Source organism: Dipteris shenzhenensis, chromosome 13 (assembly GCF_047967505.1).
Source record: "Dipteris shenzhenensis isolate YYH24624 ecotype China chromosome 13, Dip_SZ_1.0, whole genome shotgun sequence".
In the NCBI taxonomy this organism is placed as follows: Eukaryota; Viridiplantae; Streptophyta; class Polypodiopsida; order Gleicheniales; family Dipteridaceae; genus Dipteris; species Dipteris shenzhenensis.
Window position 1 is genome coordinate 41,284,084 of NC_141608.1, and position 72,089 is coordinate 41,356,172.

The window sequence follows — 72,089 nt, forward strand, 5'->3', positions numbered from 1 at the left end:
TCATTTATTAAAGACAAGGCAAAGAAGAATGAGAAAAAAGAGATAATGGCTCGGATGTGGAGGCCTGTAAGAAACTTGCCATACAAATACACAAGTCTTGCTGCAGAGAAATTAATGTCCAAAGAATGGTTTTTTGGCAAAAGGGATAAGATCATTGCATGGAAGATTGCATCATCGAGCAAGTCAAGCATGATGCAGTAAAGAGTGCAATTGAATATTTGCTGGCAAAAAAAAATATTCCAATCAATCAAAGTAAAGTTGATCATAGTATTGTGAAGAAGATGGCATCAACTTTACTGTCAGCTAAACAGAAGGCTTGGGCACACAAATGGGTGAAGGTAGAAGAGGATGGACTGAAGTTACTCCTTTTGTGGTGAATGACATTCCAAAAAATGTGCATGCATATGCACAAAAAATCATCAATGAGCATACTCTTAGAAAAGCAAAAACTTTGAACAAGGGCTTTTTTTTCATACATGAGATAATTTCAGAGTCTGGAAAGCATTTAGAGTGCAAGGGAGTTTCATTGAATGACTTCTTGTCTGATGACTTCTTTGTCTATGAAATATCCCTCAATGATATTCGTCAACTCTTTGACAGAATATTACATACCACCATTGGTAAAGTGGGACTATGTAACATTATCATATTTGATGATAAAGAAGACAAGGAAAAAATGTTTGCTACCCTAGAAAAACAATATGGCAATGAGCTTAAGATTTACAATGGTATACACTCAAGAAAGAGGAACAAGAGAGAATGCGGTCTCAAGATATAGAGTCTTGAAATCTTTTTCTTGTGCATGAAGAGCCCTTACAATGATAACTCCTTACAAAACAACATAAGAGAAAATGCAAAGAGATTGCAACTAATGCTAGAAGAGCATGAAGCTCAAGGCTCCTCCATCATAACACCAATCACTATGAAAGGCCAGCAAAAAATGCTGATCTTTTAATTAGTATGATGGAATTTTTGCTGCTACCCAGATGGGAAGTCACATTGTGTCGAAGGGGACATTTGTTTGAAGCTCTTATAAGAAAAGGACACCCTATAAATATTATTGAGTGCCCGGCTTGCTTGGAATACCTTGATAATGTGGCTGCTTTCACAATGAAGTACGATAAAAAAGGTGTGATCTCACATGAAGAGGATGCTGACATAGAGATGGCCATGTATGATGAGAGCAAGAAAGAGGATGAAAATGTTTAAGCTCTAGATATGATAGTGAGGACATCGACGATAGTGAGGAAGCTGAAGGAGATGGATATGACAATGTCCTTGCCTCAGAAGGTTACATAAAAAGACCACAAAGATATCTAAAGTATGAAAACTTATCCTTAATTTTATTCATTTATTTAAAAAGCCTTTTTTAATATAATTAATTAAATTTTTTGAATCTCATAATTTTTTAATCCTTTTATAGGGGGAGGAAAAGGAGGAGGATGAGGAGGACATAGCTAGAGTAGAGAATATAGGAAGCTCATCTCAAGAAAGTAGAGCTACTCTGGCTACCCATCAGATGAGTCTAGAAAATAATCATACCTTGCAGCAGATGGGGAAGTCATTTCAAGCTAGGTTTCAATTTCGACAACCACCTCTTACTTTTCTATTCCATGAAGAGGACATTTCAATCCTCTTAAACTCCAAGACAGAGGTTAATGACAATGTCATAATAGCCATTCTCAAGTTTGACACAAACTTTTTCTTGACTTTATGCTTTTCTATTTCCATTGGATCAAATGAACTAATTTTCTTTTCTTTTTATTGCAGTATGGTTTTAGAACAGCTTCCCCTATATATACAGAGACGTGCATATATGGTCGATCCTCTTGTTTCTAATGTACTCAGCAACAGCAAGCAAAAAACCATAGATGATGTTTGCAAGTGGTTGTAATCTATTGATTTGACTGAGGTGCGAGTTATCTTTACTGCATATAATGAGGAGTGTATCAATCCTTACTTAGCTTATCTCTTATATTGTAGAGGATTACGTCAAGCAATAATTATTCTTAATTGATAATGCAGCTCGCATTGGAGCTTGGTGACTGTGGACATCTTAGCCAAGCAATGTTTCTTTGTTAATTCAATAGCATCTATCCATGGTAGTGTATCAGAGTAAGTATAACCTACTTGTGTCACAATTACTTCCACGAGATGCATCATATGCAATGCGCACATTCATTTATGTTCTCTATTTTGATGTGTAGATCAGCTCGGAAGTTGGTAGGTGCTATAGATGCACTTATGCAATTGAAAGGTGACTTAGAAGATCAAATAGAGTATGTAACATGCCTGGTAGTGAAGCAGAATGATGGCCACAATTGTGGGTGGAGAGTCGGATATAACTACTTTTTGCTCCTTGCTCAAATTTTTAATTTGAGCGGCGGTGAAACCTCATTGTCAACATATACAGACTTGCATTTGCACACATTAATGTCATCTACCATTAAGGCATTTATTGATAACATGGTGGAGCAATAATATGTGTACGTGGGTGTGCATGTATATAGAAAGATTCACCTATACATGAATATAACCTCTTTTGGCCTTGCTAGAGGGGGACCCTATCTCATATTAGCATCCCTCTGTGTGTGTGTGTGTGTGTGTGAATAATCTCGTGAATAACTGAACCATACAATTAATTCACTCATTTGGATAATTAAAAAAAGATGCATATGAGAAATGGAATAAAATTCGAAAGAAAACTAAATTGAAGTAACTTTTGACAATATTATAATCCAAAAATTTGATACAGATCTCAGCAAGAGAATTGCCAATAGAAATTTTCTTTTAATTGAGTTTTGCAAACTTAATCAAAGAATTAGTACAAAAGTGTCGAATCCATCACGTAGTCTAGGCTCTGAGGTTAGGGTCCACTTACCTACCACCATCCAAACCAACCACTTGCTAGAACAGTGAAGTTGAATTTGGGGGTAGACAAATTATGCCTATATTCCTTGGCTTGTTATCGCTTTACCTAAGAACTTGACCTAACCTTTCAGATCCCATAAGAAAGATGAATCAACTAGATTGATTACATGGAGTTAAACACATTTTTTGTTCATAAAAGGGAGAAGAAAAGGTTGGAATTAGGTTAGATTAATAAAATGTACATCAATTGTTTGAATATGAAATTCCAACTTAGAGAAAAGTCCAAAGGGGGTTAATCCACACCCTTAACAAAGCACAATGGGGGGTATTCCACACCATTAGGCAAAACACCATTAAATAGACCAAGGTATTAAGCCCTTATTAAGAGAACAAATTAATGTTATTATAGTTAAAGGGGGTTAGTCCACACCCTATTGAGAACAAATACTTAAGGTAGGTACACCACACTCAAGACTACATGACAAGGACTTCTAGCCAAAAGACTTTTAAGACTTAAGGGGAAATAAGGATTATTTTCCATACATATTTGTGGTAATTAACCGATTAAGGCACTTACATAACTAAAGGAAATCAAGATATTTTCCTTGTAAGAAAACATGTAGCAAGGAAAGTTGAATAGATTAGTTTGAATAAGGCAGAAAGCTTTAATAAAGGCAAATAAAAGCCAAAAAATGAAGAAATTAGACCAAAATTGCACAATAAATTAAGGAAAAATTTTACAACACAGTTAACTATTGAAATAAGCAGGTAAGCTCCCTTAAAAAGCAAGCTAGTAATTTTTTAAAACATTAAAAAATGTGAATAGAACAAGAGACAATCTAAAAAATGTTTTAAAAAAGTTAATAGAGTAAGAGACAATCTAAAAAAGTGTAGAGGTAATTAACTAAAAATTAAATTGAAATGTCTACAAGATTTAAAGGAGAAGAAGGCTATATATATATATATATATATATATATATATATATATGTATATGTATATATATATATATGTATATGTATATATATATATATGTATATATATATGTATGTATATATGTATGTATATATGTATGTATATATGTATGTATGTATATATGTATGTATATATGTATGTATGTATGTATGTATGTATGTATGTATGTATGTATAGATATATGTATATATATATATGTATGTATATATGTATGTATACATGTATGTATATATATATGTATGTATATATGTATGTATATATGTATGTATGTATATATGTATGTATATATGTATGTATATATATATGTATGTATATATGTATGTATATTTGTATGTATGTATGCATGTATGTATATATATATGTATGTATACATATATGTATATATATACATATATATATACATATATGTATATATATATATATATATGTATATGTATATGTATATATATATATGTATATGTATATATATATATGTATATGTATGTATATATATATGTATATGTATATATAAGGCAAACAAGTAGAGAAAGAAATAGATATGTAAATAACTTAAAATGAGTAAGAAAGATATAAGCTACTATTATAAATAATGAAATCAAGTTTAAAAAGAGACAACGGGTAAAATAAAAGGAAAGCAATGATTAATGAAAATAAATTATCAAAAAGTAAGAAATAAAGTGAAACCTAAGAGTTATCAAAAGGTTACTAATGAGTTAAAAAACGGCGCAAAAGAGCAACACACAAAGTAAAGGAAACAAAGTAAAGTAGTGAAGAGGCTCATGCACACGGAGAGTTTGCATTGTCCTGCTCACTGAGGTGCAACTAAAGATAGGTGTCATACAAGCTGAGAGACAAGCAGAGAGACAAGAAGGGAGCCAAGGAAGTTGGGAGTAATGAATTCAAGCAAGCTACAACAACCAAGAAGTAAATGAAAGGGAGGTAAGAGCTGCAACTGTGAGAGTTCTTGCCACAAGGAGAGAAGGAGCAATAGTGCATAGGGGAGAGCTTTGGCACATGAGGCGATGCTTATGAGGTGACTGTGTGTGAGCTTTGGTAGAAGAAGCAAGGCAAGTGAAGGAACTACAAAGCAACCTGTGAGCCATGAAAGTAAGTGAGGAGAGCAGTCGTCCGAGTAGAGAAAGAAATAGATATGTAAATAACTTAAAATGAGTAAGAAAGAAATAAGCTATGTATCTATTATAAATAATGAAATCAAGTTTAAAAAGGGACAAGGGGTAAAATAAAAGGAAAGCAACAATTAATGAAAATAAATTATCAAAAAGTAAGAAATAAAGTTAAACCTAAGAGTTATCAAAAGGTTAACTAATGAGTTAAAAAATGGCGCAAAAGAGCAACACACAAAGTAAAGGAAACAAAGTAAAGTAGTGAAGAGGCTCATGCACACGGAGAGTTTGCATCGTCCTGCTCACTGAGGTGCAACTAAAGACAGGTGTCATACAAGCTAAGAGACAAGCAGAGAGACAAGAAGGGAGCCAAGGAAGTTGGGAGTAATGAAGCCAAGCAAGCTACAACAACCAAGAAGTAAATGAAAGGGAGGTAAGAGCTGCAACTGTGAGAGTTCTTGCCACAAGGAGAGAAGGAGCAATAGTGCATAGGGGAGAGCTTTGGCACATGAGGCGATGCTTATGAGGTGACTGTGTGTGAGCTTTGGTAGAAGAAGCAAGGCAAGTGAAGGAACTACGAAGCAACCTGTGAGCCATGAAAGTAAGTGAGGAGAGCGGTTGTCCGAGTACGTAAGGAGAGCAGCAACTACTTAAGACTAAGAGGTAACAAAGAGCCAAAGTCACAACCTTGAAGACCTAGCATAACGGTTGTCGTGCAGGAAGTAATAAAGAGGAAGAGCCAAAGGTGAAAAGGTTCCATGTCGAAAGGAGGCAAGAAGACTAGTCAAGGTGGCTACAAAACTGTGAAGTAGAATCTGTCACACAGATAGTACAAAACCACAAAGTAGAATCTGCCACACAAGGAGGCTATTGTGGGTGATGAAGAGGTGCAGATGAAGAGGCGGAAGGTGAAATGAGTCACAGCTGGTGAGGAGAAGGGCATAGTTACAAGGGGATAATGCAAGGGGATTGAGGCGAAGCAGCTAAGTGTTGTAAGCGAAAGAAGAATCAAGCTAGACTAAAACGAAACCAAGAAAAAGACGAATATCACATGCATGGTGGTTAAGAGGGTCATGGGAGAAACGTTAGGATTTAATAGGGTCCACCATGTACTACATCAATGCAAGGTTGGTGGTGGAAAATGTCCAATGAGGCAGAGAAGTGTTTTTGTATTTATGAAGGGCGGCGAATTAGGTAAGGGCATGTGGGCAAGTGTGTGTGTTATAGCATGTGCAAAAGAAAAATTGTGTGCAAGTGTGTGTGTGTTTAGGGTATATAAAGGAAAATTATTAAAACAAAAGATTTTTTGTCTAACAAAAATTATTATTTAAAAGTAAACCATTTAGAAGGCCTCCTTCACAAAATTAATGATTCTTAGTTTTAGTAAAAAAGTCTCCCTAGCAACATTATGAAATTTCCAAGAACTTAGTAAGAATTAATAACTATATCCACACATAGGAGGGTTAGAATACAAACATGGGGTAAGCGTTTAAGGAAACTTTAAATGTGGGGTTAAGGAAAAAATACGGCAAAGTTATTAGAAAAGTACAAAGGGAAAAAATTATTAAGTTACTAATAACATTTATAGGGAGAAGGTCTTTTTTTTAATCTTTTTAAGAAGGGAAAACATTAAAATTAAATGTTTTTGAAAAAAATCGGGGAAAAAGGGAAAGAGGAAAGGGGGGGGGGGAGTGGTTGACAAGATGTATAAGTAAAAAAGAAAGTGTGTGTGTGTGCATGCATGCGTGCATGCATGTGTACGTGGACATTATGAGACAAACATAATCCATTTCAATCCTTTCATGACGAGAAGCCACAAGACAAACTTTAGAAGAAGGTTATTTATATTAAAAACCCAATTTGTTATACAAAACTATCACATGATGTTGAAGGATCTCCACTCACCTGCATCCATCCCAAAAATAGAAAAGTTAGAACTAGACCCTTTAATTGTGGCACTGTAGGCTTCGTAGCATAGCTCCATTTGTTATCAATGTCACAACATCATGAACTATTTGTAATAGCAAATCACATAAACCCTAGATGGCAGTGCATATAGTGGCACCTCTATAATAGATTCTCCGGTCTTTAGATGCTTCATCGTGTAATGTGTATCACCCTATTAAGAACCCCTTTGTTTAGGAGTCTATGTGAGCCCAAAAAAATGTATCCTATCAATGGCATTACAATCCATTTTATGCAAAACAAGTGTCATCATATCTTAAGGTAATATAAAAGTAGGGTCTATCGTACCCCTTTTCTTAAAAAGACCAAATTATGAGGGACCAAGTGTAAGCCCTAAAGTTGGCAGGATCATCGCTTCTTTTATCCATACCTCATACATTGACATAAGAGGATTTCTTTTCTCTAAAAAAAGGATTTTTGAGAATGGTCCATAACTAAACCATAGGGGAAGGGGTATGCCATATTATGCCAACTTCCTTGCTGCAACTCACGTCTCACCTTAGGGCTTAATGCTATTAGTTGAGGGAGTGTGATGCTCAAAGACCGATGAGCAAGGTCCTGAACGACTGAATAGTCCTCTTGCCCTGAGCCGATGGGAAAATTCGAGGGTGACCACTTACTCCTGCAAGATCTTTTAGTCTTCTCGGTTGGTGGGTCTGCCATCTCAGCATCTGAGGGCTCTGAGAAGGACACCTTCTTCCTGGGGCGGCCCGGTCCACGGTTTGAAGAGGGGTCCGAGGTGGCACGACTTCTTTTCCCGAGATCAAGGATCTCTACATCAGAATCCTCAGTGCCCGACTCACTTAGAAGATTCACCCTTGGAATATTGGGGCATTCTGTGCGATAATGACCCTTCTTGTGGCACTCGTAGCATACAACATTAGCACGGTCTCTTGGAGGGTGGTTGGCTTGATTTCTGATGCCCACCATCTCAAGCCGAAGATCATTCAGGGCTTTGGCCAGGTCATTGACTCCAGGTTCTGATGTAGGGGGGGGCTCTTTAGTTGGAGGGGCCATGGGAGTAGAGAGGAGGGGGGCTCGTGGTCGAAGTTGGGGAAATCTTCGAGGTGGAGGGTGAGGATATCCACCTTGTTGAGGGTAAGCATCTAAGGGAGGACCATACATTTGAGGTGGAGGCGGTGGATACATCCCTGATGAGGGGTGGGGGTATGCCCCTGAGTTAGACCCCCCAGGTTGTTGTTGCAGGAATTGAGGGGGTTGCGGAGGGACAATCATCTTCTTTGGAGTGGGGTCAGACTAAACTTTATCAAACTTTTGAGCAATCTCATGTGCTAGCACCATAGTTTCTGGATTCTCCCATTTAAGCTTAAGGCGGAATTCATCACTCGCTCCTGCTACAAGGTAGCCCAGCACATGCTGAGTCATTCTAGCTCGAAATCCGGCATTGTCCTCCTGTGTGGCAATCAAACGGTCCAGGAGCACGGCCGCTCGATCCACATATCGACGTGCCGTCTCACCTTCTGACTGCTTCAAGTTTGCCATCTGCAGGTACACATTCTCCGGCTCCTCTTCTTTGCCGAAATACTCAATCATTGCTCCTGTCAACCTTGGCCAGCTTTGGCGAACGTCTTCGGTTTGCTTCTCATACCACACTTGAGCCAAACCCTCCAGAAATGTGGGAAGAACCAATAGCCATCTGTCTTCAATAAGAAAGTTGAGAGAAACACAACGGCGCTTGAAGGCCACAAGATACTCATTTGGATTTTCTTCTACCCGTCCACAAAACACGGGAATGTCAGCCATGCTTGGAAGATGGAAAAGAGGGGCTTATCTATGGACAAACAATAGTAAGAGGAAGCTTGAACTGAAAATCGGGTGAAGATACATCCAAAAAGCACACATAGGCAGGGTAGGGTGTGACTGGTGTAGTGTGAAATATTACACGAGAAGAATCTTCAGCATAGAATAGCACATAGACAATCTTAAAAGGACCAACCCTCATGATATCACCTCGATCATTACAAGCGAGGGTTAGAGGCGCGGCGTTGCATGAGGTTGTTCATCAAGGCAAACAAGAATGCCATGACAAATGTCAACAGTTTGAGAGCTTGCACATCACCTTCAGCTTCTTCCAGTTCTTGCAGTCGCCATGCTATTTCTTCAAGGGGTGTGCGGTCTGGCATCCTTCTTTTGAGCAATGTCCTTGAGAACCCTCCTGATGATCTTCTGAAGTCGGTGAACTCGTATCAAGTATGCCCAACACTTAGTTTCATGATGACCACTTGCATTCCTTACAAATGATCACCCTCCTTCGTGGCTTGCGGCTTTGTTGGGGTGGCGCTTCCACTCGCATCATGCGTGATTGAAGTACAAGCTTCACGTGCCAAGAAATCAGCAACAAGATTTCGAGCTCGAGGGATATGCTGAATTTTTACCTCTTCAAATTGGTTGCAAAGTTCCAAGGCTTGTTGATGTCGTGGAACCAAGCCTTTGCTCCGCACCTTCCACCTTCCACTAACTTGTTCACACACTAGTTGAGAATCTCCTTGCACCTCCAATTGCTTGGCTTGATGTTCTTGTGCCTTTTGTAGCCCAAAAATGAGCGCCGAGTACTCAGCTTGATTGCAAGTACTTGCAAGTGAAGACTTGCTGTAACAATACTCTTCACCACCTGGTGAAGTGAGCTTCACACCCATGCCAGCCGCCTTGATCGAAGGTTTGTAGGCTCCATCAAATTGAAGAATCCAAGATGTCATCACACCAAGACTAAAATTCGGACATCCCAAGTTTCTCGGTAGTCCAAGATAGGTAGGAGAAGAGGGTGGGGAGAATTCAATACTTGAGCCAAACGTTCAGCACCAAATAAACTTGCAATCCTTTGTTGATAGTTTATCTTAAGCCCAAAAAGAATTACAATTTGAATCTCAAAATGAGGCACAAAAGGCTGATTAGGTACAAATGGATTCCTTGGTCGAAACATTACCAACCATAGCCGAGGCCTAGAAACCTTTGTAATGAGATTGTGAATAAACCATTCAGGACGAGCTTTTCCATAGGAATCAACAAGCAAATGCGCCAAATCTCCCCCCAAGCTTGGGGAGCATCCCACCCTTCGATGAAGGACACCGTTTTAATTACCTCTGAAGCAGCAAGCAGTTCGATCACCGCACAATGAGTAGAAGTAAAATCAAAATCCTCCCAGCGTATCAGTAGTTCTTCACCATGAATCATCCACGGTGTATCATTCCACCCGTCATCTCCTTCAATAATGCACTAGACAATCAGCCGTTGAAGGTCGACATGAAGATCAAGGAAGACATCTCGTGCATTGGTAGCCGTAAGGTGCGAAGGAACAGGCACCAACTCCTTAAACGCATCGAGAAGTGACATAAATGTCCACCCTTCTCGTGTGGCGTGCATCCGTGAAGTGAGCTTGGAGAAGTTTTGAATCGGCGATCTAGCAAGAGATGTGGATAGAGCACATAAAATGAAGTATTTTTTCTTTTTACAGCAAGAGCAAACTCCCTACGGTTAGAGAGTTATAGTTCCCGCGATTTCAATATATGAACAAAAATCATTACATTTTTACCACTTCCAACTTGTTGGCCCAATGATAAGACTTTCTTTTGTGAAGGGGGAGGTCTTGGGTTCCAATCCTACTCTTTAATAAAAAGAGAGGAGAGGAGAGGAGAAGAAGAAGAGAAAGAGAAAGAGAAGAAGACGGGAAGAGAGAGGGGGGGCACGGGATCTGCTGTTAAAGTTTTGCAGGGGCTCAGAAAACTGTCCGCGACCAGAAGTCGCAGCAGTCCAGAGAACTGTCGCACAGGAGACGCACGAATCGAATGCACGCACAGTCGCCTAGAAGAGCACAGATGGTATAGTTTTGTAGATGTAACCTGTACGAGTAGAAGATTCGCCACTAGTCGTGGAGATTCGTATCCCAGCAGCCACACCAAAAACTTTTAGCTGGAAAAGTTATCGAGACCAAAGGCTAGAGGCTAAGTATGGCGACGCTCAAAGGCCATAGAGAAAAGGAGATCATGAAGGCGAAGGGATGTCATAGGGGTGAAAAAGGAATTAGAAGTGGAGGGAAGGAAAAGGGAGACTATGACACAAGGAGAAAAGGAGAGGGGGAAGTGAAGCATGTACATAATAGGAGGAGGAATGTTGAGATGTAAACATCAAACTTGGAAGAGAACCATACTTTATTTGAAAGAAGGGATGAGAGGGAAATATCAAAATACTAGCTAGGTGGCTTTACAAGAATGAGCGTGTCTCATCAAGGAATAGCCCCTTCCTTTTATAGCCAAGAGAGGGGGTCTCTCCTCATTAATGTATCCTCCCACATGCATGGTGTGTGTGGAAAAGTCTCCCATGTGGGCTAGGTGGTTACGCACTCTCAATTGTGTGCGACAACCCTTTGCCTCAATTTTCCACATAAATCAAGCCCCATATCTCAAGTCTATGATACTCCCTTGGTCTCTTTCCAATTTTATAATATGTTCAAACCTCTAGGAGGACAAGTGGAGGGTTGGCACAAGGAATCTTGCCACCTCATCCTACTTTCCCCATTATTTAACTAGCTCTCTTGGTCCTTCTATACCTCCCCCACATGGGCCTATCCCATGTGGAGGGAATAACTCAATATAATATCTATCTCCACCTATTTTATATTGCTTCTCCCATGGACTTTGAGCCATATCTCACTAAATGCAGCCTAGGTGGAGGGGTGGCACATGGAGGAGCCATGCCACCTTGCATTTTATAATATTACTATCATGGATTATGTACAACACACCTTATGGGTCCTCTTACATGGAAGGGTGGCACATGATCATGCCCTGCCACCTCAACCTTGGGCCCTATGCACACCATATTTTATTATACTATTGTCACATATACAAACACACATACATATTAATGCCTTTTTCCTTAGACAATTTTATCCATAACAGTGCATGTGCCTATCTATCTACACACAAGTATACCATTGTCTTACACACAATCCCATGCATGTATACAATTATTTATTTATTTATTTATCATTTTATGTATGTATACATATTAATGTTACATGCACCCGCACATGTATGCACACACATATACAATTATACAAGAAAAAACACATATATACAAGCATACCTACATGCATGCATGCATCAATCCTCCCCAAGGAAAATCTCCAAAGTGTTGTACCTGAGTACCATCAAGGTGGTGGTGTACATTATTATTGGTATCCCTTCAGACTATTGAGAGTACATCTCTTGAATAGTCCGTCTAGTCATGACAACTCTTCTGTGGTGAATCCACACCCATCTTTCAAAGCTTGATCTTTGAGTGCCCATGGTCATTAAACACTCCACCGTTGGGTCCCTTCCTTGCCACACTCAATTATAAATGCCTGATGGTGCTAATGTATTAAGAAAATCCTCCTACAAGAATGACCCATGCCAAGTTATGCAGGTTCACTTAGGAAATGGACCATGAAGTCCATACATAAAAGGTGGAGATAGCCTTGCAAATTGTCGAGAAGCAAATTGAACAGGATACATGAACCGATCCTCCCCTTGCTAGAGAAGAATACCCGCCAGAGTGTGCTCACCAAACCCAGGATTGATATAGAAAGTCTTTGACCAACCAGGATTGCATAGAATGGGTTGAAGCCAGAGCATTCTTGATTTGTGTAAACCCATGATCACAATCCTCATCCCAAGAGAAATCAACCCCATCTTTTACTAGCATAGTCATGGGTCATGTCAAAGCAGCATATTGATCAATGAAATGGTGATAGTATCCTGCTAGATTGACAAATGAGTGTACCTAATGTTTGGTTGTTGGTGGGGAGAGCTTGAGGATGGATTCTACCTTCTCAGGGTCAGGCTTGATGCCCTCCGATGAGACAATATAACCCAGTAACCTCCCTTGAGTGGCTCCAATGGTGCATTTCTCAAGGTTGAGACTACCATTCACATCATTGACCCTTTGGAAGGCCAACCTAACCTTCATGACATGCTCCTTACGTGACGAGAATATACAAAAATAAAACACCTCCAAGAAATCCCCCAAATAAGGAGCAAACACGATCTGCATAAATCTTTGAAAGGTAGCAGGAGCATTGGTGAGGCCAAATGGCATTACTTTGAATGCAAATGTCCCCCAGGGTGTGGCAAATGTGGTTTTAAGCACATCTTCTTCGGCAATTCTAATTTGATAAAACCCGGAGTAATCATCACAGAAAGTATACATCTCATGACCACTTACCTTCTCAAGAATGAGGTCTTGGAAGGGAAGAGGATGATGGTCCCTCTTGGTGGCTACATTGAGTTTCTTATAGTCGATGCAGACCCGCCACTTGTTTTTCTTTGGGGTGACTACCACTGGTGAAACCCATTCAATATTGTGAACTGGAACAATAAACCCAGCTTCTATAAGTTTCTGCAACTCTGAGCACAAAGCATCGGTTTGTAGGGGCCCTAATCTCCGATACTTCACAGGCTTCGCATCAGGCTTCAGCTCTATCTTGTGCTCTATGGCAGTCACATGGCAAAGGTGGTGGTAGCTAGTTGTGAAAAGGTCAAGGAAATCTTTGAACATTTCTAGGAATTCGTCTTTCTCACTTGCAGTGAGGTCTGGGAAAACCATAGATTCAAGCTGTTGAGGACTAGCTGTTACCTTTTCTACAGGTGGCAGGGTTGGAGACACCCCCATCATGTAAACTTCCTCATCGAGAACTCCTCCCCCCCGTCTGAGCCTTCCATTGATTTAGACACGGAGGATGAGAGACTATCACTATATTACTCCTCTTCTTCTTCTGGTTCTGTGGCACCTGGTTACACCGGGATCTTCTCCTTAGAAGCACCAAAAGACATGTCATGTCTTCCAATAGCTGACTGCATCACTCTTTCTCAACCATGGTCTCTCGAGTATGGCTGGGTAACTTCTATCTGTATCTTCGATGTCCACTACATAGAAATTGACGGTGATGGTCAACCCATTGACAGTGATGGGCAAATTCTCAATGACTCCCAAGGTGGTGAGTCGTCGACCATCTACTACCTTGATTCGAGTGGAGGAATGCCTTGTGCATTTCAAATTCAATTTCTTCATGATTCAGGGCACCATGATATTACATGCAGCTCCCCCATCAACACACACACTTTTGACACAACAATTATCTATGATGACATCTACTGTATGTGGGTGCCGATCAATTTCTTTAAAGATAGAAGAGACCTCTCGTACCTTTCCCTTTTTCTTGCTCCTCCTTGTTGAGAGCCCTTGCTGCAGCTCACATCTCACCTTAGGACTATATGTTATTAGTTGAGGGAGCATGATGCTCAAAGACCGATGAGCAAGGTCCTGAACAACTGAATAGTCCTCTTGCCCTGAGACGATGGGAAAATCCGAGGGCGACCACTTACTCCTGTGAGATCTTTTAGTCTTCTCTGTTGATGGGTCTACCATCGTAGCATCTGAGGGCTCTGAGGACACCTTCTTCCTAGGGCAGCCCGATCCACGATTTGGAGAGGGATCCGAGGTGGTGGTACTTCTTTTCCCGAGGTCAAGGATCTCTATGTCAGAATCCTCAATGCCTAACTCACTTAGAAGATTCACCCTTGGAATATTGGGACATTTTGTGTGATAATGACCCTTCTGGTGGCACTTGTAGCACACGACATTCGCACGTTCTCTTGGAGGGCAATTGGATTGATTTCTGATGCCCACCATTTCAAGCCGAAGATCATTCAGGGCCTTGGCTAGGTCATTGACTCCGGGTTCCTTGGTAGGAGGGCTCGGGGGAGTAGGAAGGAGGGGGGCTCGTGGGTGAGGCTAGGGAAATCTTCCAAGCGGAGGTTGAGGATATACTCCTTGTTGAGGGTAAGCATCTAAGGGAGGACCATACATTTGAGGTGGAGGCGGTGGATACATCCCTGATGAAGGGTGGGGGTATGCCCCTGAGTTAGACCCCCCAGGTTGTTGTTGCAAGAATTGAGGGGGTTGTGGAGGGACAATCATCTTCTTTGAAGTGGGGTCAAACTGAACTTTATCAACTTTTGAGCAATCTCATGTGCTAGCACCATAGTTTCTGGATTTGAGGCAGAATTCATCACTTGCTCCTGCTACAAGGTAGCCCAGCACATGCTGAGTCATTCCAGCTCAAAATCCAACATTGTCCTCCTGTGTGGCAATTAAATGATCTAGGAGCACGGCTGCTCGATCCACATATCAACACATCGTCTCACCTTCTGACTGCTTCAAGTTTGCCACCTGCAGGTACACATTCTCCGGCTCCTCTTCTTTGCACTAAAATACTCATCATTGCTGCTGTTAACCTTGGCCAGCTTTGGCAAACATCGTCGGCCTGCTTCTCATACCACACTTGAGCCAAACCCTCTAGAAATGTGGGAAGAACCAACAGCCATCTATCTTCAATAAGAAAGTTGAGAGAAACACAACGGCGCTTGAAGGCCACAAGATACTCGTTTGGATTTTCTTCAACCCATCCACAGAACACAGAAATGTCAGCCATGCTTGGAAAATGGAAAAGAGAGAGACGAAATGAGGCTTATCTATGGGCAAACAATGGAAAGAGGTAGCTTGAACTGAAAATTAGGTGAAGATACATCCCCAAAGCACACATAGGCAGGGTAGGGTGTGACTGGTGTATTGTGAAATACTACACAGGAAGAATCTTCAGCATAGAATAGCTCATAGACAATCTTAAGAGGACCAACCCTCATGATATCGCATCCATCTTTACAAGCGAGGGTTAGAGACACGGCGCTGCATGAGGTTGTTCATCAAGGCAAACAAGAATGCCATGACAAATGTCAATAGTTGGAGAGCTTGCACATCACCTTCAGCTTCTTCCAATTCTTGTAATCGCCATGCTATTTCTTCAAGGGGTGTGCCGTCTAGCATCCTTCTTTTGAGCAATGTCCTTGAGGACCTTTCTGATGATCTTTCGAAGTCGGTAAACTCATATCAAATATGCCCAACACTTAGTTTCATGATGACCACAACCTTTGCATTCCTTACAAATGATCACTCTCATTCGTGGCTTGCGGCTTTGTTTGGGCAGTGCTTCCACTCGCTTCATGCGTGATTGAAGTACAAGCTTCACGTGCTAAGAAATCAACAACTAGATTTTGAGCTCGAGGGATATGCTGAATTTTTACCTCTTCAAATTGGTTGCAAAGTTCCAATGCTTGTTGATGTCGTGGAACCAAGCCTTTGCTCCGCACCTTCCACCTTCCACTAACTTGTTCACATACTAGTTGAGAATCTCCTTGCACCTCAAGTTGCTGACGTGATGTTCTTGTGCCTTTTGTAGCCCAAAAATGAGTGCCGAGTACTCAGCTTGGTTGCAAATACTTGTAGGTGCATACTTGCTATAACAATACTCCTCACCACCCGGTGAAGTGAGCTTCATACCCACACCAGCAGCCTTGGTCGAAGGTTTGTAAGCTCCATCAAATTGAAGGATCCAAGATGTCATCACACTAAGACTAAAATCCGGGCATCCCAAGTTTCTCAGTATTCCAAGATAGGTAGAAGGAGAGGGTGGGGAGAATTCAATACTTGAGCCAAATGTTCAGCACCAAATAAACTTGCAATCCTTTGTTGATAGTTTACCTTTTAGACCAAAAAGAATTACAACTTGAAGCTCAAAATGAGGCACAAAGGGTTGATTAGGTACAAAGGGATTCCTTGGTCAAAACATTACCAACCATAGCCGAGCCCTAGAAACCTTTGTAGTGAGATTGAGAATAAACCATTCAAGACGAGCTTATCCACAGGAATTAATAAGCAGATGCGCCAAATCTCCCCCCAAGCTTGGGGAGCATCCCACCCTTCGAAGAAGGATACCCTTTTAATTACCTCCGAAGTAGCAAGTAGCTCGATCACCGCACAATGAGTAGAATTGAAATCAAAGTCCTCCCAGCGTATCACTAGTTCTTCACCTTGAATCATCCACGGTGTATCGTCCCACCCGTCATCTCCTTGAGCAATGCACTGTACAATCAGTTGTTGAAGATCGACATGAAGATCAAGAAAGAGATCTCGCCCATTGGTAGCCGTAAGGCATGGAGGACCAGGCACCAAATCCTTAAACTTGTCGAGAAGTGACATAAATATCCACCCTCCTCGTGTGGCGTGCGTCCGTGAAGTGAACTTGAAAAAGTTCAAAATCTACGATCTAGTAGGAGATATGAGTAGAGCACATGAAGTGAAGTACTTTTGCTTTTTACAACATATGAAAACTCCCTACGGTTAGAGAGTTACAGTTCATGGGATTTCAATATATAAGCAATATCAGTACATTTTCATCACTTCTTATCTGTTGGCCCAATGATAAGTCTCCCTTTTGTGAAGGGGGAGGTCTTGGGTTCAAATCCCACTCTTTAATAAAAAGAGAGGGGAGGAGAGGAGAAGGAGAAGAGAAAGAGACAGAGAAAGAGAAGGACAAGAAGAAGAGAAGAGAGGGGGGGCGCAGGATCTATTACAGTTTTGCAGAAACCCAGAAAAAGTGTCTGCGATCAAAAAACCCAAGAGCCTAGAAAACCGTCACGATCTATCCGCGATGTGCACAGGTTTACACAGTAGACGCGCGAATGCACGTGCAGGAACTCAGTGGGAGAACGGATGTTATAGTTCTGCAGATGCGACCGGTGTGAACAAAAGATTCGCTAGCCAAAATACACATAGGAACCATGAGCAGAAAGCAGGCAGACTGGAAGCGTAGAAGCAGGGAGGTTTTGCAACCGTAGAGACAAGGAAGTCACACAGTTTGGAGGTGCAAAAGTAGAGAGCTGCGCACAGAAGAGGCCGCAAAGCCGCACCCAGTCGTAGGAGTAACATATTTTTCTCCCATATCCCAAGTCTATGATACTCTCTTGGTCTCTTCCCAATTTTATAATACGTTCAAACGTCTAGGAGGACAAGTGGAGGGTTGGCACAAGGAATCTTGCCACCTCATCCTACTTTCCCCATTATTTAACTTGCACTTTTGGTCCTTCTATACCTCCCCTTGGGCCTATCCTACATGGAGGAAATAACCCAATATAATATCCATCTCCACCTATTTTATATTACTTCTCCCATGGACTTTGGGCCATATCTCACTAAATGCAAGCATGGGACCACCTAGGTGGAGGGGTGGCACATGGAGGAGCCATGCCACCTTAACATTTTATGATATTACTACCATGGATTATGTACAACACACCGTATGGATCCTCTTACGTGGAAGGGTGGCACCTGGTCATGCCCTGCCACCTCAACCCTGGGCCCTATGCACTCCATATTTTATTATACTATTGCCACACATACAAGCACACACTCATATTTATGCCTTTTTACTTGGGTCAAATTTATCCATAATAGCGCACACACGTGTGCGCCTATCTATGCGCACACAAGTATACCATTGTCTTACACACAATCCCATGCATGTATACAATTATTTATTTATTTATTTATCATTTTGTGTATGTGTACATATTAATGTTACATGCACCCCGCACATGTATGTGTATGTATATATAGATGCGCACACATATATAGTCATATAAGAAAAAACACATATATACAAACATACCTACATACATGCATGTATGCATGAACACAATTATGTGCATGCATTCTTTGCAAGCACAAGGGTGCATGCATGTGGATATATACAAATGTGTTCATGCATATGAACATTCACACACACACACACACACGTGCATGCATGTGCACGTGCACACACACACAAACATGTATAAGCTAGAAGCACTAGTAAATTTTTACCTCAAGTATGAGAAGAGGGGTAGCCCTTGGAACAAAAAATTTTAAAACAAGGTAAGGAGACATATCACAAAGTATTGCTAACTAAAATTTTGCAAATTCTGCACTAGCACATACTCGGACTAGAACTTTGCCAAACCTAAGCATCATACTTTTGTCAACCATCGCAATCAATTAGCCAAGCGCTTTCTCAAGGATGCCCACTTTATTGGTACCTCATTCTCGAGGACTTGTTTTCCTCTCCCATCCACGGGGTCTTCGGCTCTCCCTCGGAGGGAGTAGGGGGGGATACTGGGAGAAAGGGCGAGCTTGCTTATTCTCTCTGGAGATGTTCAATCTCCTTCAGACTGAGATAATTGACCCGCATAGAATATCATACTTAAGTCAAGGATCTACATAGTGAACCCTTTCCTAACACCTAGCCTCAACCCTAGGATACCATTAGGGTTTTCACATGTAAGCCTTTTAAAGCAACAAGAATAATCTGTTAGATTAAGGGAAAAGAAAACAAGTTAACTTTTCTTGTGGGGAGAGGGGAGACATGAATTCACAAGCATGATGTGACTAAAAATATTGCACTTACCTTTCCTACTTGATAAGTATAAATAGGATTTGAGCTAGCTTGAGAACCCCCCACCATAGGAAATAATAGTTAAGAGAGGCAATACTCATGCAAATGTCATTCTGCTTCATCATACAAAAAGATTCAAACCCTTCATCTAGAAGTATATATAACTAGCTCATTATCACCAAAGAACATATGTTTAACTAGGTAATTTGAACGTTATGCTGAAATTGTGCATATAAACAATTGTTTGACCATCTATGTGTGTGTGAGCATGGGTCTTAGTGAGTGGTGTGTGTGAAGGGTCCAATAATATTTTGAGTGTAGATAGAGCCAAGATTGAGTGATGTGTGAGTGATCTAAGGGGCGATGAAGGGATGAGCCCAGTTTTCATAGAAAATCTATAAAGTATATACAATGAACTTGCAAAAAAAAAAACTCATCTGTAAACAATATTTTCTCAATTTTGTAAAATCTACAAAATTTTAGGAAAATTAGTTATATTTTAGCTTTAAAATCTACAATTCTTAAGAAAAACCTGCAAATTTTTGAAACCCCAAGTTTTGTGATTTGTTGAGAAAAATGCTTTGTGCCCAAGGGATTCACCTCACAAAAAATTAGTGTACTACGTACATCCAAAAGGAGGAGTATTTTAATTCAACTTTTGGAAAAAAATTAATAGGATTACAATAATAGGAGGGGTGTTTTGATTCAAATTTAGGAAAAAAATCGTTAGTTCATAAGTAAAGAGGGGTGGTTTTATTTGGGGGGGAAATTTTAGTTGAGGAGTTTTTTAAATACCCTTCACGTGATACCAAGGGTTTCTAGTAGTGCACCCTTTGAGGTTGTGTGTGAACGATGGATGAGCCCATGGGGCTATAAACATATGAACTTCGATCTTGTGGTAATCTACACCATTGTGTATCATTGTGGCCATGTTCCCCCTCTATCGTCTTCCTTTATGTATCCTCTCGTCCTCTCTATTACCATCAATAGGTATCAGCTGCATCCTTTGATCAAGCCCTTGGTTATTCGTTGCTCTGCCTACACTGGGCCTCTTGTCAAGCGATAATGCTTTCTTGATCTCGCTCTAGACATATTGCTCTAGACCATGTGCTACTCATCGTGTTACTAGCATAGCCAGGATTTCAATCATGTCGTGTGTTGTCTATGGAAAATATTTCGAATGATGGTGACCAAGACTAAGTTGTCCATCAACTTAGTAGTTTAAAATGTGAGCTGTTGGAATGAGAGAAAACCGTGCTAGTGTCTTTTGAGCTAGCATAAAATGAAGGATTGAGTATGCTTGTGGGCCATTCGAAGAAAACCGTGCTAGGGTCTTTTGAGTTAGCATAAAATGAATAGGTGATTGGGCTGCATCGTTAAGCTGGCAAAGTTGTGAGAGACTTGGAGACTTGGTAAACTCTTGGTGCTTTGTGTTCACATAATTTGTGGTTGATCCACTGGCTTCGACCTTCATCTCGTGATTTATTACTCTGTTGGATAACGTGGCTGTGTGATACTGCTAGATTTGTAGACTGTCCTTCACAATGTAAATCCAACAAGCCCACAGGACGAGGAGTTTTTTCTTGGATTTCGTGGTAGCTCTCCCATGCAATAGAGCTTAGTTTTCAGTTCTTATATTGTCAACTCTTTCTTATATTTCTGCTTCTAGTATTGTTGATGTTTCTCTATCATATTATGTGACTAGTATATGAGTTTACTACAACAAAGGTCTGGATATGGAGTCTTTGCACGATAGAACAACCAAATTGGAAAGATTTAGAGGTTCCAACTTCCCAGCATGAAAAGTAGGAGCGCACTTATACCTCATGGAGAAGAGACTCTGGCCTGAAGTTGCTAGCACCAAAAAGAAGCCGACAAACACAGCTGCTAAGGATTCACCAGAGAAGGCTATTTAGTGGGATGCTAGGAAGGAGAAAGCCCTTGATATTTTAGGAAGAGGTGGAAAATATGTATCATCTTCTTGATGTATCCAAGTTTGTATACGAGAATTAGATCACAATAGAAGTTTTGTTTGGATCCAGATTAAAGAACTCTAAGATGTTGCTCAAACAAAAGTTCTTCCGCCTAAAGATGATGGGAGAAATCAAGCTTGAGGAGCACCTCAACAAGCTTTGTTCCGTTGTCAAAAAACTAACGGATCTGGGAGTTTGAGCGAAAGATGACGACATAAAGGTAGCTAGTAAAGATTCTATGTGTTTACATTAAAGTAAACCGCAACGAGGTGATCTCCACGTTTATATCCATATGAGCAACAGGCATGTGTTACAGAGGTAACTACTGGGAAAAATAAAACCCGTAGGAAAGAAATCCGAGATCAATTCAAATGTGATATTGTGGTAATCAAGTATTGCTAAGAAGCGAGAAGACGGAGAAGAAAAAGAAGCTACGAATATTGTTGCTAATGAGTATGCAGATTGTGCATGGCTGGACGAAGTACTGATGATGACTACACTTTGTGAGAAGTCTGATATCATTTTATAGTTTAGAATGTTGATGTTTAAGTCAATAAACTCCTTGGTTAGCTCTCAATCTTTTGGCAATCGGCCTATTGACTGTTTAGCTGAGGCCTTCTTGGTTGAGATTCCTTCTCTTGCTTTAGAAAGGTATTTTATAGACTATTCTGACTTAGCAAGATCTGACTCTTTGCTGTGAGGTTGTTCCTAGTGTTTCTTCTTTTTGAACAAGTCTATGGGTCAGTCCCTACCTTCGATTTAAGGGAGGGTATTGAAATGAGAGCAAACTGTGTTACGGATCTTTTGAGTTAGCATAAGATAAAGGAGTGAGTATGCTTCTGGGGCATGTGATAATTTGCATGGGCAGATGGGTTGCATGGATAAGCTAGCAAAGTTGTGAGAGACTTTGCAACTTGGTTGGTGTACCCTTGGTGCTTGAATCGACTATCTTCGACCTTCCTCCCATGATTTAATACTGCAATGGATACTTGATGTGTCACGCTTCTTATATTATGACTAGATCTTGTTGTAAGTCAATAAATTGTTCTTCACAATGTAACTCCAACAAGCCCTCTAGGGATGAGGAGATTTCTCTTGGATTTCATTGTCACCCTTCCATGCAATATAGTTTAAGTCTATGTATTGTCTATTTTTTTGCTTCTAGTATTCTTGGATGTTTCTCTATCATTTTATTTGACTAGAATATGAGTTTACTAAATCAAAGAGTGATTAAAAGCATATGAGGGATCACATGATATGAGCAGAGTTTAAGAATCCTTCATGTGATAGCTCCAAACTTTGAAGCCTTAGTGGCTTTGCTCCTTAACAAGGATAGGAGAAAAAAAGAGGAACATGAAGCCCATAGCAACCTCGACTACAAAAAGGCTTTTGTAACAAGTGAAAAAGGAATGAAAAGATTTCAATGTATGTCATTGGTCACAAAGAAGTGAATTGTTTTAAGAAGCTTGAGAAAGAGCAAGAAAAGCACCATGTAATTCTTGTTACTATAAATCGAGAAAGAAGAGACATCTGCAGTAATACTAGGTCTCCCTTACTGGGGAAGACTATGCTTGGGCACTATAATATTTGCATGTTGAGAACGATAAGGTTATCTGGCTAGGCTGTAGATTCAAAAAAATTTGAAATAATTGTTTATTCGCTTATAAGAGACTCTGTGTTATCTTTTATTCCTGTTAGGGGTTAGGGGGGTGATGAAACTGCCTTGCTACTTTGGACAATTGCTGATTGCAAGATTGGCATGGCATGGCATGGGATGTGTCCATTGCTAGAATCGCTCCCTTGCAGCATGTGATGGAAATGGAAGGAAACTACTTTCTTTGGCGTGTTGGTTGTGTAACCATCCATGTTCGTGTGAAAATATGTTGTGATTGGAGTTTGTAAAGGGTCAAGTGACCTTGTGAATCCCTATGAATGAGTGATATAGTGAGTGATCTAAGGGATGATGTCAAGGGGATGAACATGTGGGGCTATAAACATATGTACTCGACCCTTATGGCAATGTAGCAAATTAGTAGACCATTGTGTGTCATTGCAGCCACTGTATCATCCTCCTTGATCCATCCTCTCTTCATCTCCATTATCATCATCTAGTTTCCCCGTGGGGGATTTACTTGCATGTTGATTTCAAGTCTTCTTAGTCTCATAGGCTTTTCTTAAGAGGTTGATAAACACCTCTCTCTCTCTCTCTCTTTCTCACACATACACACACACACTTTTTTGGTGAAAACACACACACAAACGCACACGCGCGCGCGCACACACATGCACGCGCACGCTTTTTTTTTTGTAAAACCACAGCTTAAATTATCAAAGACTATGTAATACAGAAGGTGAACTCCGTGATGGAGTCAACCTTTGAAAGTCAAAAGCAGTGGAAAAAAACATCCAAGACCATATCCAGATCTCCCTGTTGAATACAATCATGGAGTGACTGACGAAGGGATCCTCAAAAGAAATAAAATGGATCAAAGGAACTAGAGCCAAATGATAGATGAGTCCTCTGCAACCAAATGCTCCATAATGACCAGAAACGGACCCAGGCGAGGAACAAGGCAAACGAGCGAAGTCGGGGAGGGGTGCAACCAAAGATCCAATAGAAGCGGCCGAAAACCACCGAAGGAAATCGGAGCCGAAGACAGTGCGAAATCCGATGAATAAGATCCCTGGAGGTGGAGCACGACCATAATAAATGTGGGATGGTCTCCAATGAAGAAGCACAGCGCTGACATCGCACACGCACGCACACGCACACGCACACGCACATGCACATGCACATGCCAGGGAGCAAAGGATTGCTGCTTTCTCTCACCATTCTTGATAAGCCTAGTTTAAATAGTAACGAGGATCACCAGAAAGCAGGCAGAAATGAAAGCAAACAAAACCATAAGCAAACTCAAGCACAAAAGTTTCGTTTCACACACTTGGATTTCAAGCATAATATCTCTATTGATCTATCTTTAAATATTGAGACTTCCATTTCTGCCATTGACTTCTGAATAAAGTCCTGGCTTCCTTTGCGTTTATTTACTGTTGTCAGCCCCAGCATTTCTGTAGGTCTACATTCTCTCATTTTAGGACGACCCACATCTATATTGGATCTGGGGAACAAAAAATAGAATCAGACAGATATGTACCCAAATGAGCATGTGAACTCAGAACTATGAAAAAATCCTAACCATGCTTGAGAGAGTGAGAAAATGTTGCTCCCTTGCTCTTCGCAATGAACACTTCCCTCAAAATATACATTGTGATATCTGGCCCATACATATACATTCTAAGCCTGTGCTGCGCACGTCTTTCCTCCTTTGAGCCCACCACCAGTTCTCAGCAGCTTCACTCTTCCTATTAGCCACTCTAAAAAGAAACCTTGGCAGGCTGGTAATAAACACAGAAAAAACACTCCAGTGGGTTAAAAACCCAAAACCAGCGTATGTATGAGGATTCTGTCCCTGTTAGCTCAGGTTTGCATAAAAACCATTTCAATATCCTGCCGCCTTCTATTTCTTCAAAGCCTCATATGATGAAACCACCTCCCTGAATTTCTGCTCCGCGTAATCTGTGGGCATTCAAAACCAAACCAACAAAAATGTTATATACAGCACTGGGTACAGACAATTATAAAACTTAAGATCAGCATCATGTCACCAACCTTTTCTGTGTTGATTTCGATCAGGATGGTATTGCATAGCCTTGGCTCTGTAGGCAGCCTACAGTGATTACAAAAAATAGAGAGCTGTCAGAGCAGCAAATCCTGCTGTCCATTGACTTCCAAATTAATCAAATCACTTCTTGCTGTGTTTACCACAATAAATGATTCTCATGGTACGATGAGCTTCAGGGGCACATTTCAGTTGAGGACATCCAGCCAAAGCAAATCAACCTTCGTACTTGATTAAATGTGTATCCATTTTGACATTCTCCTTCAGAAACTTTAAATAGTTATGAAACCAATTCATCTTATCCCTAAGTACAACCATTTCATGACTCATTAGTGGCCTCGCATGCTAACGTCATGTATACATTAAAAACGACCTATAAAGACTTCAATTATAACAGTACATTTGAACTACAAGCTGCAGCATGCTGAACTTTTGAAATGCAAGATACCATACATCCTGGCAAATGGAACACCAAGGTGGACCAGAAATGTTAATAAAGTGAAGTTATATGAAAATAAAAGGAGATACAAAAGACACTTTTATTGGTGAAATATTTGTTTCGAAATACTAATGCAAGCTTAAAGGACTTTAGAATATCGCATCAATTGCAAATTCAGAAGCCGTTAAGACTTGCCCCAACGGCAAGCATCACCAAATCAAGTCTCCAAGGTATGAATCCTCAATAAGTTTCATTCTAGATTTCAGTAGATTGCTTTGGGATTAGGGTTTGTACAGGTGCTCTCGATTGGATGGAGAGTGGAAGGTGAAAGCCTTCCGTGCAAACAAAGGGCTTTGGAAGCCTATACAAGATCGCCCTTGAGATTAGCAACAAAGACTTTGACACTAGAGGTGATTAGGAGGCTTCTCTAGGAAAGGCCAGTGATATGATGCGAGAAGGCCCAGGTGATGATATTGTCAAAGCCTTTATGGTAGAGACGATGGATCTGGAGCATCAAGAAGAGACAGTATTACTCCAAAGTTGCCTAGAGGGATTCCTACCAGTAGGGATCAACCTGGGCCAATCACAACGATATCACTTTGTGTGGAATCAAGGACCACAACAAGACCGTGCCTCTTGTATGTCAGGTTGAAACAGACAAATGACTTTTTGCAGTCCCTAAACTATGAACAGAACAAATGGATGGTTCTATTGGTGTCTTGGGATACTAGAGACGTCGCAGTGTTTGTGACTTGGACCAGAAATTGACCAGTGTTCCAAACTGGATCCAGTGGTTTGTGAGCAATGAGGAGAAGTTCCTAGAGATACTGGAGGTGCGGGATATGCTTGACTTGTTTCTAAGATCTTCTGCAAAGGAGGTAATGGAGCGGTTATTTGATAGAGTTGGTGTCGGGATGCAGAGTGTCATTCAGAAGGGGTGTTGTAAGTATAGGGTCAATGTCCCACCTATAAGCCCCCAAATGAGGAGAGCTCAGGGGCTTGACACCTACATAGGAATGTGGGTAGACGGATCAGTAGGGGGCAGGGGTAAGGCTGCCACGTGGGCAGCAGATAACACCCTTGTTAATGTCATTTTATTAAAGCAGCCCAATGGCCCACCCTGGCCAGCATGGAGGGGCTGTCTGCCTGACCACATTTAGGGCAGGCTGTGGGGCTGGGACAGTCCCAAACGTGTACCCATGGATGTGGCCTTGGGGCTGGTGCAGGACCAGAAGAACAGCAGCAGATATTGGGGGGCTGGAGCCATCTATAGGCCTCGCCCCAGGTCAGCAGTACAGCACCAAAGGTCGGGGCAGAAGAGGCACACTCAGTCGGTAGAAAGGCAGACTCAGTCTGCAGATGGACAGACTGGAGTCCGCAGTCTGCCAAGTCAGGGCAGGAGCCATGGCCTGTGAAGCCAGTCCTGGGATAAGAACCCCTATAAAAGGAGGGCCTTTGGGGCCCTCCAGGGCATTCATTCTGCATCAGCAAGAAGTACAATCCGCGCTATATTTGGACCTTCCAGGGAGCCCACAGAGAGGCAGATCTACACTGCAGTACAAATAACTGACATCTGCAGCAGATCTAGGTGCAGACCTCTACTTGTAGGAGAGCAAGCAAAGGGAGCTTTTGTCTGCAGAACACATCAGCACATATTTTTGCAGCAATGCTCAGCCTTGTTGCAGCAACTGACGGCACATGGCAGAAGAGGAGTTGCAGCAAACAGAGCCTTGCTTCTGTACCTAACCTCAGGGATTGTTTCTAGAGGTGTTGGTATATATGTTGGCAAGTTTAGTACTTGATATTTACCTATATATCTATTGTGTCTCGACTATACATCTGAGTTTTCTTTCAGATCTGAATTGCACCCTTTAAATTTAAGTAAGGACATGTATTTGAATTGTGTTCCACATGATTATCTTGTGACCTTGGGGTGAAGCTTCCGCTGTGTATGAGTGATGTGCTCAAGCAAGTAGCCTCTCTACTTTTTTAACAGTAATCCCATGTTCAAATGAATATATCTTTGTAAGACCAGAATAACATTTCAGTTTCTGTTCATATGACCTTAAAACTACATCAATATTTCCACATTGTCGAGCAATTCAATCTTTCTCCTCCCATTTAAGAGAGCACTAGGAGGTTTCATTCCCCGACCAGCAATGTACTGATCTTGTACAGTCCACCTTCCTCCACAATATGTGCCACCACCTTTCCACTCTTCTTTATACTATCTATGACAATCTGCAAGCTCTTGAAGTGTATGGCACACCTTCGTGGAGTGCAGTGTCAAGGAGTAGAGATGTTTGAGCTTCATGCCAAATTTATTGGAAGCCAGGGAATGGACCTTGAATCTTCAAGGTTGGATGTCTAAAGTCCTCTTGATGGAGATTCATGGGCAACCCAAAAAAAAAAAGCATGTGGCATCAAAAGACACACTGGCAAAATTCAACCTGTGGTTTTCCGTACATATACTGTCTTTGTGAAGTCAACCAAAGGTTGGGCAATGACTGACCCTGGTAGAGAGCCGAGCGGTTGCCAGCAACAAGGAGCATAAAGCAGTGACAGACACAAGAACAGCAAGTAACCTCTACTAGCAGCAAGCACAAGCATTGAGGCACACTGAGGAGCCAACGACAGACTAGCGAATTCCCATAGGTGATCAAGCCACTTCGCAAGACTGCATATAGTTTGATTGTAATCCCAGCCGCTTTACTTTGATCTTATAAATAAGCAATTGCTAAGAGAAGTCAACTGAAATCAGTCTTGGATTGATTAAAGCATACGTCTGCTGATTCTTGCTTATACAATGATTGAGGAACACGAGTGGATTTGTGAAAGGCCAGGAGCCCAGGAGACCTATGCAGGAAAACCGAGAGCTACAAATCCAGCGAGAAGCCAATACTACCAACAGTGCTAATTCAATGCAAGCAAATGCAACGAAGTGCAGCCAGCAATGAGTTCCAGACGCGTCGAACAAGATATCGTCTGTGGATCTGGACAGCCTGCCCCCTGAAGAAACATCAAATACTAAGGCATCCTAATGTGGGTCACTTGAGCCCTTTGCCAACATGCCATGGCATTTTGTGCAAGGAAGTAGGTAAACAGTTTCTTTTTTGGTAGCAGTACCATTCATGGAAGAAACATTTCCTGTTTTTGGCTTGAATCTTGCCATTCTTGGAAGAACTAGAGCACATATGCATTGTTCACATGCTTGAGGTCCTTGGATGCAAATCATATGCTTATGAAGCACAGGAAGGTGCAGCTGATGCATTGATGCCTTGCGTGCAGTGACTGCAGCAATTGGATTACGCCAGTACATGCAGTTGTATGCCTTGTTAGCAGTGTGAGCAGGAATTGCTCATTTTCGCATTGCATTTGGTCCATGTTGGACACATGCTGGTACTTTGATTTATGCACAAGGATTGTGGGGCTTTTGTGGACATTTGTGCAGAGGACAGTTGCAATTTTTGAGGAGAGACTCTGCCAACTTTGTTGCAGGAAGTACACCTGACTAGCCAACCATAAGGATATGTGTGTTTACCATGCCGTGCAAACCCCACTCTCGACTAGTCGTCTAGATGACTCAAGTACCACCCTCGGTGGTCTCCAACTAGGCAGCGCCCAAACCTTGTGAAGATATGTCACCGTCTGGAAGATGGCATCAATCTGGCATAGCATCATAGCGAAATCTGCCTATACACTCTGATGAGGAACGGAGGGCTTACTCGAATCATCCTAGATTCCATCATCACACGTAGCCTCTCGAATATCCGCCACTTGGTCATTGATAGGTCACCTCCCAATCGGGTGTTGCATCCATGGCTGTCGGCCTCACCAATGTATTAAAAAACCAGCCCTTCGTCAGAGAGTCCTAGAAGTGTGCCTGAGAGCATTGTCACTCTAATCCAGCCAGAGCCCCCTTCCCTCTTTTGAGCCGGATCCTGGCTGCATGAGGCATCGTGGAAACTGGTCCTGCAAAGACTGCCTCTAGATAGGTGTATGACTGCATGATCTCAACCGGCTCTCCTTGATAGGTGAAGCCGTGTCAATGAAGTACTGCCTGTGAAGTGTTGAAGATCATCACCTTAGTCTTGCCAAGGTTGACTGTAGGTCTCTCTCCCTACAAAACACCTCTAGATGTCTATAGAGACCAAAGAGTGTCAATGAGAGGGGGCATCCTTACTTCACTCCGACCGTGCTCTCAATCCAATCTAACAGGCCTCCAGGGACGTGTACTCCCCCTCCGACTGACTCATATAGGCTCATCACCCCTCCAAATCATGTCTCCTAGGATCCGCATCTCCTGAAGTCTCCTGATCTAGCGTGCTCGTGGGACTTTGTCAAAGGCCTTCCAAAAGCCTACAAAGCAAGCATAGCCTTTCTAGAATCTCAACCTTGCCTCCTTGATGATGGCTCGTAGGGTGAAGATGTAGTCAAGCATGGAATGTTACCTCCAAAAACATGCTTGTCCCAAAGCCTGCTGCCCATGTGTCTCTATGTAGGCGCTGATCTCTCTCTCTAGTACCGATACATAGATCTTGGCCAATGTGTGGCCAATCATGAGTGTGCAGTAGTTCCCCATGTCCATAGAATCCCTTGCTTTGTGTAATGGCACAATGGTGGTGGTACTCCAAGCAAGTGGGAAGCCGTTACATGCTAGGATCAGAGCCAAAACCTCTTGCCCATGTGCGAAGTACTTAGTCTATGGTCCCTCATGTCCTCAATTACGGTTGCACTACAGCTCGCACATTCTGTGAGGTAAATAAGATGGATGTGGTGCGCCTGGGTAGAGAAGACGTATCGGGTGGCACCTAGCTCAAGACGTTGTACAGTGAGGTTGCATCTATGTGCTAGATGCCCGGATCAGTGATGGGAATGGGTGGCTTACCAAGCCCCCATGCAATAGTGGGATCCTTTCCTCAAAATATTATGATCACCTCATCCATCCTATGTAAAAGGAAATACAATCTCTTCTGGCGTGTCAACCGACTTGATATCCACTGCGCCTCTAGCATCGTGAAATGTCCCAAAGATGCCAAAGCGGAAGGAGAGAGAGCTACCCATAACACTGAGAGATTGTATTCTTGGATGATAACCCCTCAAACCAATGCTTTTATAGGCTTAGGTTATATAAACCCTAACCTTTTCTTTTGACCGAGCAAGTCATCCAAACCCTAAAATATATATAGCTTTGTAAGACTAGAGTATATCCATCCACACAAGTTCAGATTTTTTGTTGTTCTAAAGTCCAAAAATCTACACAGAAAACGAAAGAGAAGAAAAAAAAGGTAATAGAGACTTTTTTAAAACAAAAGGAAGACATACTTAGCAAGCAAAGCAACACTTATGTCGTCATCAGTGCCCAAGCATAAGCAGCTATATTGGGTTTCTAAAGACCCGCGGAGTCTCTTGGGCAAACCCAGTGCTTACTAAAATATGTCAAAATAAACAAAAGAGAAAGAAAACAAGAAATAAAGATGAAAGGAAGAAGGTGACTAAGCAAATCAAGAAACAAAATCTTCCAAAAAATAGCAATAAAATACGGGAATAAAATCAATCTCTCTCTCTCTCTCTCTCTCTCTCTCTCTCTCTCTCTTTTAAAACATTAAAAAAATTAAATGGACCCCTTACATTTATGTACCGCTTCCTACAAAGATGCAAAACTACATTCCTAACTTAGAAAGCACATGCCTACAGGTCATCCAAACCCTAAAATCACACACAAACTCCTTGGGAGTGCTCACATTGAGACTTAGAATCCCAACAATCCTTGACAAAAGCCTAAGAGACCAAAGAATATTTGCAACTCTTCTAGAGTGGCTACTAAGAATATAACCTTCTCTAGATCCATAGAATCCCTTTTTTAGAGAGAATATGATCCAAGTATGATTGGATGTATTTTGTCTTACAAAGGTACATATGATATGATCCAAGTACTTAACTTTCTCACAAAAGAGGTCACACTTAGACATTCTGACATACAACTTATGATGCTTCAACAATTCAAAGACTAAATACTCCAAATGCTCTTGCTTAGTCTAATATCTAGGAGGACTAATGCAAACATACCCAGATACTATCTTTTTTCAAGAGAAAAGAAGACTTCAAAGTGATTGCAATACAATACAAAAATATCACCCATTAGTAGCAATTGGATTCCCATACATTAAGAAAGTGAGAGGGATGAAGATTTTACACAGTTGTAGAGGTTATACCACCTCCACAACTGTGTAAAGTCTAGTTCTTAGAAAGACCTACTAAACCCTACAATCATGCCATCTACTATAAAATATCACCCTAACTTTTGCTTATTAAGAATTGTTCAAGCCATCAGACAAAACTACATAAGTTTATAAAGTTGTCGTCCCAAGAAAGAGGAAACAAAAAAGAGCACAGACAGCCTCATACGTCCATGGTGACATAGACCTCTCACACTCTTCCATTCCTCTCATACATTTCAATGGAGGATCCATTGCAACATAATATCTCAAAGAAACAATTTGCAGTTACAAGAGAGGAAAAGGTGGGTTATAAACCTTTATCTCATCCTGGGAATATGAGCCTGCTCTTGACCTGTAGAAAAGCAAATCAGTAAGTACACATTCCAACCCTCCCAGTAAAAAATGGAAAGACAGCAGTCATAGGCTAGAAATCAAACAGAAACCATGCCTGACCCTCCTTCCTCACAAGAAAATATGCATCAGGAAATACTGCATTTAAGTTCTGCCCGATTCTACTCTCTAGGAAACATTCTCACCATTCTGTAAATCACCCCCTTTCTCTCTGTCTTTTTCGTTGAATTAAGGCTCAAAAAATTTTAAGAGTGTTGAAATAGTACAAATCAAGGCCCAAAACAGTATAATGATGTGCTTGAGGAGATGGGCGGCTGCTTTGTGATTGATCAAATCTGCCTCGACCAGCACTACGCCATGCTTCCCAGTCAGTCCTTCCCCAATACCAGTCCTCTCTTCCTGCCTGCTGATCACTTTGTGCACCAGGTTTTCCACCTTCTTGCCATTTTTCATAACTTCTAGCATAACCTGCCCTTTCCTTATTAAAAGCATCCTGCATTCTCCTGATGCGTTCCTGAAAACATGTGAAAATTCAGCTTCTTTCATTGAGCATGGGATATTTCCTGGAAAAACACATCATCAACGAAGTGGGAAAAAAAATCAATCCAAAAAAGTAGTGAGACTAACCAATCTTTCCAGTTCTTCAAAATCCAGGAAGCCATCTCTCCAGATTTTGGACCAAGGATCATCATTTCTTGCTTTCCTTGCAAAACCTTCTCTTTGATAATACTTACCACTATCATACGTTCGGTAAGTATAGTAGTAGAAATTCCTGCTGCTAGGTCCTTGCCTTGTGGGGTCAGCCTTCTATAACATGACAAAGACCTTGTCAATACTACTCTCTCTCTCTCTCTCTCTCTCAGTGCATGCATGCATGTTGGTGTGGAGGGGGGGGGGTGCGTGCATGCAAGTGTGAGTCTGCGTGTGAGTGTGAAGCATCTACTAAAAGAGATACCGATCCCATACACAACACACAAATCAGTTATACAAGATTAGATGCTTTATTAAGACTTTGAACACAACCATATTCACTTGAGCCATTACCCAAACATATACAAGCACTATCCTTGTGGGGTTACGCCACTAGAATGTGCGACAGAATGATGATGCACGATGGAATACCATGGGAGGAATGTGCTTTGGGATCAAGGAGCAATGGAGAAAAACCAACATACTCTTTTGAGTGTGTAACAACTTCCCTTATATGAGTAAGATTTTACCACATTCTAGACGTTCTTCTCACACCAAGGTCGCATGAATGCTACAAGCACAAAGCCTGAAATACAACTAAAACAACATAAGCTGTCCCCAAGGCATGTCAGCTACCGAATTCTTCTGCCGGGAAAATTTTGAACTCCCGAATACAACCTCTAATCTGCACCAAGTATGGACTGTTTAATGTAGCCATAAGTGCATGCTTGAACACTGAGGTTGCTCTATGGACAAAGTTAATAATGTCCACTGCACTGGGGCAGGATGTGTAAATGTCCTCAAGCTGAAGAATGATCTGCTGATCTGAAGTAGTAATAATTGAATCCGAGTAGTATGCACTATGGCATAACTGATAGATGCTATAGTATTCATAATTATTGAAATACTGATCACTGATGGTGGGAACTAAGTCCAAGAAGATGACATGCTCCATCTCAAAGATGGAACATCTGTGATGGATGCTAGATGAAATCACCTGAGCTGGATGGACTGAGGCATGTATCTCCCCATGCTCTGCTAGAGATGTGAAAGCCTCATCCTGAGGACTTACTTGCCAATCTCAATGGTTAATGTTGAACTCCTGCCGAGTATCTATCATTTGTTGTGACAGTAAATGGAGTTGGATCCTGCATGAACTTGATGGCTAGACATCACAAAAATCAGTCTATGCTTATGTAGATAGAAGAGCCTTGTGCTGAGAGCTTACCTACAAATTTGCATGATATGAATGTGGAGGCTGATCCATGCATGCACGTTGATAAGTTTGTTTCTGGTTTCTCAAGACCTATGAGGTCGGAATCGGAATTGTAAACCAACACATACCCTTAGGCAACAAAAGTTCAAAGTAGACTAACATCACCCAGAGTCATGACCGGAATATCTTCAGTATGAGCTACCTTTGAATAGCTCATGCTGGAGAGTATTTGGTATTGTGCTAGAGGCTTACCCATGTATCATCAAGAGTGTCTACCCATGAGAATACTGTGAGCTGTCAGTATGGGGCTTGTGCTGTGAGTTGCCACTATGGGCCTTATGTTGAACCTATCAATCTATGATACTGCCTCTCAAAACAAAGTGTTTGGTACCATGATCCAACCTACATGGATGTGAGAGGAGTACTCAAGAAATGCGTGCACTAAGTCATGATGGAACAATGTGTGCCAAACATCAAGCCTGTAATAACACGATGACATAGAGAATATCCAAAAGGCTTTACAAGGCGTGTGTGCAAGAACCAATGGCAAAATAATCAACAATGTGACTTTATAAAGGGTAGCATGTGTGTGTGCAACTATCTTGAATCCAAAGGAAATCACTTTGCCAAGTATATCGACGATGTGGTCGACTGCCCATTGCCACATATATGGAGATGGTGTCAAATGTAAACAATGATAGAACCGAGGGAATTGACACTAGTAGAAAATAATCGGTGATTCACGCAATGAAAAGTGTTTGTCCAAGTCGGTGCTTTGCGCTTCACTTTGCCAGTATAGGCTACTTTGTGTAGTTGAGTTGCTTGTATGCCTTGTTGCCTGTTTGTAGGCTTTATGAGCCATAGATTGTTGAGTCATTGAAGACTTGCTTGTTTTGCTCCTTCTATGCTTTGTCTACGCTGCTGTTTTTTGTTGGCGTCTACGCAGCCTGTTATCGCATCAAATGTGAAGCTTGCTTTGTAGTCGTAGTCTATGCCTTTGTATTTTGCCACTGTTGGCTCACGGGCTTGTTGGGGAAGTAGGCTGCTTATCTTTGCTTGCTTACTAAGTCATCATAGTTGCTATTGTCCAGATTGCTACTTGTCTTTGCCTCGATGCTGTCGAGGCTGGACGGTTTTTTAACTTTGCTAGTTGCTGCTCTTCTGCGTAGCACTGCTGTGTAGAAAGCCATCGTTGGTGGTCTACTAACTTTACTATCGAGAATGACTTTGCAGGCTAGCCGTTGAAGCAAAGAAAAATGGAGGAGAGCTCCAATAACGACTCAAAAATACTCCCACAGAAAAATTACAGAATCTCTAAACTGTCAAAAATAAGGTAGGAACCTTAGAAGGAAGGCTGAACATCTCAGGAATAGAATGAACATAACTCATAGCTCGGAATGACGAGCTTTCTGAAGCATATAGGAGAGGAGGGGCTCTACAAGATCAGCTCTTCAAAGATGAAGTTGCCTCAAGGAGAGGGATTCTTCTCTTGGTGAAGCAAGAGCTTGCACTCTCTCCAAAAGATAGAGAATGCGTGGCTCGGATACCATGTTGAAGGATCAAGGGAAGAGAGTGGAATGCACAAGATAACTAACTGTACACTATGTTTTATTGAACATAAAGATGAATATATACATGAACCCCTTAGGGTTAGGGTTTGACCCTATGCCCTTATAGTCCTCTATGGAATAGAGCAATTTACTGTTCTCAACAAGGAGCTGCAGAGTCATTGAGCAGAAATGGAGGATAGACCAGGACAGACCAGGTAGGCTGGTCTGTAGGGCAGGTTAGCCAGACTCAGACGTTCCAAGCGCAGCCCAAATAGTTCTTTTCTGTGTCAAGAGCAGTTCAGCCTTCAGGGATTTTTGGCCTTTAGGAGCAGGAGCAGATCTACACAGGTAGAAGAAAACCCAAAATTTTCCGTACTGTATCTAAACAATTGAGCAAATTCCTAAAATTCATACAGTGTACAGCACTTTGACACCTTTGAATCAGTGAAAGCTGAGATAATAGCTTCAAGACAGGCGCAAATCTGCAAAAACAGCGCTCTTGCATTGTGGGTTGTACTTTTTTCAGGTTTTGACACTCCTTGACACTTTAATTCCAGCTTTGGATGCAATTTAGAAAGCAAACCAAGGTCTTCTTATGCACTTGTGGCCAAAAATTGGCTTCAGATTAGCAAATCTTGTACATTTGCAGACATTTTGTAGGGACAAACAATATATACCTTTGTAAGACTAGAATATTTCCAATTGTACAAACTCAAAATTTTGTTTTACAGATTGAAAATTGTTTAGCTGTTGGGCCCACGTAAGATACATTTGTGTATGTAATAATACATTTCAAAGCTATTTGAGGTGCTTGGCAAAGGGCTTTTTCCATTCAAGGTGATAATGCAGTTTTGACCAGATGATTTCAGCAAGTGCACAGCAAGGTACTTCACCTTTAGCAAAGCTACAAGGATTTTATTCATTATTTGCAGCAATAATATTTGAGGATGGCCTTTGTTTGTAGGTGTCACTATAGATAGTCACATGCCTCATGATGCTGTCTCCATTGATAAGGTAGGCTGGGAAGATCATCTCTATGGAGAAAGCATGTCACCTCTCTGTCAACCTCACCACCCCCCAAATGAATATCCATTGAATCCTTTGCATCCTAGCAATAATCCTGAGGAAACAATCTCATGTTCTCTGAGCGACACCGCAACTCAACAAGTAGCATGGGCAGTTGTTTCTACGTCCCCTGCCTCGCAGCAATGGCAGGTCGCCTTTCTTCTCATCTGCTCCAACCACGGGCCAAAAGGAAGGCCTTCGTGGGCCACCTAGCCTTAATACCTTCCTCAAGTGTAGGCTAGACAGACCCAATCTCTATCGAGGACCCGTGTGGCACCTATTGCTCTACCTAGTGACCCTCCCTCAAATGTAATATCCAGTATTCGTTGCATGGCGCCCAACCTCTTGCAACATCTAAGAAACGATTGCATCAGTTCCTGGAACATTTGGTTAGCATGTTGTAGTCTAGTGATGAGGGACACAGATTTGGTTACGGCTATTCTTGTCAGCATTTGGCATGACAACGGTCTGACTTATATTCTCATCTCTATACAGCAAATCCAATGACCGACGAGATAGCTACTGCAAGGGAGGAGGTTTGGGATCACATTTCGTAGGTCATTTCAGACAAAATGTGCTAGATGCTGGATTGAGGGACCCACTGTAATCAACAGAATGGACACAATGGACAATTAGCCATTTAACGTCAAATTAAGATTAATGGATGCAAAGCGCGCCAAATCTGGATGAGAACATCCAAAAGATGGAGTCATTAAAAGCCCTTGATGCTATGAAAGAAGGGAATCTTATGATGACATTGCAAGCCTTATGGGTTCGCATGACATCGGAAGCGTTTCTACAGGAGGTATATTTTACACTATCACAAATCGAGGAATTTTTTGGTTGTATAGTCCCCCACACTAGTTATTGGCTCCTACTTCCAAGATACCCTAGGAGGTGAGCTTGGACCCTAGGGTGAGCTTGGACGCCGGGAAGCAAGTTGCAAGAGCGCCAATATTTCTTTGGCAGCACCTCACAGATAGCTGAACCTTTGTATTGTTTTCAAAGATTTTTAATAGAAGGCTGCTACACTCAATGCAACATTTGACACATGACCTTTTCAAATGTTCAAGAGAAAGTTCTGTTTAATAAGGATTTTGGTTCATGTGGTCACTGCACGAAATTAGGAACTCTCTCTCTCTCTCTCTCTCTCTCTCTCTCTCTCTCTCTCCATGCTTATGGAGCCCTTTAGTACACATAAACCTGACCTTAAGTCTTCTTTCCCATTGAATCCATTTCACATTGACAAGAAAGCATTTACGCGCATCTAAGAGAAGAGCCTTGAGGTCATAAAAATAAGAACGCAAATGCAACACTGCGAAAATACCTGACGAGCATGTTGTTCAAAATTTAGTAGACGCCTCTTAAGGGAGACCATGTGCCCTATCTGCGTGTTTCCCAACACAAAAAACCACCGCCTTGTCAAAAGAATACACACGCGTGACACCTTGCATACTAAAAAGGTCAAAAACCAATTCTCAAGCATGTGACGTGGGGGCTGCACGTTTTGCCAAAAATGAGAGGGTAGCAGGAATCAAGTATCTGGAAGACAGACAGCCTGCAACACACTTTTCTCGGCAACAAAAAGATTGTGCTAATGAGGATTTGTTTATAAAAGGCTTCAGTTCACATGGACGAGTGAGACCAGTAACCCTGCAAAGACGGAAAGCGCTCATGATGCAGCTTGGAGCTGAGAGTCATTTGGATGTCATTCTGAATGCGTGGTGCTTTCAACGTCTTACGCAAACGTTTGCCTCATGACGTTGACGATTTTGCAATTCATACGAACAAAATTAGAAGGTAACCAGTTCACGCTGTGTCCAAGACAATGGGAATTGCTTGCTGATTAACAAAAACGCAATAATTAAACAGAGAAAGCAATCAGGATAAGAATTGGAAACGCAATTCGCGAGCCATACCGCAAGGGCAGCCATGAAAGTAGCGACGAGAGGCCATATAGACGATCTTCGTTGGGAGCGTTCCCAATTTTCATCCTCAAAATCATCCCGGTCTGTCATGATAATCTCAGCAAAAGGGACTACTGATGATTGAAGAACGAAAATTCCCGCATCAGAGCTTTGCAAATGAACAACAGAAGAGCTTTCAGAAAACTTAAGAAAGTGTCTCTGTGGAAGAAGAACAATTGTGGGCTTTTGCTTCTAGCATGAGCGATTATGGTTAAGTTTGATGGTAGGTTCAGTGAAGTTCTCTCCCTGGGTTAGTTCTCGGCTTCACTGAAGTTCTCTGCTTAGTTCACTTCTCTTGTCAGTCCCTCGGCTTTTGCCTCTAGTATAACCTAGCATCAGCGTTTCTTGGGATTGTGGTTGAGTTCGAGAGGGACTTTTGCCTCTAGTATAACCTAGCATCAGCGTTTCTTGGGATTGTGGTTGAGTTCAATTGTTGGTTCAGAATCTGTGTGAGAGGTGAAGTTCTCTGCTTGGTTTAGTTCTCTTGGCTTTTGCTTCTAGTATAAACTAGCATCAGCATTTATTGGGATTGTTTGTGTGAGGGGTGAAGTTCCATGCTTAGTTTAGTTCTCTTGTCAGACTCTTGCTCTCACATAGGCAGCATTTGGTCTCTGAGGAAGAAGTGTGGGCTTTTGCTTCTGGTATAAACTAGCATCAACGTTCCTTGGGATTATGGTTAAGTTCGACGGTTGGTTTACTTCTCGTATGTGAAGAATTGTTCTCCGAGAGGGCTGAACAAGGGAAGAGGATTGAGAAGACTTAAGAAAGTGCCCGGGGAAGAAGTGTGGGCTTATGTACTCGCATTAGTGTTTCTAGGTTGGTTCAGTTCTCGAGAAAGCTTTTACTCATGGTTGGTTTAGAGCTCGTTCCCACAAATTGGCATATATGCTAGCCCTCTCGATGGTCAGCCGCCTGGCATGAAATTCATTCCCACCGTTATCGGCTATGTCGGTCTCCATGTTGGGGCCCATCCAGGCAACATTCATCTTGGCCTTTAAGGTCCATTATACGCATAGGTTTAGAGGAAGCCCCATAATGCCCGAGTGGATAGTTGTCTCCAACGGGGCGCACAAATGCTTGCTTTGGGCAATGATTTTCAAGCATCTTCTCATGGGAATACGTCAAGCCAAAGCGTTTTCCAACATATATGCTACAATGACATATCGCGGGAACCTACTCTTGTTCTCTCGTCAAACTCTGACTCTTCTTGGGCAACCCCTTGAGCAAGATATGCACATTTGTTGATCGCACATCCCAGCATGGAGTCTCCATAAGCAGCATATATATAGTACCAGGGCAATGATCGAGTAATCCATATGAGTGATTTTACAAGATCGATAGTGTCTTGTTAAGCCATTGCTCTCTTCTGTCACTTTTGTTAAAAAGTTTCCTCTAAGCTGCTCACTCCTCTAACTCAAGCTTTCATCCCCTTCTTTGTCATGTGGCTATCCACTTCTTATTTTTACTATTTAAGGCCAAGTACTTGTATTCCTTGTTTAAGGTCATAGTTTATTTGCAATAGTTGAGCGAGTGTTTGCGTTAGTACAACCTATTCTAAACAAACAAAATCATTGATGTAACACATATGGGATCCTTCGGGACCTAATCCCTATGCAAATCTCAGGGGTTTTGTTTTTATTAAAAGGACAAATACTAACACTTTTTAAGAATTAAACATAACGAATATAGGATTACGATATCAATCAAGTTTGTACTTGAATTGGATCTTTATAACTTGTGCATCAATATCCACCTGCCTATCTCTTTCAATCCTAGATTGCTTTGGGAATATGTACCACAAAAGAAAATAAAGCACAAATAAAGCTTTAGAATTATAATAAGCCAACAAAGGATTGAAATATGTCAAATAGTATGTCCAAAAAATATATAAACATATAAGTATATAAATATAAATATTAGTGTAGATACATACATCTAATGCTATTGCATAAAAAGTGGCTAGCATTGAGAACAAACAAGGACTACATGGTATATTTAAATTTTAACATAAAAATTTGAAATTATTGTACTAGGTTTGAAAACATAGTTACTTAACATCATGATGAGGAAAAAAAGTATCTTAAATTAGGAGTTTTTTTTTAAAAGAGCTTTCATAATTTTGGTATTTGTTGAAAGCATAATATGTTGTCCATACAGTTTTCCTTACAATCAAAGAAACTAGAAACACTCATTCACAACCTTCAAGATGAATTGTGACTAGGCAAACTATGGATGCATCAAGTCATGCCATGCCAGTATTCATATGCCTAATAATATTTATGGGGTTAAACAAGGAGCTGCCGAAATGGCCAATGCTTGATCCACCCTGTGAGGTTGTTAACCAAGATACGGGGAGAGGATTTCTGTGGTGTCACAGTCCTCTAAAAGAGATATTCCACGTGCACAGGGGAAAAAACGTAAGTCACCACGGTCCAAAATGGGATTTTGTCATTAATGTTTGTGACTACGTTGAGTGGAAATGCAAGTATTGTGCAATACAGAAATCAAGGGGAGCACCTCGCATAAGGGGTCACTTGCTTCGTGACTCAAGAAAGAGCATTTACCGTTGTGCGGCCCAAGGAACTATAGCAGCAGGTCGCACCTTGATAGAGAAGTTGCAACCTTATGGAAAAATCCAAAGAAGATAAATTTGGGAAAGTCAAGGTGTAAGTGGAGTAGAGTCTATAAGCAAACACGATGATGGAAGTACAAGTGTTGTAGGTTCCCATGCTAGAATGCCTTGTGCGGACACTAACATACAAGATAGATCTCCACCTATTACTCGTGAGGCTAGATCGGAAACTGCGACTCCTAATTTTAGGCAACCCATGATAGTTGAGAGCATCCGGATTCAAGATTTGGAGAATGCACAGTATGTGCTTGGTAGATCAATCTTCTGGTTAGGATATCAATCTTCTGGTTAGGATATCCACTGAGTATGGTCGATAACAATGATATGAGAGCTGCATGGAATTGTATTGCTAACTATGGACCGGGCTTCAAGCCCCCTTCATACCACACATTGCATACAACATTGTTAGATAAGGCATATGCAAAAGAGAAAGATCACATAAATCACAACATTTTCGAGCAACTACATAACACTGGATGCACAATTGTCTCAGATGGGCGGACAAGCATAAAATGCCATGCTTTATTGAATGTGATGGTTATATCACCGCGTGGAGGGGCCTTCCACACATCAATTGATGCCTCACATGGAAAGAAGTCGGGGACCTATATAGCTGGTGTATTATCAAAGGTTATAAGAGAGTTAGGCGCTAAAAAGGTTGTGCAAGTTGTCATGGAAATGCCAAGGGTTGTAAAAGGGCAGGTAGAATATTGCAAAGGGAGTATACCAATCTATATACATTTGCATGTTGTATGAATACTTTAAATCTCGAATTGAAAGATTGGTATAAACAAAGAGATTGTTTGTGAGGCTCAAGACATTGTGAAGTTAATACGATCGAAGCAATGTCTTGAAGCAATCTTTATGTCTCATGATGGTTCTACCATGTTACAATTGCTAGGAACCACGAGATTTGCCACGTACTTCTACACTTTGCAATCCTTGGTGAAGAATAGGAGTTTTCTTATAGAGACATTTCATTTGTGATGCATTTGAATGATGGATGTCAGAGTTAACCAATAAGGCAACAAAGGAGAAGATGCATGATCTAGAAGAAACACCAGGATCCCCTACATTATGGAAATGGTTTGAGGATGTTGTTAATGTTTTGAAACCTATATTATATGCGCTTAGGGATTTGGACTCAAAGGCTCCAACAATCGGAAAATAATGGATGCACTTTTGGAGTTTTGAGCAAGCTCTTATTGTGAGGAATCCCCCTACATTCCTAGGATAAGAGAATGAAAGAAGACCATTTAATGCTATAAAATGTAAGGAATTGTGGCAATTGGTTAGGCCTCAATGGGAGCAAGCTCATAATTTTAGATCCCACATGGTGGAATATGAAGCCCAAAGAGATCCCAATTGTTATGCATGACTTTCATAAGGTCGTGCGACAATATTATCCCCAAAGCCATGAGTTTGCAAGGTGTTGTAATGAGTTAGCCAAGTATCGATGCAAGGAGGGGTTGTTTGCATCGAGTGATGTTCAAGCATTGGCAGAAACTACATTTTATAGTGAATGAGGAGGATGAATCGGATGAATATGAAGGAAATAATATTCGCCTTCCACACAGGTCTGAAGATGAGGACATTGATGATGAACATGATGAGGATAGTGACTCGTGAATTGTGGCAATCATGGCAATGATGATGATAGTGGGTTTTGAATGTCTCATTGTATTCTGAATGTGTTCTTGTTTTTTGATTGCAAGTTTAGGGTGGGATAAGAATTTTGCACTATATGGTATTGTCTCATTGTGCATTGTAAATGTCTTGTGTTTAAAGTTTGGGCTTTGAACATTTGATTCTTATGTGTCACCATCGCATAGGCCTTTGGGTGGTAATGGCAATTATGGTGCTCTTTACCAGCTTCATTTGCTCAAGAGCATGCCAACTGGCATACAACTCACCATCATATGCAATAGAAGCCTATGCAATGACGTGCGGGAGAAGCATATGCAAAGTGATATTTCTTGCCTTTGGTAACATTCCTTTTGGCTCACTTTCGATATTAGTTTCAATTGTGTGTGTGTGTGTGTGTGTGTGTGTGTGTGTGTGTGTGCGCACGCGTGTGTGTGTGTGTGTGTGTGTGAGAGAGAGAGAGAGAGAGAGAGAGAGAGAGATTGTTATGAAAGTGCATATAATTATCCATGACTGGGTCAGCTCTTTAATTTTAACGGCAATTTTTATGGAAAATGTTTTATTCTATATTTCAATGGCAAGTAGAAAACGCTTTTTCATTTAGGTTTCAACATTTCAATGCGAGATAGAAACCTACATATTGTTTTAGGATTTCTAGTTTGCCAATTTGGATGGAATGCACATTTAAGGATTTCCTTTGTTCAACAAACTTTAATTGCAAATGCTAAATGCTTTTCCATTTAATTGTGCATTTTGATTTAGAATTGCAACCTACTTCATTCTATAAAATTTAATTACTTAATTACTTTATTTATTCATTATTGCAACCATATAAACTTGAAAGAACATATAACTTGAAACAAAGTCATATATTTCCATCATAGAGACCATATACATTGTAAAGAGTTCAAAGTCTAGTCCTAGATATAGCTGCTGTCCTAAGCCCACCATGTACAATGCCATTGATAGTTGGGCTTTACAAAGTGGACAAATAGTTCTAGTCGGCAAGTAATCTACTAGACAATAAATTCTAATGGCTTATAATGGCTCCTCGGACTACAAAAATTCATAGCCAACAACCTGCTGCAAATTCTTAACTCGAATCAACTACAAAAGATCATAATTTTATGTAGAAAATTCCTAGCAGGTTCAGACATAGGGAGGAAGAGATAGGGAGGGAGAGAGGCAAAGGATGGGTGGAGAAAATTCCTTGTGGGCTGAGATATGAGGAGGGAGAGATAAGGAGGGAGAGAGGCAAAGGATGGGTGGAGAAAATTCCTTGTGGGCTGAGATATGAGGAGGGAGAGATAAGGAGGGAGGGGGGGCAGAGATGGAAGAGAGGGGAGGTTAACAAGAGAGGGAGAGGCAGAGAGGGGAGGACAACAAGAAGGGGAGAGAGGGGGAGGCAGAGTAGGTTGAGAGGGGAGTGAGTGAAAGCGAGCTAAGAGGAAGAGAGGGATAGACAGAGAGCTCAAGGCAACATCAAATAATACAAATGTGGTTCTTCCACCTTATATAGTGAGTAGCCCTTTAAATGCTCCTAACACGTGTCCCTTCTAAATTTTCTATTGAAACATCTTTACTGCACTCCCACTCCCACTCACAACGAATACAAGAATTTTATTTTTAGGAACGTTAGGGGCCCCTATTAGACAATAAATATGAAATTTATGATTGCAAGGTAGAGCGTAGCTGCTATTTGAGTTATCAAACCAACATTGGTATATTGGGCACAAACAATTTTATGGGCTATCGGAGGGAATCGATTGCATGGCATATGGTTGAGAAGGTGAACGCCGATAAATAGCTAATCGCACCTCCACGCTCGCATCTTTGATTAGTGTTGCACGTGCATCATGGGCTCTTGTCACAACCGTGTGTTGATGTCCTTTAGACTCTTCAGCTGGGCATGTAGAGCAATAATCTCATTCTGTAGCTCCGTCGGCTTGGTTTACAATCTTTTGATTTCCAAGCGTTGGACTTGCTCGAACCGGGCTACATTTTGTTCACGAAGCTGTGCCACTTGTTGCTTTAGTGGCCCATGTGCGCCCTCCATTGCTTTGGACAATTGTGGCCGGGTGAACATCACTTCAGTTTGACCACATGTACGCCTATCCTTATAAGATGAGAAGTCCACTTGGATTCCCTTTATGAAGTGCACGTACAAGCAAAGTACATTGCCACTTCATTCTGGTGCAGTGCCTTCCCATATACCTCGATATATATCTGCCTAGCATTTTATTGAATCTGTTTGTCTCAGCAAGTTTTTATCTTCCATCTACCATGCTGGGGTCCAAAGCTTGGGTTGGGGTGCTTCCATCTTCCTCCTTTGTTCTTTTACGTCTCCTAGCTTGGCTGCCTGAGGCTTCACCTTCATCGGCCTCTAAATGCCAGATTGCCAAAAAATATTGTTTCAAGATAAGCTTGCTGACTTCTTTCCATTGCATGCCTGCAGGGGACGAGCATTTTCTGAGCGAAATCTTCCGAGCGTCCGAGCGAAGGAAAAAAAAAGCTTCCAACTATGCATAAATATGGCAAAAATCGATAAGAAGAAAACATAGTTTCACTTAGAAATATGCAAAGTATTATAGCAATGCCTATTTTATACAAAAATGAATCTGTAGGAATGGTGAGAGCATAATGGGATGGCTTTTGAAGAACCCACATGTAGAGTAGACTTCTCTATGAAAATTCCCTTATGATCCTTCTTATAACTTTTACTTAATAGGGGGTGACATTGAAAACCCTCTCTCAACCTATCTTCATGAAAGAGTTTCTTCAAAGAAAACTCATTGAAGCAAGCCATCCAGGTAGTTTCGCCAGCGAAACCCCTTTAAAGCAAGTCTCCCAAGGTAGTTTCGCTGGCGAAACTACCTTGGACAGCACTTTTAAAAGTGACATAACTTTCATATCCAATGTCCAAATATAGTCATTCAACCACTCAAATTGATCGGAACACCCCATTTGAGCACATCCATGAAGTTATATTTTGGAAAATCTTCCATATATAGTATTAAATATTACATGTATTTTATGAGAGTGATATATAAGCCCAAGTTAATACTTATTTATAGTAATTTAAACTTCTTTAGAAACATGTCCATAAATATGCTATAAAAACACTAAAAAGATATTGCCATATGATATAAATGTGTTAATAAGTAATTATATATGCATAGTATTATTACATTGAGAGTGATTATGAGGAATGTTTCTTAAAGGAATCAACACTTTTTTAAGGTAATAACAGGGGTACAAAGGGATGTCTCTAAATAAGAAAATTATGTTGTGTAAAAATGAATGAGTGACTAGTTTGTATATTTTTATGATAAAGGGATCTAGTTCTAGTGAAAATAAAAGTGTAAAAACCATGTTTCCTAAAGAAAAACATTTTTAAAAATCTCTTGAAAAACACGCTCGGATAAACCTGCTCATAGGTTTTTGCTCGTAAAATTGACGCATCCCATGCCTGCAAAACCAATGCCCATGGGTTTCTAGTTCGTATGTGATAATTGTTAACAAATGACCTAATAAATGATACATCCAATATTAGAAGCATGCAAAAAATTGTAATATTAAACATACAGACCTCCAAGCTGAGCATATACGGAGGTACGTGCAATAGTGTTTGAAACATGCTCGGGCACTACACTCGCAACCCTACGTAGCCACTCGAACTGCAAGCGTTGATGCTTGGAATGTTGAGCCTCCTCTTGCATGAATGGATGCTTGCTTGCTCTTCTGAAACCTTCTGGTTCCTTGGGCGAGGGAGGACTATCCTCTCCTTGTGACATTTTCACTGGAAAGTATTGCTTGTTGCAGAGAGTGAAGTGCACTTGAATGCTCGATGTGCGACAGTATGTAAGGCTACATGCATCAAATTCAAGCACCAATGTGTGACCTAGGACACAAGATGCAAATGTCACATACAATATGCTTGATGTAAGATGAAGATGTTACATCTCCCATGCAAGATGCAAACTGTTACATTTGCTATGCAAAATAAGTTATAACAAAATTACTTTAATTTAATAAAATGTACATGTTGCAATCTTAATTTACGTCAAATGGTTAAAATTAAATTTTATTTTTGAATAAGAATTTCATTACAATAAGTTTCACACAGGGTCCCAAAAATATTACAAGACCAAAAAAGTGGCTTATGTTGCAAGCCTAAGTGCAAGGCTCAGCTCTTCCATAGGCCTTATAGCCAATTCTCCCTCACATTCTACTCTTTAAGATATCACTGGTCTCTCCAGGTGGCTTTCTATGATCGGCAATGCAATGCATCATTTGTTATTTTGCATGATGCCTAATGGCATTAATGACATGAGAGAAGGCATTTTACAATCATCCTCAAGGTAACTCCAGGCATCTTCAAGACATTGAATCATCTCAACAATGATCCATTCCAATGCATACCTATTGGATGTTCAAGTGTCAGATGGGAATATACCTTTGCATGGGTATTTATTTGACTATTTTTTGTTAAAGTTCAATGTCCATTGTAGACCATTTGGGTGGATGGACATGCAAAATTCCCAATTTGTACCCATGCATGGTGTAAAAAATCAAAACTGAGGACCACAAAAAAAGGCCAGAGCCAAACTTTTTCACCCTTTCGAGTTACCCAAAAAAGGGCAGGCCGATTTGGTTGCCCTTTTTTGTGCCTTGCAAAAAAAGGGTAGCCTTGATTGGCCACCCTTTTTTTGGCATGTTTTAAAGTAAAAAAAAGGTGGCCAATATTTTTTACCCTTTTCTAGTTGACAAGAAAAGGGTGGCCTTGTTTGTCCACCCTTTTTAAAGAACAAAAGGGCAGATAAAATCTTGGCTACCCTTTTGTCCTATCAATATCATTTTGGCTGCCCTTTAAGCCTCTCAAAAGGTGACCAATACATTGGCCGTCCTTTAGGACCACCCCTTTTAGGCCTTGCGCATGCATGTGCACACACGCGTGTGCATGTTCGCACACCTTTAAGAATAAAAATACCCCTCATTTTGAACTCTCATAGTATACATACATTTCCCAAGTGGACCCCTTGAGGGGAGGTCCACCTTATGTAAGCCAAGTATACAACGTGCGCTCAAAAGGTATTTGGAAAACCCCTCTGTAACCACCTTTTACCTATTTTATATACCCCTACTGTGAATTTTTGGATCAATAATCATATCCCTTTAATAAATGTGAAATTTGAAAATCTTATTATTTTCCCCCTCCTCTTGTACATTTCAGTGTAAGTTGAAGTAGACGCTACTTATGAGAAACCGTGTTGTATAATTAAATAAAACACTTTAATTTGTATGTCATGAAAATGCATGATTTACACCCATACTAGTACCTAATAGACATATTTTCAAATTTTGATCTTTGCTATTCCCAAAATCTCATGTTTTTACTCCTCCTTATCTAGTTTTGTTTCCCTTCCATGCTCCCAAACTTGTCACACTAGCTACCAGAATTTCGCATGAAGTAACTTGAATTGAGGAGGGATAAAATGTCAAAACTTCTATGAAGATGGCCCAAACTTTAACCTTATGTTGATCTAATGGGAGTGTTTTATATTAAATATGATGCATGTACTAGAATTATTTTGATTTAGTGCGAGTGTATATGTTCAATACCTGTTCAATATGATGCATGCACTAGCATCATGTTGCCTATATGCCACTTTTTCTATTAGAAAAAAAATGGTAGTGTTTATCGGCTCAATGACATCATAAAGGCATCCAACTTAATCATGTTAAGTGCACAAAGTTATTAAGCTTACTACCACTTCTTTTTCTCAATTCGTGTCATCTTCTTCATTGAATTGGATATACATACATTAAATAGCTTAAAATTTATAGAAGTATTGGAATGAAGACATGCATCACAACTTCTTATGAGCATTCTACTAGGGGAACTGTAGACCATGTCAAGAGACTGGAGTGCTCCTGAGGCTAGATTGCTTAGATACTATGCATTACACGACTTGATTCTTGTGAGCATTTTGCAAGGACAATTGTAGACTGTGTCAAGAGACCAGAGTACTCCTGAGGCTAGATTTCTTAGATACTATGCAGTGCATGACTTCATTATTGTGAGTGTTCTACTGGGGGAATTGCAAACCGTGTCAAGAGACCAGAGTGCTCCTGAGGCTAGATTGCTTAGATAATATAGATTGCATGACTTGATTCTCTAGGCATTCTACCAGGGGAATTGTAGACCATGTTGAGAGACCAGAGTGCTCCTGATGCTAGATTGCTTAGATACTATGCATTGCATGACTTGATTCTTGCAAGAATTCTGCTAGGGGAATTGCAGACCATGTCAAGAGATCGGAGTGCTCTTGAGGCTAGATTTCTTAGATACTATGCATTGCAAGACTTGATTCTTGTGAGCGTCCTGCTAGGGGAATTACAGACCATGTTAAAAGACTAGAGTTCTCCTGAGGCTGCATTGCTTAGATACTATACATTACACAACTTGATTCTCCAAAGCATTCTGCTAGGGGAATTGCAAACCATGTCAAGAGACCGGAGTGCTCATGAGGCTACATTGCTTAGATACTTTGCATTGCATAACTTGATTCTTGTGATCGTTCTGCCAAGGGAATTGTAGACTGTGTCAAGAGACCGGAGTGCCCCTATGGCTAGATTGCATAGATACTATGCATTGCACAACTTGATTCCCCTTGCTCTATCAATCAAATCCAAATCACATAATGCGACATGCAATTGAGTCTCGCTATTGTCATACCAATTGTAAATAAAACCACATCTCTCTCTCTCTCTCTCTCTCTCTCTCTCTCTCTCTCTCTCTCTCTCTCTCTCTCTCTCGCACGCGCGTGTGCATCTAAACACACACACACACTTTGCCTCTTTATATAAGTAGTTATTTAGACATAAAATAAAGGTGAAATAATTATTTACCTTTGTAGTTTTTAGTAAGACAAAGTTAATGTAAATAATTGAAATACCATATACTTTGATTACTCTAGTCCACAACAATATAAACATAAATAGTTGTAATCAAACATAATGAATATATATAATCATAAACTAAATATAAACTGACTTTCTCATCCAAATAATGACTTTTCAATTAAAAAGCAAAACACTCAACAAAGCAGTCATATCATTCAATAAATATTTGTCTAGAAAGACCTTTAAGGACTTAACACTAATTTGGTAGCATAACAGGACATTAAAATGTCATTTTTAAGGGTTACAAAAATATTTTTAATGGTGCAAGCATTTAAACAATGCAAAATTCCTTTAAGGTGTTTATTAAATGGAATAAAAAGCACATGTGAAAAATAATATGATTGTATAAAACAATTTGTAAGGCCTTGTATCACATCTCTAAAAGTATACATCTCTACAACATCGTAATCAACAAATTCTCCCCCCAAAGAAAAATATTAAACATGAGAATAATTTTTTCCAAGTGGCTATTATCATAGCAAATGAATATGGGTAAAATTAGAGGTACTAAAATTCATTAGAGTCTAATAAAAATCAAAGAAAAGCTAGAATGTTAGCATGGATAATGAAGCTAGAAATAGATCAAGCCCTAATCAATATGCATTTCCATACACATATAAGAATTTGTAAGTTTCAAATGGTTTCTCCCATAAGTAGTATATAAAGTTTCTTATAAATAACAACTTTCTATCTATGTAGCATCTTTAAAATACTCAAGACAAATCATCCCTATCATCCTAGAACTACAAAAGAATGTAGATAGTGCAACCAAAAATGAAGTATCCCAAAGCCATATGCCATACAATGGGCATAAAGAGTCTCCATGTGCATTAAAAAGAACCTTCCCATGAGGGGAAAAAATATATATCACAGTGGTGGACTCTTAAGAAGATGATGTGTTAGTAGAGCAGGTGATAGGAGCCATTGAAGGCGAGTCATTGTGGAGGGAAATCATTTTTCCCCTTCCCCTCAAAATGTTGGCCATCTTTTCCCCTCTTCCCCCCCCCTTCTCTCTCTCTCCAAACCAATCCCTCTAAGGCAGGTTTCACACCCCTCGATTGCAGCCGCCGAGGGGGTAAAAAAGTGAGGTGATGGCGGGTGGGCAATTTTCGATCCAAGCCTAGTCAATGGTATGAATGTTACTTGGATTATTACTGACAACTCTCAATATTGTCACTACTCAAGCCACCACCAAGCTATTAAATTATAAGTTCTGATGGGGCCTTTAATCCCAAGAATGAATTATTGGTTCAATGGCTAAGGAAGATATTTTTCAATCAATTGCCTCAGGTTGATCACCAATCCCAACACTTCATGGCAAATTTTTTTAACACTTCATACCAAATTTTTTAAAGCCGCGCACCCAGTGGTGGGCATCCTTAAGAGAGCAAATGAGAACTTATTTCAAGTGCATTTGGGCTTTGAGACTATGGGCCAAAGATGTCCGAATGAGATTGAGGATCACCTTCAAAGGTCTTCCTTCTTCAAAAATCTTTAAAAAATGCTCAAAGCAATGTAGACAGACCTCCACATGAGATTCATCTACACGATCTTGGCTCTGATACCACTATTAAGTCAAAAGCTACAATATACTATTGTATGCAAAATGAATCAACAAGACTATTGCATGCAAGTGTCTTACAAATCAATTAACTTAACACACAAATAATAGATGAGCTCTCAGCATAGAATAGAGAAAGTAAAAGAAACCGCGATCAAGATTTTATTTATCACCACCTCCTCAGCTCTACTGAGCTTGTTGGATAGGGGATATCCATTTTGTAGAGCTCCTCATAGATGAGGGCCATTCATAGGGGATATCCATGTTGCAGAGCTCCTCATGGATAAGGGCGTTACTATCGAATTCCTAGAATTGGGTGTGCTCATGAAGGCAATGGCAGATGGATTTGAACCCAAAGATGGTGGTTAGGTGAAGGGAGAAGGCAAGGCGCTCTTGGGCAAGGCAAGAAGAAGGCGGATGGGGGCTGAGCGGGCCAGAGAGAGGAACAGAGGAAGGAGCTTATCAAAGTTGATGAGCAGGAGAGGGTTTTAATTTTTTTAAAATCAATTTATCAACCCCCTGCTCTTGCACATTCATTCTGTTGGCTCTTTCCCATGGCATCTGTAGGAAGAGCATGGTATTCTTCAGTATGCAAGGTTCCGAGGCTTTTTGTCACCTATAGATATATGGGTGTCATCATTTGCAGTAAAAGTGTAGCTTAGGACCTCTAAAGTGACACTTTTTCAAATCCCTTGTTTTTGGCCTCTCACGATTAGGAACTATGGGTAGATGGTTGGTTTTCTCGTCCCAAAGGCCCTTCCATGTTTTTCTTTGTATTTAGTTAAGCTCACTTTGTAGAAGAGGTCTTTAGTGTTTTCATTTACTTTTATTGCTATCCATCCACTGTTCCTTTCATTAAGACCTTCATTAAAAGCAAGGCCATAGTGGTTTTGCCACCACCTTGTTTACAAGTAGTTCTAGAAAGCCAAAAAAGTAAAAGTATTTACCTGCCATTAGTCCCAGTGGCATCCCCATATAGAAATACCTTAATTGCCTCAATTGCCACTATGAAGGTCCTCAGCAATCAAGGTTAAATCCTAGCCTTCCAAAAAGTGCTTAATCTAAAAATAGAAGGGGCAAATACTTGATAGGAATATTCTTTTGGCAAATAATTCCAAACGTGGTTTTCTCTATCTAGCCCCCATGTAATTTTTACAATTGATATGATCATATAATTAAAGAATTGGAGTGTGATCTATGCCTTAAATTTATTGCACAATAGTAAGGTTCTTAAAATATGCCAATAACGCCTCACCTAGTCTTATAATTGAAGCTTTTTAAAAAATAATTCAGATTCATATGACACAAAATTCCAATGAAGTCTAATTTCTACAAAAAATTTAAGCACTCTCTTTTTCAAAGAGCCAAATATTTTAGAAAGTAGGGAATTCAAGGAAGACATTGTGAGTACTTCAAGTTTTCTTCCTGAAAACCACACTATTCAACATTTTTGGACTCATGTAAAGTCCATTTTTAAAATTAGACCAAAGAAAAGTCAAAGAATGATGAATATTCTACTGCTACAATAGGAAGAGAAAAGGTTAATGTGTGCATGAGAGAAAGAGAGTGAGCACGTGCAAAAAGAAGAGAAAGATGATAAGGCAAAAGGCTTATATAGACATTAGAGACTGGCAAAAGGCTTATGTAGACATTAGAGACTTTGTATTTTAGTCCTTACAAATGACTCTATTGGGCCTCTTCAAATAGAGGCCAAAAGCTCCACCATAGTGGCGTATAGGCCACCGACATCATATCCTCCACATCCACACATTGGTTCACATCCACCTTGCGCGAAGGGAGGGGGGGGTTGTTGAACCCCTTATCTGTAAATTTATAATGAAAAAAATGCAGTGAATTTCTATTTATTCTATGAATACCCCCCTTATATGATACCATTATGTTGAAACATATGATGGATTAGTTATGTATGATGGTTTATCCATGTATGTATGTGAGGTGAAGTGGCATGTATGAGATATGGGTATTGTGTGGAGGAGAAATAGGAGCCTCTGTGTATGTAGAACAAAGATGCTCTATGAAGAAAATAGATGGACAACATGGTTGACTAATAGTTGCTTCGTGTGTACTTTTCTCCTTTTTTTAGTTGGTATCAGAGCCCATGCTGTCAATCATTCAATCGTGGCTATTGCATGAACTGCCAAAAAAATAGTAGCATACAGTCATAGATGTCTAAAGATTTGTGAAGAAAGTAGTTGCTCTATTCATTAGCTATTTCTCCGATGTTTTCTTGCAAGGAAACATATTGTTTGAATCTATGCGGAAGAAAGTGTTCACATATTCCTAATGTCATGTCAAATTGTCGAGAATTGGCAATTCTCACTACAACCATTAGCCTCTTTTTTGACGTTGTTCATCGATGCTTTTTACTTTAAAAACAATTTCTGTCGATATAAGTAGAGAGAAAGCGTTACATTGAAATCACCATCGATATAAGCATCAATATTTCCATCCATATAAGCGTTGATAACCTCTCTGGACAAATGCACAGCGTTGATAAAAGCATCGATAACCCATTCAACACATTAACATGGTGAATTTAACCCAACACTTTCCAATAATGAGATCCATTGACAAATAAAATAATATTGTATGGATTTTTCTCATTGCCCTTTAATCAATTGAAGCCTCACTGGAATCTTCCTCATGAGAATGATTCTCATCCTCTCAATCATCCATTGCTAGGTCTCACATATCTTCAGCATGTAGATTGAGGTTCCCGAAATTAGTGTCTGAGAAACCCTTTGAGGAACTCAAGATATCTTCACATTCCAAAACTCTAGTAGAAGGGTTATCGGAAATGCTAGCTTCCAAACCATCTATTTCTCGATCCTCCATTTCATTCTCTATTTCCACATCTTGAAAGATATGTCGGTTTCTAGGTGCAACTTGACCACCAATTATTGTCCACTCAATCAGGTTGAAAGACCACCTAAGACAAAATCCATGATATGTTCATGCAATCTTTAATGATGTGTAAGGACAAATGATATCCATATAAGAAAAATGCTTACTTGCTCGCAGTGCATGGGTAGCACGAATGTGTCAGTAAGGTCATCCCAAATTTTTGTAGAGCCAATGGCAAAAAACCCACTTGGATTCTTTTTTACTATAGCTTGAACACCTCTACAGATGACTTTGAAACCCTTTTGAACCATTTCACATCAAATATAAATACTTGAAATTTTCTAAATTCACTTACAATCCATTTCGCCTGTGATGAGATTTCTATCCCTCACAATAGCTCTACTGTCTTGCAAAGAGTTAGCCATGACTCTCGATCAAATGTATTATTCTTTACATCAATTTTCTTTACATTAATCCAAGATAATCATGCCTTTTACTTTGAAAATGGCATTGGCCCAAAGGCATTGAAATGTCATAAAGGTGCATGCCATTCCATAAAATTTGCAACTTGTCTACCATGGGGGCTCGATACACATCCATGTTCTTCACCTTGTATTTTCTTAGCACAATGAGTGCCAACATCAAATTCCCTTTCTTTATGGTCAGCCAAGGAGTAATGTTGTAGATTGTGACTACTACTGGCCACATTGACCATGATGTGGATTGATGTCCAAATGGATTAACACCATCCATAGCCAATCCAAGATGCAAATGACTTTGGCCAATACTTTTCTACGTGCCCCCAAGCCTTTCAATCTACATGGATCCTTAAGGTTCCATCCATGGAGTGGTTATGAGAATGCCAATTCATGAGTCCAACTAATGATCCACAATGGAATAGTTGTAGATTTCTCATATATTCCTTTGTAAAGGATGCAATCATTGGGACATGCATGAATTGACTTGTAATCCATTCCTAATGATGTAAGCATTTTCTTTGCTTCCTTTCTTGAGTCGAGAATTATGTTCCCTTTTGGAAGTAGTATCTGAAGTAACCTAAGACATCGATCCACTCAATGAATTTGAAACCTAAAATTGGAAGTACATGAATGAAACTATACTTGAAGTACATCAAAACTCTAAGACTTACTGAAATAGGGATGAAACACCAGTGTCTGACCATCCATAGGTTGCTTGTAAATTTAAGATCAGAAGAATTGTTGCAAGATGATATTTGCTTGCCCCTTCATATAACATGGTGCTTGCTTCATGTCATAAGATTTCCTCTTCCGGACTCATATTATCCTCCCTGATGTCTTCAACATCTTCATCTCTTCCATCTTGGGGTGAAGGAGCATCAAAGCAAGTGTTTATCATTTCTTTCACAATTTCATCCTCATTCAGTGCATCCTCCTCTTCAATGCTTTATTTGGTTGCTCTTTTGTCTCTCGATCCTCCTTAGAGTGCTTCGATATCCTTGGGTCAACATCATCTCATGAGGATGATTATGCAATGCGTGTGCTCTCAAAATTCCCTCCACCAGTTCATCTCCCTACATGAACCAAATTTAGAGAATTAACTAGAAAAGTTCACCAAACTATAGTACATGAAAAGAAGTCGGATAGTTTAGTAAACTAGCCAATAAAGAAAGTTGTACCTCATCATTGAACTCAACCTCAGCTAAAGGTTGGAATCGAAATCTCTTTATGTGTGTGATTGATATGGTGCATAGTCTCCTTATTTCTCCTTTGCGTCATGCACAATCACACATTACCTGTTCATAAAGACTTGCTCTACTATCCTCTTCTCCAGAGATGAGCTTGAAGACATCTATAGAGAGAACACTTGCCTATTACTTCTCTATGTCATTACATAATACATGAATGATGCCAAAAATTTCAAAAGAGGCATGCAAAATGACAAAAATCTTCCAAATGCTCTGTTTCGTCAATATTTCCATTGATAAACTGTCTGGAAAATGTCTTAGAGTCAATAAAAGCATCGATATTAATGTCGACAAATGCAAGACTATCAAAACACATTAGCTTGCTCTGATGATCAAAATAATGTTAATCTATCTAAATAAATTGATAGACGGAAACAAACCTTGTACTAGCAGAGTTGATGTGGATCGAAAACCGTTTGATGCGAATCAGATAGTTAATCTCCTTTATTTTCATCGTGGATCATGCAAGGGTGTTAAAAATAATGCACGGACATGATTTTACCCATGGAAATGGGACTCGATGGTCATGATACACTGCATGGGCCTTGAACTCACCTAGCTTAAGAAGGCTTGAGGTTTGTACAAAGTATCATGGCCATCGGGTCCCATGTGCACGGTCTTGAATGAACATTCCATGTTTTTTCCTATGATGGTACAAAAAAAGACATCGAAGGTCTTCTAGGCATGCAAATGGTACTTGATGGCCATGATACTTTGCACGGGCCTTAAATCCATCTATTTTGGGTCCCATGCAAAATATCATGGCCATCACATCCCATTTGCATGCCTAGAAGTCCTTCGAGGCCATTTTTCGTACCATTGTTGAGGATCCATGGGCAAAAACATGGAAATGTTCATTCAAGACCATGAAAATGGGACGTGGTGGCCATGATACTTTTTAGAGGCCTTAAACTCACATAGTCTGAGGCTCTTTCAAAGTATCATGGCCATTGGATTCCATTTGCATGGTCTTGAATGAACATTTCCATGTCTTTGCCCATGCATCCTCTATGATGGTATAAAAAAATGCCTCGAAGTTCTTTTAGGCATGAAAATGGGATGCGGTAGCCATGATACTTTTCATGAACCTTAAATACACATATTTTGAGTCTTGTGCAAAGTATCATGGCCATCGCATCCCATTTGCATGCCTAGAAGGCCTTTGAGGCCATTTTTTGTACCATTGTTGAGGATGCATTGGCAAAAACATTGAAATATTCATTCTTGACCATGCAAATGGGATGCGATGTCCATGATACTTTGTAGGTCCCTTAAAATCCCCTTATTTGAGGTGCATAAAAGGGGCTGTGGCCATTGGGTCCCATTTGAATGATCAATAATGTACATTTCCATGTTTTGTACCATTGTAGAATATGGCATCCATATATATATGTGTTTGAGTATTGTACATAATTGGGATTAAGGTACAGTGGCCTTTAAACCCCATAGCTACTAAGATAGAAAACAATTTCACTACTACAAAACAATATAATTTCAACCACCAAGTTGGTTTAGGACAGTCACATAACTAGTGTCTATCCTGTACGAGCTCTGTATTTTGACCACCAACCTGATTTAGGACAATCACACTACTAATTAAACTAATCAAGCTACTAAATAATAAAACAATTAAACAATTAAATGACAATCACATTAACCAGTTGAATTGTATGTTGATGTTTTACCCACCAGCATGGCCCAAAGTAGCCTAGAAATTAAACTAAACTAATTCTACTACTAGTAAAACAAACTAATTTAAGTACAGCTAGGAAACAACACTTTCAACCACTAGGCTGGTCATCAATTATTTCGGTTACAAAATATATTTTTGTTCAACCATGCTGATTTAGGACAATCACATAACTCTTCTTTAACCTAAACTAGGTCGGTCATGTATTGCATGATGTTCCAACCATCAGGCTGGTTTGGGACAATCACATATGGAAATTGACTTGTATATGATTTGAACTAGCCCAAAAAATAGGCTTAAATAATTTTGCTACTAGGAAACACAATAATTTCAACTAACCACTAGGCTATTCATCAATTATTTTTGTTTGTCTAATATGTTTATATTTCAACCACACTGGTTTCGGATAATCACATAACTTGTGTTTGCAGCTCGATGATTTTACATGTGTTCCAACCACCAAGCTGATTTATAACAATCACATTAAGTCGAAGCCAGCCCAGTTTAGAAATTAACTAGTATATGACCCAAACCAGCCTAGAAATTAAACTTAACTATTTAACTATGATGAAACATAGCAATTTCAACCACCACCATGTTGCTCATGAGTCAGACAATAACAATATATTGTTATTTCTTTCTATTGTGAACTATCTTGCTATTCCAACCACTAGGCTCGTTTAGGACAATCACATTAAGTACAACTCAGCCTAGTTTAAAAATTAGACAATTTAACTATTCCAAAACTCAATCACAGACAACCGTCATGCTGGAACCATCTAACTGGTTTAGGAAAATTGTATTAAGTCTAAAACTACCAAAGACTTCTCGAATCGAGATGATCCTACATTGCTTTGGCTCTACATCCAACCAATGGAGCCATGTTGGTTCTTCTTATTAACAACATCTTTGACACTACGTGCCCAATCAGTTTTATCATGATGTTAGTTCATGCAATGCCTATTAACACCTGCAATACCTACTAGCCAGAATTCAGTGAATATGTTATGGCACTAGCATTTTGGGCATGCTCCACATTAGTAGAGATGCATCAAAATAATAGAGGATACCAACATAGCTAATGTTTCCCTCTTTATAGCTATCTTATCTAAGTTGTACACTCCTTTTACTTCTATAGGCCATTTTTCAGGTTAGAGAGCATCGTCTCCTGGGCGTGCATCTCTTGAGGTATTGCTAGGAATTTCAATGTATGAATTTTAGGGTGTAGGCTAAAGCCTATGAATACTCAATATTGATATTCACCTAGATGGCTTGATGTTGATGCCTCAAATTCTCCCACCAAATGTGAGACCACAGTTCATGTTCTTTTTGCCGATGGCAATGATTGACTGTGTGCATCTGCAATCGCTTCCTACTACTACCATGTAAGGAGTCTTATTTCTTCTTGTTGTTTCTCCCTCCCCAAATGTTGGAAAAGTGTCTCCTATTGCCATTTTGATAATGTGCCATTTCTTTTCTCACCCTCCAATATGTTCCTTATGCCTTGACCAAGCTTTCCTATCCCGCAGCCTCTATCTAGTTCTCCCTTCATGTTTACAAAACATGTGGACATAACACCAATAAGTTACAAATGACACCAACTATAGTGGGCTACCGCATGGTGAAACAACACACCGTGCAGTAAAAAAGTGACAACAGTACACGATATTGCTTCATACCATGTGGTACCATATCTACCACATGGTAAATTTTAGATATCGCACAGGTTTAGCTTTACTACTGTGCGGTATTGTTAATCTACCATGTAGTACAATTTCTTATATATACTCTTCATCCACCTCATACTATCTGCATTCCCGAGAATCCAGATCTGCTTAGAGTCTTGAAAAAAATGAAGAAGCCCAAGCAAAAAGGATAAACAAAGCTTCCAAAAAAAATTGTAAGTTCTTGTATCCTTTTAAAAAGCTCACTTAGGCCAGATGATATCTACCCACACGAGGATGCAAAATGGATAAATGCAAAGCTCTTAGTTTATAGCTTATCATTTGAGATTGGAAAGGGTTGTTTTCATAAAGAAGAGCTTTTTCTTTTGGTAAGAAATTTGAAGTTACTCCATGAAAAAATCAAAAAGAAGGATGCATTTAGTAGGCATCAACTATATAGTTTTTAAAATTTAGTGAAAAAAGAAGATGTTTTTGATAGTCGCAAACTACATAGTTTTTAGTATTTATAAACTTGTAAAGAAATTATATGTTTAGTAGTCATTAGCTATATAGTTTACAAAAACAATAAAAAAGGTAAATGTTTTTAAAAGAAGGTATCTATGTGCTAGTGGGGAGTTTGTGTATGCCAACTCATAACTACTCGCATATGCATACAAAATATCTATGTCATAGGTGCCAGTGGGGGATCTACATATGCCAATTGGTAACTACTCACACATGGATATAAATTATTACATAATATATTAAAATTTATAGGTACTTATTAGGAAAAGAGAAATACTTGACTTTGGATCGATTGTGGCTTGTATTTGCCAGCTGATGACAACCCACTGAAAGTCTAGCCAGTTTTGTACCTTGCAATTGCCAGCTTATATCAACCCACAAATTACATGCTAGAGAATGTTATGGACCACACTTGTTAGTTACTAGTAAGAAAAAATTTATGGCATACTATATCATGCATTTTTGCGTAGTTTGTAATACATTATTTTCATAATAATTAATGGAACTTGTTAGATATGTTTAACCTAGCTAAGTGTCCTTTACTCTATAGTGAAAGCCAAAGGAGTTTCCTATTCTGGTCACACGTGATGCGCATACAAGAATATGACCTACAGGTCCCAAATCCTTCATGTCAAAGGCTTCATGCAATTTGGCTTTCAATGCATCTAGTTCATAAGTGTTCTTGCTAGCCAATAGCATATCATCCACATAAAGTGCTAGGAGTATCAGGCTATGAGGCCAAAGGAGTTTCCTATTCTGGTCACACGTGATGCGCATACAAGAATATGACCTACAGGTCCCAAATCCTTCATGTCAAAGGCTTCATGCAATTTGGCTTTCAATGCATCTAGTTCATAAGTGTTCTTGCTAGCCAATAGCATATCATCCACATAAAGTGCTAGGAGTATCAGGCTATGAGACCAAAACTACCTTCAATGGGATGGTAGGGCCCTTCTGGCAAATTTTTCTTCTCCCCTCCCTCTTTCTAGGGCCTCTGCCCCCCACTATTCTGGTCCAGCCTGCCAAATCACTCAGATTTGAACCAAATCCCATGCATTTTCCCTCTTCCCCCTCTTTCTCTGCTCCTTCCTGCTCTGGCCTACTTGCTGCAACTCCTCTCTCTCTCCCCTCTCCCTCTCTCTCTCCTGTGCCTCTGTTGGAGCTGCTCTATCCCTCTCCTTCTCCCTCTCCTATGCCTTTGTTGCTATTGCTTTGTCCCTCTCCTTCTCCCTCCCCTATGCCTCTGTTGTTGCTGCTCTGTCCCTCTCCTTCTCCCTCTGTTGTGCCTCCGTTGGAGCTGCTCTGTCCCTCTCTTGTGCCTCTGTTGCTACTACTCTGTCCCTCTCCTTCTCCCTCTTTTGTGCCTTTGTTGGAGCTGCATTGCCTTGTGTAGGAGTCCCATTCTTGCTGTTGCAACCTTTGCAAGCATGGTGAGGAGAAAGGCTACAAGACCACGCAATGTTGTGACCTCTTGTGTCTTCCACAACACCAGAAATGCATTGGATGAGTGGATCCCTTGTACCTACAGCTCAAATGACTGGATAGTGATGAAAGGATTGGCCAAAGGTCCACATAAGCTTTCCAAGAGCAAGAGAGGAGACATCTTGCATGAGTGGAAGGGGAGCATCTTGAAGTTCAAGTTTGGGAAGAAAGGATGGCTCGCAAAAGTGCAACATGTTTACATGGGAAAAGATATGCGGCTTCCTCCATCATTCAATCAATCTAGGATACCATCACACTGTGAGCCTTTCTATCTATGTACCTTTTTCACCTGTAAGTGTAATAAGTCCATTTGGAAATTTTGTGTTTGGTTTCTAAGAGCTCTTATTCATGGTGGCAGATGTTTTCCCTTCGGACCTCGAGCAATGGGAACCAGTTGAATCATTCATAGGCAAGTTCACTATGATTCTGCTACAGCAACTCTTTGCTCTCCTACAAGAGCTTTTTCCCTCTTTCTTTTCCTTCTCATATAGGATACAACTGCTCTTTCCTCTCCTACAACTATTGTTTTCCCAACAGGCATGGTCTAGAACACAGTGACACAAGGTGGTAATGTTGTGAGCTCTAGTGTGTTCTGGAGGCATGGTTAGGAAGAAAGTGACACAAGCTGGCAATATTGTGAGCTCTAGTGTGTTGTAGAGGCATGGTAAGGAACAAAGTGACCAAATTTGCCAAAGATGGCAATATTGTGAGCTCTAGTGTGTTCTAGAGGCATGGTTAGGAAGAAAGTGATAGAAGTTGACAATATTATAAGCTCTAGTGTGTTCTAGAACATGAAAAATGCATTGGATGACTTGAACTTATAGATTGACTAACTAGATAGTCATTACTCCCACGTTCATATTATGGACTGAAGAAGAGAGAGTTTATGCCACGAGTAGATATAGAGGTTGATTATTTTGTTGTGGTTCGGCCATCGGATGATGAATATGAGAATGTAAGGTTTTGGGTTGCAAAAGTAGTTGATGTGCAAAGAGATGATCAAGGGAGAGCTACAACATTTACATCAGTATGGTATGAGCCAAACATTTCAAGGCCACTTTTGAAGTGATGGTGATGACTTTGAACGAGGCCACCACGGAAGCTTAGCCATTGACAACTTTAGCATTTCTCATGACTTTCCCATCCTTCTACTTCAGATTTAATGGACGAGTCGCAAATCAGTGAGGCCGCCGCCGCCGCCGCCCCTCCGACTCCGACTCTTGGGCAACTCTAGAGTCTAGAAGGATCAACCCCCTCTTAACTGCACGAAGCCCACTCTCGAATCTCGATATAAGTGAGAGACTGAGAATGATGAACAGTACAAAAAATGTGCAGCGGGTTTTTCCATGGAGGTGAAGAAGTGAGGAGTCGGGGATTCAGGATAGGCTACGTAGTACGTACGAACAGGCACGAATGTTTCGTGGTTAAAACTTAATGGTGTGCACCAGGAATGGTGTTGGAAGCATTTATGGAAGGATACGAATATGTTCGGGAATTACGTTCGGAATTCAATTCAGCCGTTCGATTTCTGCATCGGGGCGGCCTTGAATATTTCTTGGGGAAGAACGGGATGGGAAATGAAGAAAAACACAAAGTGCCAGCTGCCGATATCGTTTATCCATGTAGGGAATACCTGTTTCGTAGACTTCTAGAAGAAAGCAAAAGAGACCAATTCTTCTTTCCGCCGCAGAGTACCGCCATGGTAAGGTCTAAGTCATCGGTTCAAATCCGATAAAGGGCTCGTGAGATTTCCTACACCACGGGTCCACGACCCTATCATGTCATGAAATAGAAGGGCACCCAGTGTGGCACTTTCCGCCGCAGAGTACCGCCATGGTAAGGCCTAAGTCATCGGTTCAAATCCGATAAAGGGCTCGTGAGATTTCCAATACCACGGGTCCACGACCCTATCATGTCATGAAATAGAAGGGCACCCACTGCCCAGTGTGGCACTTTGTGTTTTTCTTCATTTCCCATCCCGTTCTTCCCCAAGGAATATTCAAGGCCGCCCCGATGCAGAAATCGAACGGCTGAATTGAATTCCGAACGTAATTCCCGAACATATTCGTATCCTTCCATAAATGCTTCCAATACCATTCCTGGTGCACACCATTAAGTTTTAACCACGAAACATTCGTGCCTGTTCGTACGTACTACGTAGCCTATCCTGAATCCCCGACTCCTCACTTCTTCACCTCCATGGAAAAACCCGCTGCACATTTTTTGTACTGTTCATCTTTCTCAGTCTCTCACTTATATCGAGATTCGAGAGTGGGCTTCGTGCAGTTAAGAGGGGGTTGATCCTTCTAGACTCTAGAGTTGCCCAAGACTGGGTCACCAAATGACTCGGTGCCAAGACTCAAGACTGAAGACGACGATCGCAACAATGATGAGCAGAACCTTATAAATTCTCTCCTCTCTCAAAATCTGAATCAGTGAAGAGATTTGTTATTTGTGGAGGCTATCTCGTAGCATTTTGAGCTCTCGGCCCATTGCGGCCACAATCCAGTTTGATACTGCTTCTAGAGTTTTCCACAAAGAGAGCATTGGAGCAACTTATTAGCAAGCTCAGCTGCTTGCGTTTCCAGCAATAGGCCCACGAAGCCACTTGAATTATCATGGAAATAGCTGGAAGCTACTAGCTGCAAAGTCTTGACGCTAGACTTGATCTCTTGGCAGTTGGCACGACGTCTTGACGGCATCTTTGCATGATTGAAGTTGCATCTTTTCCATGCAAACGCATACTTAAGGCTCTTTCAACTTTCCAATATCGAAGGAAGGTATTCTACAGTAAATGTGGATGGAACAGAAGGCCGGCGGCCGCCTTCCCGTCGCCTCGTGTGGACGAGCTTTTACAGAGTCAGCGTACGCTTCATCATTTTGTCGTATGTCCGCGCCAGCAGCAAGACAGCAAAAAGCCGGTGTATACCGTGGAGTTCGTAAGCGTGCTTGGGGTAAGTGGGTATCTGAGATTCGCGTGCCTCGCACCAGATCTCGTATATGGTTGGGCTCTTATTTTACACCGGAGGCAGCTGCTCGCGCTTATGATACTGCTCTGCTTTACCTCCGAGGACCATCTTCTCGGCTCAATTTTCCCCATTTACCCCTACCAATCGCATTTCAGGAACATTCGGAGCTCTCGCTAAAGCTTGTTCAAAGAGCTGCACAAGATGAAGGTAAATCTTACGACAGGGTTTTCAGTAAACTCAGTGCTAATACAGCAAGCAGTGCTGTAAGCTCTGTCATCAATTCAGCTAGCTCTGCTTCTAGCTATGTCCTCCACGAGGACAACGCGATGTGCAACACTGGAGACTTTATTGGGCTTAGCAATAATTCAGCTCGCACTGCTTCCGGCTGTTTTATCAATTCTGGTGGCAGTGCTTCTAGCTGTGTTGACTACAATAGACTGAGTTCCAAGCCTGGGGACTTTGCTGGGCTGGACGAGGCATTAGAGCAAACGCATACTAGCGCTAAGTCGATATCGGAGTCCCATACAACTTCGATGTATAAACCATCCATGAATCAGAACGGACTTGCTCAGGTCGATGCAGGTGGGTCGTCCTTTGAACGTGACAACCACTCAACACCTCATTCATTCAGGAAGGGGCACGATATGGAACCTTGGGAAACAACGTTTCTGTGGAAAGATTTTGTGTTATGACTATTCATAATAAGAGTAACCTGACCCATTTACTACGGACTAGAGACTTAGAGACTCGCTCCGGTGGGTCTCAAGGTTGAGATCATAGATTACCTTTAATAAAATTTAAGGTTTTATTTATAAATCTCAAACTTTGAGGAATTTTAAGTTTTAAGAAAATATGTGAAAAACATGTACATACTCGCGCACGCGCGTACACACACATATATATAGAGAGTTTACCGTGCTTTGCACGGGCAAAGATACATGACCATCCTCAACAGCTCCCCATCTGAAGGTGGATCTTTGATTCTTAAATTGCTAATCAATTTACCTTTTGCATACTTGGATTGGATTTTGAAATTTTGGCTAAGGCTTAACCCATGGCTCTGAGACCTTCCATCTCCTCCGTTCATTCCATTAACCTTCCATCTCCTCCTTCCTCCCGAAGATGACCTTCCATCTCCTCCATTCCATTGACCTTCTTTCTCCTCCTTGCCCCTAAAGTTGTCTCTTGTCTTTCCCGTCTATGACAGACTAGAGACTTAGAGACTCGCTCCGTTGGGTCTCAAGGTTGCGATCATAGATTACCTTAAATAAAATTTAAGGTTTTATTTATAAATCTCAAACTTTGAGGAATTTTAAGTTTTAAGAAGATTTGTGAAAAACATGTACATACTTGCGCACGCGCATACATACACATATAAATAGAGAGTTTATAAGATAGAGTATTGAACCCGTGCTTTGCACGGGCAAAGATACATGACCATTCTCAACAACTCCCCATCTGAAGGTGGATCTTTGATTCTTAAATTGCTAATTAATTCACCCCCATCTGAAGGTGGATCTTTGATTCTTAAATTGCTAATCAATTCACCTTTTGCATACTTGGATTGGATTTTAAAATTTTGGCTAAGTCTTAACCCATGGCTTTGAGACCTTCCATCTCCTCCGTTCATTCCCTTAACCTTCCATCTCCTCCTTCCTCCTGAAGATGACCTTCCATCTCCTCCATTCCATTAACCTTCTATCTCCTCCTTGCCCCTAAAGTTGTCTCTTGTCTTTCCCATCTATGATAGACTAGAGACTTAGAGACTCGCTCCGTTGGGTCTCAAGGTTGCGATCATAGATTACCTTTAATAAAATTTAAGGTTTTATTTATAAATCTCAAACTTTGAGGAATTTTAAGTTTTAAGAAGATTTGTGAAAAACATGTACATACTCGCGCACACGCATACATACACATATATATATAGAGTTTATAAGATATGAGTATTGAACCCATGCTTTGCACGGGCAAAGATACATGACCATCCTCAACAACTCCCCATCTGAAGGTGGATCTTTGATTCTTAAATTGCTAATTAAATCACCTTGCATACTTGGATTGGATTTTGAAATTTTGGCTAAGTCTTAATCCATGGCTTTGAGACCTTCCATCTCCTCCTTCAATTCCATTAACCTTCCATCTTCTCCTTCCTCCCGAAGGTGACCTTCCATCTCCTCCATTCCATTGACTTTCTATCTCCTTCGTGCCCCTAAAGCTGCCTCTTGTCTTTCCACCTCCTCCCCAAAGCGTGCCTCTTTTCTTTCCACTTCCTCCCCCCTCCAAGCCTCCATCCAAGAGCTCCTTCTTTGTGACACGTGGCAGGCTCTTCTCCTCCAAGCTGCCACATGTCCTTTTTTTTTTTTGGGGGTTGTCCGTGGTTAATAGGTTAAAGATACATTTATATTTTAATAATTAGTGTTTTGTGTGTATTTATTTATATTTTAATATTTAGTGTTTTGTGTGCTCTCTCTCTCTCTCTCTCTCTCTCTCTCTCTCTCTCTCTCTCTCTCTCTTTGAGTAGCACAACCCGTCTATGATGGGCTAGAGACCCGCCTATGATGGGCTAGAGACCCGCTCTGTTGGGTCTCAAGACTAAAATGTAATAAATTTAAAGAAATAAAATTTCAAAATGGATTGGCTCTAAGCTCAAATTACTCAATGATTCAACTCAATGAGTGGCCATGTTGTGTTGATCAAGAGGCAAGCATTTGCATAAAAAACCACACCACCCTCTCTCCCCTCCCCACTCTCTCTCTCTCTCTCTCTCTCTCTCTCTCTCTCTCTCTCTCTCTCTCTCTCTCTCTCTCTCTCTATCTATCTCTCTCTCTCTCTCTTGATGGCGATATTGAAACACTAAGATCATAAATCAATCCACACTTTCTTTGCAACGGATATGATATGACTCATGACACCTTCTATTATTCTCTGATAAAAACAAGCCTCAACCCTACGGGGTTTGTTGGAAATTACAAGCTCATGTAGAGACTTTGCTATCTAAGACTATAGTCAAACTACTAGTTGTAACTTCTACAGGCTCGATGACCTTGAAAGACCTACGATATCTCAACGAAGAGATTTGTAGAAGGTGAACACCACCATGTCACTGTGCACTGCCATATGGATCCCACGTAACACTTCCCATGTCCAAGCTACTAATTGTCTCTGCCATATTGTCACTAAGAACGACCAAATGTCTGCAATGCATTGGCTAGCCTCTAAGAAACATGGACCGATCAAAGACTATCAACCAACAATAGTAAACAAATCACCAAAAGCCACGTGCTTACTTGTATGCTTCCATGAGGTCGCACATGACCCAACATGCCCTCCCTCGACTGAAATGGGAGTGCACAAAAAAACTGTGGACATCGTAGTCCAAATGAAAACTAGGCATCATAGCCCTACAAAATTATGGCATGCATCATAGTGTGACAGTGGCATCGAAGCCAAAATGCCGATCACTACACAACCAAAAAAAACACAAGCACAAATATATTTTGAAACTTGAAAAGAACTCGAACTCAGAATGCCTAGTCTTGATCAAGGAGGTTATCAGATACAAATCCCACCATTTTGTTATTGGGTGAAGGATCTTCAACCATGCAACCTTTGTTCTTCTCTTTCTTCTCTGCTCGTCCTTCTTTTTCTTAGCACAAAACCTTTCAATGTGGCTTGGCTTGCCATAGTAGTAACATGAGCATGCATTTGACTTCCGGTTATCTTTTGCAAAGTAGGCAATGTCACCAGTGAAAATATTCTCTTCTTGCTTTTCCTCACTCAGAAGCAATTCCACACAATCAATAAAATCTACCGTGTCATCTAGTCTCAGAATATAAGTAGTCTCATTATATCAGGAGGGCAAGCTTTTCAATAGTATTGTTTTTTTATCATCCTCTTCAACCTTGGATCCAAGCTCAAGAAGTTGCTTCAATAATGCTTGCATACGGTTCAGGAATGTTGCCAAATCTTTGTTGTCATTCATGCACAAGTCGTAGAGTTGCTACTTTAGGTTGGCTTTGGAATGGCGCATTTTGACTCCGAATAAAGTTTCAAGCATTGTCCAATTCTTTGCTGCACTTTTCGTGACATCTAGATGACGGAAGTGGTATTCACCTAATGCTCTCCCCATTATGCCAATAGCCTTGTCATTCTCCTTCCTCCAGGCATGCTTCTCAACTTCTCTAGACGTGGGTTCTTTTTTAGCATCAGAAACAATACCCCACAAGCCTTTATGCATGAACCATAACTTAGTTGACAATTGCCAGCTCACAAAATTCCATCCAATGAATCTCACAATTGATCCCTCAGTCTTTGTCTTCTTCATCAACTCCATAGATTTGTGATATAATGCCTAGAAAATCCTGCAAAAAAGCTTCGGCCAACACGTCTAGTCCAGCTCGTCTTTTGTGGCTTGACATACTTGTTGGTCTTCTAACTCTCCATGGAAACACAAGTACTACTTCAGTTCTCTTGACGGACCCTCTCGACATGCATGCAAGAATCAAGACCTCATATCAAACACTCAGGCGATCAAACCCACTCTGATACCATTGATGGCGATATTGAAACACTAACATCATAAATCAATACAAAGTTTCTTTGCAACGGATACAATATGACTCACAACACCTTATATTATTCTTTGATTAAAATAAGCCTCAACCCTACGAGGTTTGTTGGCAATTACAAGCTCATGTAGAGACTCTGTTGTCTAAGACTATAAGCAGCTACTAGCTGCAACTCCTACAAGCTCGATGGCCTCGACAAAACGACCTACGATATCTCAATGAAGAGATTTATAGAAGGCGAACACTGTCATCGCCATATGGATCCCATGTAATAGGTCCCACGTCCAAGCTACCAATTGCCTCTACCATGCTGTCACTAAGAGCCAGTAAGTGTCTGCCATGAACTGGCTATCCTCCAAGAAACATGGACCAATCAAAGACTGTCAACCAGCAATAGTAAACAAATCACCAAAAGCAATGTGCTTGCTCTTATGCTTCCATGAGATTGCACAGGTCCCAACATCTCTCTCTCTCTCCTTTTCCTTTGACTATCTCCCACATGCACTCACGCACACACGTATTAAACCCTTAAGGAATTATAGACATAGATGCATCTCTCTCTCTCTCTCTCTCTCTCTCTCTCTCTCCGTCTCTCCGTGTGTGTGTATATGTGTCTATGTGGCAATCTGCATATGTATATATGTGTATATGCACAAACATATACAATGAAGTTTTTGTATGCTCATTCCATTTCATGAAAGTGTATATGTGTATGCCTATCTATGCTTGCACACACATCATGGTATATCTATGAACATGCACATTGTTTTGAATTTTTGCGCATGTGTTTTGATTGTTTGCGCATCTTTGAGTATGTGTGCCTCTATCTAGATGTGCATGTGACTTGTGTTTATGTGTGTGTTCTCTCTCTCTCTCTCTCTCTCTCTCTCTCTCTCTCTCTCTCTTTCCCCCCATGCATAGGGGGTGGTCTCCACACTCATCAAGGAGGGGGTTTCCAATCAGGAAGGACATTGGTTGGGCAAATCTAGACTTTGTTGATGATATTACTTTGACGATTTGGATTTGCCATCCATGCAATTCTTCAAGTTGGTTATCGCACTCTTGGAGATCGCCCTTGAGAAAGAGACATCATTTGCTCTATTGTTGCTTGAACCTACTAGAACTTCATGGTTCCTCTCGTATCAGGAAAGAAGTGCATTATCTTCTTCAATACATCCTGGAGATCTGTTGGCAAGCTAGAAATCTTGACTCCACCATCTTTAGTAATATGAGCATTGGGGTACACATCTAGAATATCCTGTCTCTTCCACTACTTCTCCAATAAGTGTGCTTGAAAATTGCCTCCAAGAACGCCTAGTGCATTTTTAGTCATGCTTAGTCTTCTAAACTTGAGAGACTATTTGTCCCTCCTTCACATTCACCTCCTATACCAACCTAGTGAAGTTGGTGAGAGCATCTAAATTGGGCTTTTGAAGAGCAAGTGGTGAGGAGAGGATGAGGAGCTCCCATATGTCACGATATCAAGATCAAGGGAGGATCTCACACTGTGCTACAGAGGGTGAGCTCCTAGACTATGCATAGGGGGAGGAAATGTTAAGTGAGGAGCTCCTGGAGTGTGTAGGGTGGGAGGAAAGATTATGTGATGAGCTTTCAAACCATGCATATGCATTTCGGAGCTCAGTGTGTCCAAGGGGATCCATTATGACAAGGGATTAAAGTTGCAGAAAGAGGGCAAGAGAGGAAGCAAGGGTTAAGAGGGATAGAAGACAAAACAATGAAGGAAATGGAATAGTGGAGGCTTAAGTTTGTAGTCCGAGAGAAAGGGAGAAAGAAACAGTCGAGAGGGATAGAAGACAAAATAGTGAAGGGAATGGAATAGTGGAGGCTTAAGTTTAAGGTTCGAGAGAAAGGGAGAAAGAAACAGTTTGAGAGGAATAGAAATGAAATAGTGAAGGGGATGGACTAGTGGAGGATTAAGTTTGTAGCCCGACAGCAAGGGAGAAAGAAACGGTCGAGATGGATATCACACGAAATAGTGAAGGTAATGGAACTTTCAAGGTGAGAGTCACCGTGGTAGTTGGCCCAAATTTTGATTAATTCAAAGCGATAGTACGACCTTGCATGGTAATGAGTAATTAGAGGTGATTAGATGGGTATCGGATGAAACAGTGAAGGGAATGGAACTGTTAAGGTGACAGCCACCACAGTGGTTGGCCCAAATTTTGATTAATTCAAGGCGACAGTACTACCTTGCATGGTAACGAGTGATTAGACATGATCTCGATGTGATTAGGCTTGTCACTGCATAGCCAATGTGAGCGACTAATTGTCAACCTTGAGGCTTTGATTTCATATGTCACATCCATGGGCAACCATTGCACACTTTTCGATACAACAGCAAGACATTATTGGCATTAATAGAGGATCATCTTCATGACAAGAAGTCATCTTATCTGAGATTCCTGTCAAGATAAGACATCTAAGTCAATTTCAACTTGGAAGAAGCATCTAGCTGAGAGTCGATGGAGAGGGGCAATAGAATTGGAAGGTGACGGCTCTCTAGAGTTGAACAAGTTTGCGTCAGACTATGACTTGCAGTTAAAATGAGTTTCTCTTGTTGGAAAGACATATGGGATGCAAGGCATGGCATATTCTACTTTGTGCATGAGTTAACTGAAATGCACCAACTCTCCAACATTGAACGCACATTTCTTCAATCTACTATGCATAGGCTGGTTGGAATGGCCAAACAAGTACTTATAGAATCATCCCAATTGATCTCAAGGGATGGATCCATCCTACAGGTATGGAGTTGATACGGTTTATGTTGCATGATTTCACGAAAAGCCATGTCAGACTTCCATTCCTACCTTGCCTAAAGTCTTTTGGCAGTGCCAGGCTCCTTGGGATGATTCACGAATATGGGCAATGCGGCTTAGGAGGAATTGGTCATCTAATCCCTTGGTGAGGCTCAATTTTTGGCTGTGGAGGATAGTAGTTGGAAAGCTGCCAAAACAATATTGCATCTCCAAATGTACAAATATCACTCCGTAGGCCTGCGTGCACTATGCACTCACTATGATCATATTATGGGACTTCCCACAAGTCTGAGAAATATGGCTATGAGGAATAACCTTATCTTCAACATATAGTACCACCCAAGTCTTTTGTAATTGACACAGAAATCTATATTTTGGGGATGCTTGTTCATTTTGGGAAGTGGGATGTGGATGCTGCTTCAATATTGAGGGATGCACTATGGTGAGCACTCGCGTCCATTCCTATTTGTATTTCAACATCTTCCTTAATAATATTTCTTTTTGTGCACCCGAAAAAAACAGACACACATTTTTATCAAAGGAGATGAGTTATTACTGAGGTATAAAAGACAATGACTAAAGAGATTGCGAAGAAGTATGTACGATA

General features: G+C 40.6%; 1 protein-coding gene across 1 annotated transcript; it reads right to left on the minus strand.

The window, feature by feature from the left end:
- Positions 1–24,413: 24,413 nt before the first annotated feature.
- On the minus strand, positions 24,414–38,583 carry LOC147895410 (Chaperone DnaJ-domain superfamily protein). The gene is made up of 7 exons (XM_087383754.1): positions 38,363–38,583; positions 37,771–37,830; positions 32,550–32,729; positions 32,189–32,436; positions 31,887–31,923; positions 24,902–24,959; positions 24,414–24,808 (listed from the first exon to the last, which is right to left on the minus strand). Exons 1-7 carry the CDS (start codon positions 38,459–38,461, stop codon positions 24,750–24,752), a joined length of 741 nt encoding a protein of 246 aa, XP_087239880.1. The 5' UTR covers positions 38,462–38,583; the 3' UTR covers positions 24,414–24,749.
- Positions 38,584–72,089: the final 33,506 nt, after the last annotated feature.

Bases quoted from the DNA above. Each gene is read 5' to 3' on its own strand.
- LOC147895410 (XM_087383754.1), bottom strand. From the start codon at position 38,461: ATGACAGACCGGGATGATTTTGAGGATGAAAATTGGGAACGCTCCCAA. The intron at 37,831-38,362 runs GTATGGCTCGCG...GGAAACACGCAG, and splicing joins CTTTCATGGCTGCCCTTGCG to ATAGGGCACATGGTCTCCCT. The intron at 24,960-31,886 runs GTTTATAACCCA...TAATCACTGTAG, and splicing joins ATTCCCAGGATGAGATAAAG to GCTGCCTACAGAGCCAAGGC.